General features: G+C 38.6%; 1 protein-coding gene across 2 annotated transcripts; it reads left to right on the top strand.

Moving 5' to 3' along the window:
* Positions 1-20582: 20582 nt before the first annotated feature.
* Positions 20583-67116, top strand: LOC115214358 (MAPK regulated corepressor interacting protein 2). 2 transcript variants are annotated; one of them, XM_029783556.2, is made up of 8 exons: positions 20583-20731; positions 21608-21701; positions 44454-44534; positions 46822-46934; positions 52797-52850; positions 58427-58480; positions 59484-59534; positions 66192-67116. In XM_029783556.2, exons 1-8 carry the CDS (start codon positions 20677-20679, stop codon positions 66260-66262), a joined length of 573 nt encoding a protein of 190 aa, XP_029639416.1. In that variant the 5' UTR covers positions 20583-20676; the 3' UTR covers positions 66263-67116. The 2 variants fall into 2 exon arrangements, with proteins under 2 accessions (XP_029639416.1, XP_029639424.1); XM_029783564.2 differs by lacking the exon at positions 44454-44534.
* Positions 67117-72089: the final 4973 nt, after the last annotated feature.

Raw genomic sequence — 72089 nt, 5'->3', positions numbered from 1 at the left:
ATGATGATGAATAAAGTGTGCTGAAAAGTTTCTGGCCCTAAGAGTATTACAAAGGGCCTAGTTGGAGGCCCAAACATCCAAGTTCTTTTACATGGGTTAGAAAAACTGCAATAAGTGAGTGAATTTGAGAGGGTAACATATAGTCTGGAAGCATATTGTCTGGAAGAGAGGTACTAACTAGCCTACCACAATCCATCACAGAGATGTGCAAGAGGAAGAAGTTAAGTTACATATGTTTTCAAGGCCATGGTGGCTTTACTTGTTTCATGCAGTCACAGAAGATTTGGAAACAGCTCTGGGTGATATTTTAAATGATATCTCCTTTATTGAGAGAGGGAGGGAACATAATATCACATGGCATCATAAAGGGTGAATGTAAAAGTCCAAATCATACACAATATGCCTACCCATAAGGTGGTTCCATAGTATTTGAGAATAAGAAAGTGGAAATACCAGAGAAGAAAATAAGAAAAGAAAGAAAGGGCGACCAGCCAAGGCAGCAACAAGAGCAGAAAGGCTCAGTTTCCAGAGCACCATCAGTCATCAGTCATCAGTCATAGCTCTGAGAATGGTAGAGGAAATCACTGCTAGTCAAGTTGGTGGAAACAAACAGCAAACGCCTCATCTCTTCATGGTAGGAACCTGTAACACTATTCCATTCTCATATGATGTGGAAGAGATAATGGTAGCAGAGGAAAGTATCCAAACAGTGTGTCAAGGGAAAGGAAAAAAGTGAAAGTCACACACCACACACACACACACACACACAGAGGTGAACAGCAACAGAAAGCAAGAATATGTACAGAATGACAACCTTTGAAAACAACTGATGCATCTCCTCAAAGTTATGATGAAGAAAATGATAAGTAGGATGATGAACTGAGATTCAGCATCCTTTGAAGATCAATCCCACAGCTGTAAGACAAAAGTCATTCAATTCAATTTTTATTGACTCAAAAAGCAAAAGCAAGGCCAAATAGGGGGACAAGGAGTTATGTACAGGGAGGGTGGTCATACAAAGAGTTCAGGCCATTTCTGGTCAAGAGAGACTTTGAACCGAGCGGTCGTCGGCATTTTCATTATCTCGTCTGGCAGCTTATTCCACGGATTCGCAACCCGGCCGGAGAAAGCCCCTCTCCTTCGATTGAGATGAAATCGTCGTAGATAGAGCTTTTCATAGTGACCCTGCAGCCCACGCTCCGGAGCAGGAGTGAAGAACAGCTCTTTCGAGAGGTTACACTTTCCACTTATGATGTTGTGAGTGAGAATGAGATCACCATGGTGGCTGTGTTTTTCAAGAGAATAAAGGTCGAGCGTCTTCAGCCTTTCTTCATAAGACAAAAGCTTGAGACCATGTATCTTTGGTGCCATGGGTATTTTAGTGATGGAGAAATGGCAGAGATGTAGCTGGGGATGAAATATAGGTAATATGCAAAGGACAAAATAATTATTTCAAATTTTGGTACTTGACCAGAATAATAATTCTATCTACAATAGGCACATGGCCTGGAATTTGGTGGGAGGGGAGATGCTAGTCAATTACATCAACCCCAGTGTTCAACTGGTACTTATTTTATCAACCCCTGACAGAATGAAAAGCAAAGCCAACCTTGGCAAAATTTGAACTCAAAATGTAGTTGGATGAAATGTCACTTTGCATTTTGTCCAATGTGTTAACGATTCTTCCGGCACACTGCCCACAAGGGGCTAAACATAGAGGGGACAAACAAGGACAGACAAAGGGATTAAGTCGATTACATCAAACCCCAGTGCGAAACTGGTACTTTATTTATCGACCCTGAAAGGATGAAAGGCAAAGTCGACCTCGGCAGAGCTATAAAATTGAACTGAAGCCAAGGGTTGTTATCTGCCTAACCAAGTCAAAAAAATGTTAATGGTAACCAGCACATTAAGCAAAATAAGCACATGCTTAGGGCATCAAGGGAAGGAGGGAGTACCACAGAAATGGTAAATGGTTTACAGCACAAAAGAAATCACTTTAAACTTGCTAAAATAGTATTCAGGATGCCTTTATCTCTACTAAGTATAGATGCAGGTGTTTTATCTAAGATTAATTTTGAGGATCAGATCAAAGACTTTGCAATTCAAAAAAGTAGGAGGAAACTTTTCAAATATAAATTAAGTGGAATTATACAAAAATAAACGTGGGCAAAGGGAAGGGCCAGACTTAGGGATGCTGATGCCCTAGAAAAGTTGAATTTTGATGCCCTTACAAGTACAATTTTCAAAGACATATCTCACAAAGAGAAAAAAATATATATATAGGCGTAGGAGTGGCTGTGTGGTAAGTAGCTTGCTTACCAATCACATGGTTCCAGGTTCAGTCCCACTGTATGGCACCTTGGGCAAGTGTCTTCTACTATAGCCTCAGGCCAATCAAAGCCTTGTGAGTGGATTTGGTAGATGGAAACTGAAAGAAGCCCGTCGTATATATGTATGTATATATATATATATATATCATCATCATCATCATCATCATCATCATTTAACGTCCGCTTTCCATGCTAGCATGGGTTGGACAGTTCAACTGGGGTCTGGGGAGCCCGAAAGCTGCACCAGTCCAGTCAGATCTATATTATATATATATAAATATGTGTGTGTGTGTGTGTGAGCGTGTGTGTGTGTGTGTGTGTGTGTGTATGTATATGTTTGTGTGTCTGTGTTTGTCTGCCCAACATCGCTTGACAACCGATGCTGGTGTGTTTTTGTCTCTGTTACTTAGCGGTTTTGCAAAAGAGACCGATGGAATAAGTATTAGGCTTACAAAGAATAAGTCCTGAAAGGCAGTGCTCCAGCATGGCCACAGTCAAATGACTGAAAAAACTAAAAGAGTATCTGTAGGAACAGTGTTTATTACAATATACAGGGATGGGTGAACTGTTCAAACACACCATAAATTAAGAAGCCTTTCAGCAATATAAATAGGAGAAAGAAAGAGAGAGTGGAAGAAGACCATATAAACATAACTGGCAATGATCTCTGAAACGTTTTTGTTACAAACAGTAAATGGAAAACGAGTGGTTGAGGGTGCAGCTGATTTCCTGTAGAGATAATGAATTTTCTAGAAATAAGTTAAAGAATATGAACAAAAGAATGAATGATGAAAATATATATTATCTTTATTAAGACATTTTTAAAAAAAATTTTAGATTTTCAAATGTTTTCATAGCACTTATATACCTATCATTTCTATGAAAACATTTTCTAGTGACAAAATTGCCGAAGAATTTAATCTGTTTTGTGACATGGATATCCATAAATATATATGAATTTTAGTTTACTCTCCTTATCAAGGCTACAGTTGTTATTGTTAACTTAATGCAGCCCACACATTTGGAATGACATCCTGTTACTTATTTCTGTTGATGAATGTAATGGTTTCTGTTGGAAATGTTACAGATCCTGGAAATAACTGTTATGCAAAATTTAGTTTAGTCATAGAGAATATATCCATTATATCTCTATCTTCATAGTATCTGAATTTATCCTCCAAACCTTGACACACTAATAATAATCTCAGTTTATTTTTATCTGGAAAATTTTTTTGGATGTTATTTAGAAATCCAGATGGTTTTCTGAAACTTTGTTATAGTTCAAATCTCTCTGATAAAGAATTAATAACCATGCTGAATATAAAATTGAACACATGATTTAAAAAAAAAATCTGGGTCACTTGTATTTGGAACCCTGTCAATAAGCTTATATTTTAAAAGACTTTCAAACTATATTTTATTACCAATATTAGGTTTCAAAATTTAATAGTTTGGGCACTGAGCAGTGGTATATTTTCTCATAGCCAATGAAAATAAATGCAGAATAACTCAAAAAAATAACCAGATAGATATTTACTCTGCATAAAAAGTTATATGAAATATCAGCAGGATATGTTGCCAAGCTGATGCAGCTCTTAGTCCAGAGTCCTGACATGCTATCAGATGGCTCACACCTACAAGAAACGCAATAAATATTGGCATAAAAATTCCTTCACTCCCATGGCCAAAGTTATTATAACCTGTTTGTTAGTGAGGTAGCAACACAAGTCAGTTACTTGAGTTTATTGATCTTGGCATATAAATTCAATTTCTTTGATTCCCTAATTCATGATCAAAAGTACCACTCAGTAATTTTGTAGTTTTGAGCCCACAATCAAATATACTGCTTGATAATCTTTGAAGTTTGCCACCTTAAATTACAAGCAACCAGTTATAAAGATCAAAAAGAAAAATGACAAGTAACACCTGAGACTTCCTCTTTTAATTCACACCTTGGTTGTCAAGTGAGGATGGGGGGACTAACACAGACACACACACACACACATGCACACATACACACACACACACATATGATGGGCTTCTTTCAGTTTCTTATTTCTTTATTGCCCACAAGGGGCTAAACATAGAGGGGACAAACAAGGACAGACAAAGGGATTAAGTCAATTCGCCTGGTGTGCTAACGTTTCTTATTTCTTTATTGCCCACAAGGGACAAACAAGGACACATGACTAGTTTCTTTCAGTTTCTGTCTACCAAATCCACTCACAAGGCTTTGGTCAGCCCGAGGTTATAGTAGAAGACACTTACCCAAGATGCCACACAGCAGAACTGAACACAGAACCATGAGGTTGGTAAGCAAGCTAATTACCACACAGCCACTCCTGCATCTAAATTTTAACATCATCTCCTTCAAAATAGTCATCTTGCACAGCAATACACCAGTCCCAGCTTTCATGCCACTTTTGGAATCCAGCCTGAAAGTCATTTTCTGTAAAGGAGTCGAGGACCTTCTGTAATTTGCTCTGTATCTCAACAATGGTGTTAAAACTGTGACCCTCTGAGCTGCATTTTCAACTTAGGGAAGAGATGGAAGTCTGCGGGTGCTAAATCTGGTGAATAGGGTGGATGTGGAAGTGATACCATATTGTTTTTGGTAAGAAACTCACAAGTGAGAAGAGCTTGGTGAAGAATCCAATTCTTCATGCTCTACAGATCCAGTTCCTTTCCCCAAACGTCCTCCCCCAAATGCTTCAAAACACTGCAGTAGAACTATAAACAAATCGTGGTTGTTCAGCAAGAAATTGCTGAACCTTCATACATCATCTAACAGTCTGGACACGGAGGACAAATTCTTGATGCACAGTACCACATTTACAGGGGTGACATCATCATCCATAGAAGTTCTTCCACTTTTGGAGGGCTCATACTACTTGAAACATTGTGTATGACCCATTGCCACATCGCTGTAAGCTGGCTGAAGCATGCTCAATGCCTCTGTAGCAGACTTCCCATATTTGAAACAAAATTTCATGTTGGCTCTTTGTTCCTGTCTATGACCAAATATGATTACAAAAACACAAATTTCACAACTTGCAAAGTTGCGGTGATGCCATTTTGGAAATCTTCAGCGCACATGTGCAGAGTTGGATTTCTTCCGGAAGGCTTGTCAGAAGTTCCCTCATGCGCATGCGCAGAGAACTACCAGCAGCAAAATTTCCTATGTTCGATCTCCTCTCAAAGGCTGACAGCGAACAGAATGGATGTGTTTAGCCAGCTCTCTCAAGCTGCCACCACGTGGCGATGCTACACTATGCTGGAACAAGACAGGATTTGGCTCACTCCATTTGACTGCTGCGACTAGCTCCTAGGCTACCGATTTGCCGGGAAAGAAATGTATATATATATATATTGCGAATTCAGAAATTAAAATATTTATGCTCTTTAAAGATATCGGAAGTCTTGGTTTTTTCCATCGATAAATAATTTAATGTAAGGGATGAGAGCTGCACCCCTCCAGTGTTACAGACCTTTCATCCTGTTACAAAGTAAACACAGTGGTGTCACTTGGCACACTGCCTCATGAAGGTCACTGCTAGCTTTCACTGTGCATATAATTATGTACTGCCATCTGTTGGTGTGCTACAGAACTAGTCCGGGAACTTTTTGATACCCTCTCATATTCACATTGTTTTGAATTAATTATGCATTATTCCATAGCTATGAAATTTCAATGATGTGATTGTTTATTTTGAGAATGACATTGTAAGGTTAGTGTAAGAGACCTGATCTAGCAAACTTGAACATAAAACAGGTAGAGTATTTTGGGCTGGATATGGCTGGTTTAAATGCTAAATGGTTAATTTTCTTCAGCAAAACCATTCATCATCATCATCATCATCATCATCGTTTAACGTCCGTTCTCCATGCTAGCATGGGTTGGACGGTTCGACCGGGGATCCGGGAAGCCAGAAGGCTGCACCAGGCTCCAGTCTTATCTGACAATGTTTCTACAACTGGATGCCCTTCCTAACGCCAACCACTCCGTGAGTGTAGTGGGTGCTTTTTCTTCTTTTAGTAAAAAAAGTTCATATATAGTTATTTTATTGTATTCTTTTACTCTTTTACTTTTTTCATCATTTAACTGCAGCCATGCTGGAGCACCGCCTTTAGTCGAGCAAATTGACCCCAGGACTTATTCTTTGTAAGCCTATACTTATTCTATCGGTTTCTTTTGCCGAACTGCTAAGTTATGGGGACGTAAACACACCAGCATCGGTTGTCAAGCGATGTTGGGGGGACAAACACAGACACACAAACATATACACACACATACATATATATATACATATATACGACAGCCTTCTTTTAGTTTCAGTCTACCATGTCCACTCACAAGGCTTTGGTCGGCCCGAGACTATAGTAGAAGATACATGCCCAAGGTGCCACGCAGTGGGACTGAACCCAGAACCATGTGGTTGGTAAGCAAGCTACTTACCACACAGCCACTCCTATGCCCATTGCTTCCAGAAGGAACGAAAAACAGAGCTGATAATAACAAGTACCAGTCAAGTACTGTGGTTCAATTTTAACTGTTTTTTCCACCAAAATATACAAATCTTGTGCCTATAATGGAAACTATTAGTGCTGTTCGTTAAATGTGTGGAGAGGTAATTTGCAGAAGCAGAAAAATGATCAAGTTGCAGGGTCGATTTTATTGACTATACATTTTTCTTACTATTTTCTCATTGTCTTGTATTAATGTTTTTAAAAAAAAAAATCAATATTATTCAATTAAATCTGTTAAAAATTGATACTATTGTAATAAAGAATGAATGTGGTTTTTACTAAGATGAAATAGCTGTAAAAATTGTTTGAATTAACTGCTGTGATTTATTTAATGTAAATGATATTAGATATTTAAGCGGCATCATCGTTGTTGTCATCATCATTATTGTCATTGTCATTGTCGTTGTCATCATCGTCATTGTTGCTGTCATCATCGTCATCATCCTCATCTTCGTCTTTGTCTTCGTAATCATCTATTTCTTTACTACCCACAAGGGGCTAAACACAGAGGGGACATACAAGGACAGACAAATGGATTAAGTCGATTGCATCAACCCCAGTGTGTAACTGGTACTTAATTTATCGACCCCGAAAGGATGAAAGGCAAAGTCGACCTCGGTGGAGAACATGACAGCAGACAGAATATGGCTACACATTTCACCCGGCGTGCAAACGTTTCTGCCAGCTCACCGTCTTCGTAATCATCTCCATCGTCATCGTCAGTCATTGATCATCATCATCATCATCATCATCATCAACAGTTATCATGGTCGTTGGGGGTCATCACAGTCATCATTGCTGTTATAATCATCTTCATTATCACAGTCAGTGAAGGCGCATGGCTCAGTGGTTAGAGTGTCGAGCTTACGATCATGAGGTTGTGAGTTCGAATACTGGACCGGGCTGCGTGTTGTGTTCTTGAGCAAGACACTTTATTTCATGTTGATCCAGTTCACTCAGCTGTAGAAATGCATTGCAATGTCACATGTGCCAAGCTGTATCGGCTCCTTTGCCTTTCCCTTGGATAACATTGGTGGCGTGGAGAGGGGAGGCTGTTATGCATGGGCGATTGTTGGTCTTCCATAAACATCATTGCCCAGACTTGTGCTTGGGAGGGTAACTTCCTAGGTGCAATCCCATGGTCAGTCATGACCAAAGGGGGTTTCAGTATATCACAGTCATCATTGCCATCATCATCGTTGTCATCATTATCATCATCACAGACATCATCTTCATTATCATCATTATCATTGTCTTCATCTTTCTCATAGTCATCATCATCAATGTTTCACATCCACTTCTCTACGCTGGAATAATTCTGAGATAGTGTTTTACAACTGGATGCCTACCTGTGGTCACCCATTTTAGTTGCCTCATATGACAGACATGATGCCTATTCTAAAACTCAAGTACTCACAGTAATATATTAAACATCTACTCATTACTTATTACTCTTTTACTTGTTTCAGTCATTTGACTGTGGCCATGCTGGAGCACCACCTTTAGTCGAGCAAATCGACCCCAGGACTTATTCTTTGTAAGCCTAGTACTTATTCTATCGGTCTCTTTTGCCGAACCACTAAGTTATGGGGGATGTAAACACACCATCATCAGTTGTCAAGTGATGTTGGGGGGATAAACACAGACACACAAACACACCCATATATATATATATATATATATATATATATATATATATATATATATATATATAAATATATACAAATATACGACAGGCTTCTTTCAGTTTCTGTCTACCAAATCTACTCACAAGGCTTTGGTCAGTCCGAGGCTACAGTAAAAACACTTGCCCAAGGTGCCACGCAGTGGGACTGAACCCGGAACCATGTGGTTCATAAGCAAGCTACTTACCACACAGCCATTCCTACGTCTGTAATAATAAATGTGAAATTCTGTCTGTCTGTCCAGGACCCCTATATCTCAGTCTATATTTGCTTTACATAGATATATTATACCTTTTTGGAATCAGGATGATACCGGGATTGAAATTCTGCCCTTCATTTCATTCTTGTTATATGCTAACAGTTGAAAATTCAAATTTTAAAAGAATTCCAAAAATTCGTGAACTTACAAGTTTTCTTTTAAACTGAATTTAAAGCAATACCATATTGGTAGGGTACAAATGAATGCTTGATTATTTTTGCTCTCTTTAGTTTTGAGCCACAGGCCCAATTAGTCCTCTGCAGGAGGTTGCTTAAAAGTTCACACAGAGTGGGACTTTTAAGCTAGTTCATAAACAAATGCCTGTTTGAGTGAGACAGAGCTCTTGTTTGTCTTTCTAGTCTCAAATTTGGCGTTTGTACTGTGCAATCATTAACATCACCATCATCCTCGTTTTAACATCCAGTTTTCTATACTTATATAGATCAGATGGAGTTTACTGAAGCAGATTTCCTATTGATAGATGCCCTTCCTGTCACCAACCCTCACTAGCTAAAGCACGGTTTTAACTCAAGCACGATGGCTCAAGAGCAATGGCTGGTTCTACTGCACTAATAGATTTTCTTATCATGCCACAGCAAAGTGGCAAACATTTTTATCTTGCGGATGTAAAATTGCAAAGGTAAAAATCCTCCTCCTCCTCCTCCTCATCATCATCATCAGTTAATATCCAGCTGCCATGCTAACATAAGTTGGATGGTTTTATAGGGTCTATGAGTCAGACGTACGCATCATACACCCGTGTCTATGGCTAGATACATTTTTCATAGCATCAGAAAAAGTGATGATTGCCTTGAAACTTGCAATATATATATTCACTAAAGCAAGGCAATATTTCCCCATGGCCGGATACATTTTTGCAGAATGTTGGAAATGAATGACACCCACACTGCTTGTATGACAGTAATATTCATTTACAACTACCTTACTACATTAAGATAAGAAGACAGAAACAGTGACATGCTCTCTCTCACATGCACACATACACACACACACACACACACACATATAAATACCTTGCATACATATGCTCATATATGCATATACTCACGTATACACATACATACATACATACATTTATACATGCATGTATGACAGACTCTTCAGTCGAAGATGACAGATGAATGTTCTGTAGTTTCTTGCTGAACAACCTGTATGAATGAATACTCTTTTACTCTTTTACTTGTTTCAGTCATTTGAGTATGGCCATGCTGAAGCACCACCTTTAGTTGAGCAAATCGCCCCCAGGACTTATTCTTTGGAAGCCTAGTACTTATTCTATCAGTCTCTTTTGTGAAACCACTAAGTTATGGAGATGTAAACACACCAACATTGGTTGTCAAGTGATGTTGGGGGACAAACACGAACACACACACACACACACACACACACACATATATGCGACAGGCTTCTTTCAGTTTCTGTCTACCAAATCCACTCACAAGGCTTTGGTCAGCCCGAGGCTATAGTAGAAGACACTTGCCCAAGGTGCCACACAGTGGGACTGAACCTGGAACCATGTGGTTCATAAGCAAGCTACTTACCAGACAGCCACTCCTATGCCTATAGTTCATAGTAATCAAATGTTTGTGCTGTATATTAACTCACTCTCTCCATCAAATCAACATTGCCTGCCCAGCTGTATAGAGTACCACATGTCAGATGTTGAAGCTATCACAAAACAACATGAAATGAAATGTTTTACTCAAGAACACAATGCACTGTCTGGTCCAGGAATTGAAATCATGATCTTATAATTGTGAGTGCAACACTCAAACTACTAGGTCATTGCACATACGTATACATATATGTGTATGTGAGAGTGTGTGTAATTGTGGGTTCGAGATTGTAGGTTCAGTTCCCTGACCAGGCATTGAGGAAAGCACTTTATTTCATGTTTGTTGCTCTGTGATCATTTTGTCATCTGACATGTGGCACATGGTGCACCTGTACAGGTAATGTCGATTTGATGGAGGGAGTGAGTTTAAGTGTACACAAATATTGGATCACTATAAACAAATCATCTGTGTGGTTGTTCGGTAAGAAATTGCTGAACCCTCATACATCATCTAACAATGGGAGAGTCCATGAGATATATATGTAGTGGATCTTGCAGGCATGAGCAAGAGTCAATCCACCACAGCCAAATTTAAATTAACAGTTCAGCAGAACTTTTCTCTGTGACAGCAGTTTTACATTTGCCAGGACTGCCTTAGCTAGGCTGAAATAATGTCTTCATCACTTGACCTTTCTAACCTCTTCTATTTCACCAAAAGCTAGAATTAAGGTAACAAGACCACGAACTAAATCTATTGTTGTCAATGATATGTCTATCCTTCTGGATAGTTATAAAAGCAAGAACCCCAAGCAAAAATCAGTTAGTTGGCTCATGACAACTCAATCAGTTTGTTAATGAATGACACTCAAGTCAAAGACAGCTACCAATATTTTTTTCACAACTTCAATCACTGTTCTTTCATCTTTACATGACTGCAATCAACAAAGAACTAATCCTTACAAACTGATTACGACGCCGACATCTCATATTATTGTTTACTAATTAGTCTCATCTGTTACACACACACACACACACACGCATATATATATATATATATATATATATATATATAATATCAAATGAATAATAACAGACAATGAGTAATTGTCCATCATCATCAGCATCATCGTTTAACATCTGTTTTTCATGCTGCCATGGGTTGAATGGTTCGACTGGGGTCTGCGAAGCCAGGAGGCTGCACCAGGCAGCAGTCTGATCTGGCAGTGTTTCTACAGCTGGATACCCTTCCTAACGCCAACCACTCCAAGTGTAGTAGTGGGTACTTATCTATCTATCTATCTCTCTCTCTCTCTCTCTCTCTCTATATATATATATATATAATATATATATATATATAGCTATCTATATATACATATCTATATTTATATATACATATATATCTACACACACACACACATACATATATATATATATACATATAATAATAAATATTAGGGAATAAATCCAAATTTACAGGAAAAAATCAGATTTAGGATTAAATCCAATTTTATAGTAAAATATTATATAATATTAATTAGAGACAAAACCACTATTTTGCAAAACAAACAAGGAAAGACTTAATCAATACATAAAATTTTAATAAAAAGTAAAAAAACCGCCACTACAATTGTTTCATGTCTTCTAATGACAATCTTCAGGTGGATTTCCGATCTAAAATATCAATATACTAAAATATAAGTTTAAAATAATTTTATATATACATATATATATATAATAAACCAAGAGAATTGACAACTTGTCAGACACCCTAGAGTATACCAACAACATACAATTCAATGTAACACATGTTTTGGACCAGCCCCTAGGCACTAAATATTCATAGGGTTGGTTTTCTCTTTGTACACAAGTGGAATATCCTATTTGATACTTACCAACCATGGGCCAGAACCACAGGTTTATCTAACCCTTTTCAAGTACCTGATTCTATCTGAATCCTTATTTTACTACATAACTTCAGGGCAGGTAAAATTTTCAAAATCTATGAATGAGTTCTCTCCAGTGGTCCTTGGCCCCCATAATCGCTGCCATGTCCTGCCTCTCTCAGATACCAGTGTCTATCCTTAAGGCATCAACCTATGTTATCCTCGGTCTCCCTCTTCTAGCATGTCTATGTAGTGACTCCCACAGGAGCACTGTGTGCAGTATCAACTCTGAATGACAGTGAGCATGTCGAGCTAACCTCAGTCTCCTCTGTGTTATTTTTGAGCTAACTTTTGGGGAAAAAGATATCAGATGCTGAATTTGCTGACGACATAGTTCTAGTGACAAACACAGTGAGGGAGGCAGAGGAGTTGATGCAGGTGGAGACTGTGGGACTAAAAATGTATAACAGGATGAAAGGTCTCTGGAACACTTGAGGAGCACCGGTCTTATCCCATTACATTAAATTATTTGTCGAAGGAAAACAAAGACTTCGAATATCTTCAACAGCATAAATAATATTTATTTTCTGGATTTGCAATAATACATATACATATATTTCCTTCAGGGCGAACCGGTAGCCATGGGCCATGGAGCTAATCACAGTAGTTAAATTGTGTGAGCCAAATGCCGTCTCGTTCCAGTGTAGAGTAGCTTCGCCACGTGTTGGCTTGCTTGGGAGAGCCGTGAGGATGCAACCGTTCAATTTGGCTGCTGTTTCAAAAGAGATCAATACAGTGGGAAATCTTGCTGTTGGTAGTTCTCTGCGCATGTGCATGAGGGAACTTCCAGCAGCCTACCGGAAGAAATCCAACTCTGCGCATGCGTGCTGAAGACTTCCGAAATGGCATCACTACAAATGAATGAGATTAAGGCAAAGTATCTGGAAGAGAACATTAAGAAGCCAGAGAAGAATATGAATGTAGGTGGGAAGCCACTAGAGTTGGTTGAGGACTTCCTGTATCTGGGAGCAAAGACTGAGAATGCAGAGGGTGATATAGTTGAGAGGAAGAGCAAAGCCTGGGCAGCAATCCACAGTTTGAGATCTGTATGGAAGCCGGACCTTCATAAAGTCCCAAAGATCTGTTTCTTCATTGCTGCAGTGGAGTCTGTGCTGTTTTACAGGTCTGAGACTTGGACACTGACCAAGAAACACACTCAGATGGTAGATGGGTGCTACATGAGAATGCTGAGGATAGCTCTGAACATTAATCGGTATATACTGTGGTTGAAGAACTTAGAGCTGTACAAGAGCCTCCCAAAAGATTATATATATATATATATATATATATATATGAATATATATACATTCCCAACCACATGGTCAGTCCTACTGCATGGCGCCTTGGGCAAGTGTCTTCTACAATAACATCAGGCCAACTAAAGCCTTGTGAGTGGATTTGGTAGACAGAGACTGAAAGAAACCAGTCATGTATGTATGTGTGTGTGTGTGTGTGTGCATATATTTGTCCCCCCCCCCACTCCACCATCAACTGGTTGACAACTGGTGTCGATGTGTCTACGTCCCTATAACTTAGTGGTTCAGATAGAGTAAGTACTAGGCTTAAAAATAAGTTCTGGGGTTGAATTATTTGACAAAAGCACTTCAGGGTGGTGCTCCAGCATGGCCACAGTCAAATGACTGAAACAAGTAAAAGAATATACACACACACACACATGCACACACACACACACACACAAGATTTTATTGAGTATATAGAGTACATTTTTCATAGCATCAGTAAAAGTGATGATTGCCTTGAAACTTGCAAGGCTAAGACCCTAAAGTGGCCTCTGTAACTGATGGTGAATAGAAGAGAGAGTAATCATATGAAGCAAAAAGATGATAAATAAAAGATGTGACAGTAAGGCAGGTTATGGGAGAGAAGGAATAGATTAATGACAGGGTTCAAAAAAAAAAAAAAAAGCAAAATGATGGATTGTGTAAAGGGGCCATTCTTGAGCTATCCAACATTATAAGGGGTGAATAGAGACATAAGGTGTGAGGAAAAGGGGACAGAAAAGTAACCATAAACTAAGGTGGATAGGAATCCTGAGAGAGTCATTGATGGAAAGAGAGGTGTGGGGTTTCTGGGGTAGGCCAGAAGGGTAAAGATGAGTAAGGGTGTTGAGGAGGCAGAGATACTGTGGAGAAAGGGCAGTGAAAGAAAAGAAGGCAGAGGGTGAGGGGCAAGAAGAATTCACTACAGGGTAGGAGAAAGGTAGAAGGAAGGGAAGAGTAGAATGTAAATGTCACAAAAGCATCCTTGTAGCAGAGAGAATAGAGGAAGAGGGGAGCAGAAGAAACAACAGGTGGATGCAGCAAGGGAAAGAAAGGTTACAGAAAATCCAAGAGATGTAAGGGCAGGTAGGGATATATATGTAAGAGACTCTCTCAGGTTTTCTCTGAGAAAATCATCATCATCATCATCATTTAACGTCCGCTTTCCATGCTAGCATGGGTTGGACGATTTGACTGAGGACTGGCGAACCAGATGGCTGCACCAGGCTCCAGTCTTGATTTGGCAGAGATTCTACAGCTGGATGCCCTTCCTAATGCCAACCACTCCGAGAGTGTAGTGGGTGCTTTTACATGCCACCAGCATGAGGGCCAGTCAGGCGGTTCTGGCAACGGTCACGGAAAATCGTGTTTTTTTTTACGTATCACCTGCACACCAGCACAAGTGCCAGTAAGGAGATGAAATTTATAGGTGATGGAGTAAATTTTGAGGAATATGGTATAAATGTTATTTTTATAGGTAATATCTATGTGTGAATTTATGGGGTTGTTTCTGAGTGTATAAAGATGGGGTACATCATGTTGTTTGGCAACAGGGTGAGACGGTACCATGGCCAATGAGGTAAATCCGAGGCGTGGTTATTGCTAGTTGAAACAGGTTGTATGGTGGTCATGAAGAAAGAAAAGGTAATTAAAATGGAAATGTTAGGCATTGTGATGATGTCTGATAATGCCTGGATATTTTCATGTTGAAGTTAGCTCAGCACCTTATAACTATTATCTACATCTTACAGCTCCAACTCATCATTTTCTTTTTTTCTCCCCGCACCCATTTCTCCTAGATGTGAGTAGCCATGTAGTTCCCTCTGCATGGCTACTCCCATCCCTCTGTCCCTCCTCATCTCACAGTAATCCCCTCATCTCCCAGCACAATGCTGCCCCGTCACCTCTCTCCAGACTCATAGTCCTGCAAACTGCATGGTGACCTCAAAAATGCAGGTAGCACAAAAAATAAATAAATAAAGCATCCAGTCCATGCTGTAAAGTGGTTGGCATTAGGAAGGGTATCCAGCTTCAAAAACCATACCAAAGTAGACATTGGGGCTTGGATCCTGTCAAACTACCCAACCCATGCCAGCATTGAATATGGACAGTAAATGGTGATGATGATGAAGTCAGGAGGGAAGTGAGTGTCCATAGTCCTTTACAGGATCTCCAGAACTGGTTAGGAGGGAAGAAGGAATATATCCTCAAACAAGTAGGAGTGGCTGTGTGGTAAGTAGCCTGCTTACGAACTACGTGGCTCCGGGTTCAGTCCCACTGTGTGGCACCTTGGCCAAGTGTCTTCTACTATAGCCTCGGGCCGACCAAAGCCTTGTGAGTGGATTTGGTAGATGGAAACTGAAAGAAGCCCGTCGTATATATGTGTGTGTGTATATATATATATATATGTATGTATGTGTGTGTGTATATGTTTGTGTATGTGTTTGTCCCCCCCAACATCGCTTGACAACCGATGCTGGTGTGTTTACATACCCCGTAACTTAGCAGTTTGGCAAAAAGAAACCGATAGAATAAGTACTAGGCTTACAAAGAATAAGTCCTGGGGTCGATCTGCTTGACTAAAGGCGGTGCTCCAGCATGGCCACTGTCAAATGACTGAAACAAATAAAAGAATAAAAGAGTAAAAGAGTAAGTGATCTAGCCTAAATGCTTACAACAGTGCAGATTCTGCAAGAGGTACCCATTGTAATAGTGTTATATGAGGTGAATGACTAAACCTACCAGTATCATGTTCCTCCACTGGAGCAATGAAATCAATCTAGTTATCTTTAAGGATGACTAATGACTTGTGCAGTGGCTTTGTTTAAAGAAGAATTGCACACAGTGATCCTCACTCTCTCATCAAAGACCATCTTCAATACAGTGGCAAGACCAGGTCAAGATGATAAGGGATGGAAATGGATGGAGATGGATGACCAAGATGACTTATTTTTATTTTATTAAATTTGCCATAAAGGCAGTAAATAGAGTAAGGAAGCTTGCAGGCTGGACACGGACATTAATGAAATGAATGATAATGATACAAGGATGATAATGATGTGAGAAGACGAAAAGTGCCCGATGACTTTTGCTTCTCTAAAACATTGTTCTTTTTAAAAATACTGAATGAGGTATTAATCCTCTTACAATTTTATTACACTTTATGGACTAAAATATCCATGACAATTATAAACAATTTAATAGGCGAAAAACCTATTACACAAATGAGTCCCTATTCAACTTTTTTACTTACCTTACCCACAATGCATAACTGCAACTGCCTTCCCCTCCCTCGAACCATGAAACCTTCTTCCACAGAGTCCACCAGATCGAGCCTTCACATGCATAATTAAGAAAGCCCTTATATGTTAATTAACCCATTGCTGGAACCTTGACATGGGTTACTACTCCAGATCAAAGTAGACCTAGGAACGATAGTGGTTAAGAAATGGTTCCACACTTCTCAGAAGTCTACCACACATCTAATCTACAACAGAATCTGAAATCAGAACATGAAGAGGGGGAGCAAACACCACAAGGTATCCATCCACTCTGACAATGTTACTGTTCTGCCAATCCATTAACCTGGATTGAAACTTTTTTATTGACCTCTGGAAGGATGAAAGGCAAAGTTGACCTCAGGTAAGGTAACATCATCATCATCATCATCATCATTTAACATCCATTTTCCACATTGGCATGGGTTTGACAGTTTGACCAGAGCTAGCATGCCAGAGTTATGTGGAACTGCACAAGTGTACTTATGTTGCACTGGCATGAGTGCTTTTTACATGGCACCAGCACATGACTCTCGCAGGTCAATCCTCTTAACCAGGAGGAGCAGCCTTAACTCTTCTGCTGTAGAGTAAAATGAAAAAGTAAAATTTTGCAGGTAACTTTAGGGGGAAGGAGTAGGAGTGAGTATAGATTATTGGTATAAGTTAGTATGTTGACATTAGGGGGTCAGCTGGGGAGTTGGGTTGTAGAAGGACTGTTTTTGCATCATCATAGACCTCCAGGCAAATCAATGCACTGGGTCCAATACTGGTTTCAAGTTTTGGCAAAAGGCTAGCAATTTCAGAGGAGGGGGTAAAGTCGATTACATCATCCCCATTGCTCAACTGATGCTTATTTTATCAACCTCAAAAGGATGAAAGACAAAGTCGACATCAGTGGAATTTGAACTCAGAAAGTAAAGACATGAAACACCACTAAGCATTTTGCTCGACATGCTAACAATTCTGCCATTTCACTGCCTTATACTGGGACCAATATTACCTACTTATTGGCAGTAGTCATAACATACTTAGATTATAATTGGGGCCCTAGACCCACAAGGCTTCTTGGGAAACTTAGTCTGTCAAATGTAATATTTATTTAATTCAGTGTTTTGAATTAATCATGCTTTATTTTGTAATTTCAAGATTTAAATGATGCGATTGTATATTTTTTGAATGACGTTGTAAGGGAGGTGTAAAGGGTCAGACCAGCCCAGTTTGAACATAAAGCGGGTGGATTGTTTGTGTTGGATACATGGGCCCGGGAACAGGAGGTGAAGAGGCTGCAAGTGCACCCTATAAAATTTTTGTGGTGTGCAAAATCAAAATTTGCACCCCTACATACTTTTCTCGGGTTTAGAAAACAGTGAATAGATAGTGATCTGTAAAAAGTAGCTCGAAATTAGATTTCTTCTAAAAAAAAAAAAAAGGAAAAATAAATAAATAAAAGCAATAGGACCTTGTTTGTAAAAATTTTTGGACCTGGGTTTGCACCCCCTAAGCAAATTTCGTTCCCGAGCCTGTGGTTGGATACAACTGGTTTAAAATACTAAAGAGTTATGCTACCACTGAGTAGAAGTGTAACAAGAAATGGTAAATGGAACAAAATAAAGTCAAAAGAAGCTAAGCAGATTGTTAGTAAGAGTGACAGGGTGGAATGATGATTGGAATAACCAAATGGTTTGTTTTTGAGTTTATAGAGAAAGCAAAAAATTGCATGGGGTGGTGTTGAGCTGTTAAAGTCTATATAAAAATTGTTGTCATTTGAGTAGTGATATAGAAGAAATGAAGAGTGTGTGTGCACATGCATATATGTATGTATATATGTATGTATGTATGTATGTATGTACGTATGTATGTATGCATGTATGTACATATGAATGTATGCATGCATGTATGTTTGTATGTGTGAATATATGTATGTATGCACATAAAAAGCACCATCCGAACGTGGCCGATGCCAGCACTGCCTCAACTGGCTTCAGTGCCGGTGGCACATAAAAAGCACCAACCGATCGTGGCCGATGCCAGACCCCTCTGGCACCTGTGCAGGTGGCACGTAAAAAGCACCCACTACACTCATGGAGTGGTTGGTGTTAGGAAGGGCATCCAGCTGTAGAAACACTGCCAGATCAGACTGGAGCCTGGAGCAGCCCCTGGCTCCCCAGACCCCGGTCAAACTGTCCAACCCGTGCTAGCGCAGAAAACGGACGTTAAACGATGATGATGATGATGATGTATATATATATATATATATATATATATATATATATATATATATACCCATACATACATACATACATACATACAAACATAGTTGAAATTTATGGAAAATCAAAAGACAAAGACAGGTGCATAAACAACAAGAAGGTGTATTAGTTTGGCGCTTGGAAAGGTGAGAAAGTCTTTTACATTTCGAGGCTATGCTCTTCAACAGAAAGGAGGAACACAAGGAAATAAACAGAGAATGAAAAATAAAACTTGTGGATTTAGCTTGTGGATATATATGCATGTGTGTATAAACATATGTGGATGTGAATGTGTGTAAAAGAGTTCCCGTTTATATATGTGTATATGTACTGGCGTTAGGAAGGGCATCCAGCCGTAGAAACACTGCCAGATTTGACTGGGCCTGATGAAGCCTTCTGGCTTCACAGACCCCAGTAGAACCGTCCAACCCATGCTAGCATGGAAAACGGACGCTAAACGACGATGATGATGATATGAGCATGTTTCTGTGTGTGTGTGGTGTGTGTGTGTGTGTGTTTGTGTGTGTGTGTGTGTGCACGCGCATGCATACTTATATAAAAATGTGTGTATGTATGTATGTATGTATCAATTTGTCTCTCTCTCTCTTTCTCCATATATATATATATATATATATATATAATATATATATATATATATATATAGGCTCAGGAGTGGTTGTGTGCTAAGTGGTTTGCTCACCAAGCACACATGGTTCCAGGTCAGTACCACTGTGTGACACCTTGGGCAAGTGTCTTCTACTATAGCCTCGGTCCGACCAAAGCCTTGTGAGTGAATTTGATAGACGGAAACTGAACAGAAGCCTGTTGTGTATACACACACACACACACACACACATATATATATATATATACACACACACACATAAGTACCCAGGAAGTAATAGCCTTGTGTGTGTCTGTCTGTCTATTTGTCTGTCAGTCTGTCTATCTGTCTGTGTTTGTTCCTTTCCCCCTGATTATCGTTTGACAACCGATGCTGGTGTGTTTACGTCCCCGTAACTTAGCGGTTCGCCAAAATAAACCGACAGAATACGTACTGGGCTTACAAAGAATAAGTCCTGGGGTGGATTTTTTCGACTAAAAGCGGTGCTCCAGCATGGCCGCAGTCAAATGACTGAAACAAATAAAAGAATAGAAGAAATAAAAGAATATACATACATATATATGTGTGTGTGTGTGTGTACGAGAATGATAGGTAGATAGTGATACAGAGATATGGAAAGAGAGGCAAGTCATTTAAACGAGATCAGGGAATTACTAAGAAAATTTAAATGAAAACTTATTTGATTTTGTTTTGTTTTCTCATTATTTTATATTTTACGTCTGTTAGGAATTTATAATAATGTTTTTTATTATTTTATTGCTTCCTTTAAATAGCTGTTGTCATCAAAGCATGATTTAAACCGCTTCGTTTCGCTTCAGTAGCGTGTTCCTTTTCTTTAGGCAAACCCTTCTATCCCGTTGACTAGTAGCAGTTATTCAGTCACTAGTGCGCAGGCGCCACTCAGTCTTAGGTGTTGTGGCGATGTATACACCTGCGAATGCATCAAGAAATCGGAAAATCCTAGGTCTTCGTAGAGGTAATACTTTTTATTCCTTACCTATCAGAAAAGTAACATAGAAACATGTCTGCAGAAATACATTTCGTGTTTTCCGTTCTAAGATATCGCAATCGTATCATGATTTGCATTTACCTCCAACTGTCTCTTCCGTTTTTAGTTTCATTCTCCTCTCTTTTGCTCCCCTTTCTGTTGCATCTCTTCCACTCTTATTTCTCTCTCTTTCTGTCCCCTCCATTCCAATCTCTATCTAGCTGTCTTTTAATTTTTCGCCTCATATTCTATCTATTTCTCTCTCTCTCTCTATCGTTTCAGTCTCTCCTCATCTCTTTCTCTCACACATGGTAGTTGTCTTCATCTCTTTATAATAACCCTTTATTATTTTCTTTTTGCAAATTAAACTTATCACATCAAGTGATCGACTTAACTTCATTAGAGATCGATATCAATTTATGAATTAGAGCTATCTTTAATCTAAATGGGGAGTTTTATTGTGATGTAATATTTTAAATTCACGTTCCAGGTGTCTATTAAATGGAGATTAGTTTTCAACCGGCCTTTTATTTAATGAAAAAATTGTTGCTATTTCTAATCTAACTTTATGATTCACCTATCTTATCAGAAAAATATATAAATAAAAATCCTGAGATCTGTGTACAACGAACAGTTTTTTAAATATTACAAGATAGGTCTCTCGTGTTATATAGCTGTTAGTTTCCATTTCGCAGCGTATGTATTGTAACACGTTCACATATCGAGATGTGAATCAACCATTGTTCAGATAAATATTACTGCTGCCCCTATTTTTGTTCCAGATCTTCACGTTAGTTCGCCACCAACGTGAAAGTTAGTCTTCTCATTTAAGATTCCCTGTTATCTTTTATTCTTTATTAATAGGTCCTCCTAATTCCTTAGATCCCATTGAAGGACGTGGAGACGGCAATTCTACCAGTAAAAGGCCCACCGTCGGGCACCATACCGCGGCAATGAGGTAAGTGACAGAAACCAACCAACGTTTCTGTTTAGGATCGGTTCTTTCTCTCAGCTTATTCTTTGATCTTTTTTTTTTTTGGCAGCTTTAACTGTTTAGTCTTCAAATTTACTGATCTTCATTGTAGATTTTTAAGAATGTTGTATGTGATGGGGTAATGAGTTGGTAAAGCTAGTTAGGTAGTTATTATGAGTTTAATTACGTGATAGCTGTGGAAATTCTTTTAGTTTTTCCCCAGTTGCAGTGATTACGCTATGTCTACAGATACTTGATATCTGTGCTTCTTTCTAAAACCGTTCCTTTCTCTCTCTCTCTCTCTCTATATATATATATATATATATATATATATATATATATTATATATATGTATGTATATATTAGTTCAAAGATAGAAATATTTATGGTAAAATATGTATTCATTTGGAAAATTATAAACCATAAATATACATAGATTTATGCGTGAGTGTATTCATTTCCCTGTGTCTGTTTTATTTGTAATAAAATTCCTGTATTTTTTTTCTTTTTAATTTTATCATCACATTCATTATAAATATTGGTTACTTTGTCGGTTGAATAATTAAAAACTGGATTTCGTAATAAAATTATTTTCCAATACTCTATAATAATAATAATAATAATAATAATATAATGATGGTAATAATAAAATTAGGTTGCGATTTTAAACGAAATTTCTTTACCCATGATCTTTTGGATAGTCGGGGCAATATTTATCTAATTATTAGCATCTTAGATATTATATTCGTATAATTATAGCAGAAAAAAATAATTTTAATTAAAAAAAAAGGTCAAGAAAAGTAGATTTAGTGAGAACTGTTTGCTGTCGTCAGTTGGAATATTTTTACCCGTGCACTTGAAATACTAAAAAGCTAAGTGCTGGGATTATGTGCTGCAAAAGTTAAATCTGAGGAACGAAACAAGGTGGTGGAGAAGGAAGTGTTTTAATCTTGTCAGGTTTCTTGCTCCCATGTCCAATGCGATGGTCAGAGGAAAGCAATTCTTCGACAGCAGTCAACCGCTTATTGATCTGTGTCCACCGAATATTCTAATATAGGCTAAGTTAAATAATTAAATTTCCGATGCTCCACTTTAAATAGTTGGAGGTGCCATAGAATAAATACAGTAGTGTGATGAAAAATTGCCTCGAGATATATCGGATGTGCCTCTTTACGTGAACTTCAACTTTTCCTGTTGGGTTTCCATCTAATTTAAATTTACAGTCACTGGCTATAGACGTTCTTTTCATTATGTATTTCCTTATTTACTTAATGGTTCCGTATATTTTTTAAAATTTCTTATTGCATAAAGCCTACAGTTAAGGAAAGTGATTCTTGATTGAGAATCGAATATATATTATTCCCATACATATTTTATTCTCAGATTATATAAAATTATCAGAGTACCTAATGTTGACACTTAACGAAATTAGTAGCAATGGCTTTTTATTTAATATGTTTGCATGCCGTAGTAAATCTTGGCCACTGTAGATTAATTGTCAATTCCGTTGGAAGCGAGACAGACGTGTTCGATTTTAGCACATCGTGACTTGTTTGAATATTACGTCCAATTTTGTCTTTCTTTTCGTCCTAGTTAATTAATTACCGAATATACTGCATGTGACATGCCAAACTCATAATCCAGAGATTCTATATTAAAATCTAACGTTACGTAAAAAAAAATATTTTTTTAAACATTCGTTTTTAGTGAGGTTTCAGCTAAAAATTATCATATCGCAGGGTAAGTTGGATGAAGGCTCAATTATCAGCTGGAATCTGCTAATAGCAAACGTCCAATTTCAAAGATCAGTGTTCTTTTTATTTTTAACGTTATATATATATATGTGTAATGGTTTAATCTGACAAAATCCGTTTTTGTCTTTTAGTTGACATTCACCTGTTGCTCATTCTGATTTACATACGTCGACTAAAAAAATATTTTCATGTCCATTAAATGGACAAGTTTCAAAATGGCCACCCTCTAGCTTATCCAATTTTCGATTGATGCCTGTTAATCCTTAATTCTCATTCAGTCTGTTAGTCACCGTTGCACATCCCTGAGAGAGTATGGTCACATGTCTTAAAAAGAGAGAAAAAAAAACAAAAAACGGGCCGGTTGGTTTTGATTGGAATGAGTTTGATCATGTGTGTGCTCAGTGAAGACTAATCTGGCGCTAAACAACAACATTCATATTTTTAAACGTTTTCACTTTTAATATCCGATTTTCAAAACTTTCACTTTGTTAATCTATATTGCTCAGATATAAAATATACATAGAGTGAATCACATCTATCACATTCTTTTGGGGTTTTGCAACAATTTTGACTTCACTGTACAACACTCGGTTCATACACATGTTATCATCATCATCATTATTTTGATATCAAATGACCACATTTTACTCTTGTGTCTTTCACATACCTTTCATCATCATCTGTTTAACGTCCTGTTTTCCATACTTGCATGGTCAGATGGCATTCATTGAGGTAGATTTCCTGTGTCAGGATGCCCTACCTGTTGCCAACCCTCACCCATTTCCAAGCAAGATAACATTTTCCCTATGGTTGAATATGCTTCTATGGGAGGTTGGAAATGAATGACCGTTTATTTGACTCTGACGTTCATTTACAAATATTGCAGTGTCAAGGCAAAGAGACACATAAACATGCACATCACACACACACACAGACTTTCTATCTGTCAAATTCACACTTAAAGCTTTGGCTGGCCTATGGCTATAGTAGAAGATACCTGCCCAAGGTGCCATGTAATTGGGAAGCAAACTTAACTGCACATCCATGCCTGCACTTAATACACAGGTACATATCACTGAAGTCATGTGATGGGGAAGTAGACTTCTTGGTCATTGTTGTTGTTTGTTCCTTCTCGAGCCATGCCTGACTCATAAGGGCCGGTTTCTTGGTGTATAGGTTCCCCACCTGGATGGGACGCCAGTCCGCCGCAGGTGAGCTGCAAGATGCAGGAGGAAAGAGTGAGAGAATGTTGTGGCGAAAGAGTCAGCAGAAGTTCACCATTACCTTCTGCCGGAGCCGCGTGGAGCTTAGGTGTTTTCGCTCATAAACATTAGCATTGCCCGGTCTGAGATTTGAACCCGCGAGTCCGCTGCTCTAACCACTAGGCCATGTGCCTCCACACTTGACCATACAGCTACACCTGCGCTTTGTAGACACAGACATGGCTGTGTGGTTAAGAAGTTCGCTTGACAACAATATGGTGCTGAGTTCAGTCCTACTGCTTGGCACCTTAGGCAGGTGTTTTCTGTTGTGGCCCCAGACTGATGAAAACCCTGTGAGTTTGATGGACAGAGGCTTACAGAAAACTCTCAATATAGGTATGTATGTTTGTGTCTCCTTGTCATGACATAACATGATTGTTGTAAATGAATGGCTTTCATTTGTAATATTCTGTCAAAACATGTCTGCCATGGGGAAATATTACCTTGCTGGAATCAGGTAAGAGTTGTCCACTGGAAGAGCATCCAGCCATAGAAATCTGCTTCAGTAAACTCTATCTGATCCATGTAAGCATAGAAAAGTAGACATCAGAAACAATGATGATGGTGATACGTATGGTCATATGGTTAAGAAAGATAATTTCACAATTTCTCGGTTCTGGTATGAGCCTTAAACTGATTGAAGCTTTGTGAATGAAATTCAGATGGAAACTACTGAAACCTTTGGGAAGTGTTTACGTTTATATATTTTAAAAAAATTATTGTTGAAATTAACTACCAGTTTCTTACTGGAGTGGCACTCATAAGGAATAGCAATGAAGAAATATCTCCAGTATCATCATCATCACCAATGTCCACTTTCCATGCTAGCATTGATTGAATGACTGCTACTATTCAAGTCAGTTTTTATTCCAGTTCTTATCAACTCGAAATAAAATGAATTGAAGGACTATGTTTGCCTATACTTTTTGGTTTGGCTCCATTTCATTTTTTTGGTTAATGATAGAAAGATACTCTTCCAAAGGCGGCGAGTTGGCAGAAACGTTAGCACACCGGGCGAAGTGCTTCGCAGTATTTCACGCGTCGCTACGTTCTGAGTTCAAATTCCGCAGTGGTCGACTTTGCCTTTCATCCTTTCGGGGTCGATAAATTAAGTACCAGTTACGCACTGGGGCCCGATGTAATTGACTTAATCCGTCTGTCTGTCTTTGTTTGTCCCCTCTATGTTTAGCCCCTTGTGGGTAATAAAGAAACAGATGGAAGTATACTCTTCCTATCACTTATAATGTGATCCTACAACTCATTATATTTGGAGTTAATAACTGATTTGAATAGTAGCGGTCACCTAACCAATGCTAGCATGGAAAGTGGACATAAAATAAAGGCAATGATGATGATACAGGAGATATTTCTTCATTGATATACCTTCTGATGAGTGCCACTTCAGCATACTTGGTGTGTTTCGTCATAGCACCATTGCTAAAGAGGTTGTCATGTTTTTGACAAGACTAAACAGTCATTTCATCTCTGCTCGTTCCCTGCCCACTTTGTTGGGTGTACTGGATACATTTTATAGTAACACCATCACGAGTGAGGTTGCTTTGTATTGTGTACAGTTAGATAGTTCTCACTATTCTTGTATTTGTTTGTACCCTTGAAGGTAAGGTGTCCAAGAAGGTGAATAGACAAGAGAGTGGTGATAGGAGAATCAGGGAGAGTGGAGGAATGGAGTGATAAATAGTAGTGGAGGTGGCCAGTGATAAGAATGAGTGGTGGATGTCAATAGGAAGGGGTTTATTGGGAGAGGGAGTGATGACTCACAGCACAAGTGTAATGGTATGTTGTGATGGGTTCCACTTTCATTACAGCAGCAGCATAAAAGAGAAATGAGGATATGATCATCATTTAAATCCACTTTTCCTTATTTGCATGAGTTGGACAGAATTTATTATGATGCAGATTTTCTTCGGCCAGATGCCCTTCCTGGGGCAAATTTTCTATTGATGGATGACCTTACTGTCACCAACCCTTACCTCTTTCCAAATATAGCCAGACATGTTCTCACAGAATATTGGAAATGAACGACACTACCTGTATGATAGTGACAATCATTTACAGCTGTCACATGACGTTGGGCCAAGGAAACACAAACACACACCCATAAATAAAAGTATTTAGATGTGTGTCACGTGACTGACCACAATGTGCTTTGCATCATTTTAACCAATATTCCTGATCAAAATGGGAACTGGAGCAATGCGAAATGAAGTGTTTTGCTCAGGAAAGCAACTCACTGCCTGGTCTGAGAATTGAACCCACGATCTAGTGATTGTGAGTGCAACAGCCTAACCACTTGGCCATACACACGATGGGCTTCTTTCAGTTTCTCTCTACCAAATCCACAGGTTAGTAGAAGACACTTGCCCAAGGTGCCACACAGTGGGACTGTGGTTGTGATGTAGGATGATTAGAAGAATGAGTGATGAAAGAATATACTGATGGAGTGGGGTGCAGCAGATGTAGAATTGACGGGGGCATATTAATAGCATAGGTTGGATGAATAATTAATATTGGGTCATTATTGTATAGCCAGATACCCTACATGTGCTTTTGTCTTTTTCTCCTCAAGTAAGAGATGTTTTTATTCCACTTGTCTTTGAGAGTAGAGAGTTAGAGGATGATTAGTTGACAGAAAATGCAAAATGCAGCTGTGTGTTGTTAAGAAGTTTGCTTCCCAACCACTTGGTCCTCGGTTCAGTCTCACTGTGTGGCACTTTGGGCAAGTGTCTTCTACTATAGCCTTGGGCCGACCAAATCCTTGTGAGTGGATTTGGGAGATAGAAACAGAAAGAAGCCCATCATATATATATATGTATACAATCATCATCGTTTAACATCTGCTTTCCATGCTAGCATGGGTTGGATGATTTGACTGAGGACTGGCGAACCAGATGGCTGCACCAGGCTCCAATTTTGATCTGGCAGAGTTTCTACAGCTGGATGCCCTTCCTAACGAAAACCACTCCGAGAGTGTAGTGGGTGCTTTTACGTGCTACCAGCACGAGCGCCAGTCAGGTGGTACTGACAACAGCCATGCTCAAATGGTGTTTTTCACATGCCACCTGCACAGGAGCCAGTATTTGTGTCTGGGCTGGTTCCCCATCTCCCCACTGCTTGACAACTAGTGCTGATGTGTTTGCATCCATGTAATTTAGCAGGTCTGCAAAAGCAACCAATAGAATAAATACTAGGTTTTAAAAAGAAAATAAGTATTGGGTTCAATTGATTCTGCTATAAATTCTTCAAGGTTGTACCCCTGCATGGCAGCAGTCTAATAACTGAAACAAATAAAAATATAAATACTACAGTCCTGTTATCTTTTATTTTTGTTTGATCAAGCTCTTTCATGTGAAGATGTGGAACATTCACACATGCATACTTGCTCGTATACCCATCATCATCATCACCCTTTAATATCCATTTCCCATGCTGGCACAGGTTGGACTGTTTGAGTAGAGCTGGCAAGCCAGAGAGCTGCACCAGGTTCCAGTCTGTCTTGGCTTCTATGGCTGGATGCTTATTAATGTGACACTAGCATGAGTGCTTTTTATGTGGCACCAGCACAGTATTCTTGCAGACCAATCCTCTTCAAGAGTCTTGTTCTGCTACAGAAGACTCACAGTGGTATCTGTATTGTTTCCTTCTACCAATTCCTTTCCTTAGTCATTGGTCAGCACAAAAATGTATGTGCGTAATCTTTGTCTTTGATTTGATTCTGTCATTGGATTTTGGCCATGTTGGGACACCACTTTGAAGGGTTTAGTCAAAGAAATCATCCCCAGGATTTATTTTTAAGCCTGTTACTTATGTTATTGGTCATTTTTGCTGAACTGCGAAGTTATGGGGACATAAACAAACACAGGTTGCCAAGTATTGGTGGAGGACAACACACAAACACCCATTTATGGCTGTGTAACAAGAAGTTTGCTTCCCAACCACATGGTTCTGGGTTCAGTCCCTTAGTGTGGCCCAAGGTGCCACGCTATACCCTCAAGCCAACCAAAACCTTGTAAGTGGATTTGGTAGATGGAAGCTGAAAAAAGCCCATTATATATATATATATATATGTCTGTTGTGTCTCTGTTTGTTCCTCATCACTGCTTGATAACCAGTATTGGTGTGTTTACATTCTTGTAACTTAGCAGTTTGGCAAAAGTGAGCAATAGAATTTATACCTGGCTTTAAAAAATATATAAGTTCAGATCATGAGTTGTGCCCCAGCATGGCTGCAGTCTAACGACTGAAATAAGTAAAAGATATGATGGCTGCAAACTTGTGTCCAGGTATTACCATCGCCTGATTGAAAGTTCCACACATATGAAGGCTATGACCAGCCATTTTTGTGATAGGTCTTACTGTTTTTTTTTCAAGCGATGCCTGTGCATAATGATTTTTTGTAGTGAGGAAAGGATTTGCACAAATCCAATCCCACTCTCTGAATATGGACAACATAAAGTCGAAAAGAAAAACTAGTGTACATCATCGAATATTGTCAGTGTTGCAGGTTTTTTCTCAGAGTTTACCTCTCCTAGAGAGATTTTATGACAACAACAGAGGGGCCTCCCATTCCCAGCGGACTAACTGCGCACCTGGACACCAACCCAGGTATTTCCACGTCGCCATGCATACATACATGTGTACACATTGTTGGATGGCTATTGACTGCTCATGAGCTCTTCTGTCCTTTGACAGGTCATATTTTTCGTCCTACAGGGTGTCCAACAGTCACCCTCCTCACCAAGCAAGCTTTATGGGGTTACCAGTTTAGTTGCCAATGACCTGGCCATGCAACAGGTTGTCCTGGGTTACATGTTACTAGTAGCACCCAAGAGTGACCTGACATGTATATGATGGGCTTCTTTCAGTTTCCATCTGCCAAATTCACTAGCAAATCTTGGGTCAGCCCAGTGCTATACTAGAAGACACTTATCCAAGTTGCTGTACTGTGGGGCTGATCCCAAGACCACATGTTTGGGAAACAAACTTCTTAACTACACACATACACAATGGTCAGCTGAAAAGTTGATAAGGTAACCAAGACTCTCTTGGAATGCAACCAAATGAGGTTTATTTTCCAATATAGTCCTCCTTCAGTACTGCAGTGCTTAGATCCCATTGGTAAAGAAGCTTTCCTCTTGGTCCAAGTCATCAACAGCAGACATGATGTCATCACTGTGATACTGGTTCCAAGCCAAGTGTTTTTTCATATTGGGGAACAGATGATTGTCAGATCATCAGCCCAAATCAGGAGACAGGAAGATTGATCAACCAGTTCAAATCCACAGTCACACACAGCAGCCATTGAAACCAAGGATTTGTGTGCTGGTGCATTGTCCTGATCAAACAAGACTCCTGTCATCAGTTTTCCTGGGCGTTTGGTTTTAATAGCTTTTTGTAACCACCACAGCAAGTTTGCAAAGTATTCTCCATTGATGGTGTGCCCCTTTTGAAGATAGTCAATAAACACATTGCCTTTTGCATTCCAAAAAACTGAGGCTATCACCTTCACTGCAGATAAAACAACATTGGCCTTCTTTGGAGCAGGTGAAGACGGGCAGTTTCCACTGTATTGATTGTTTCTTTGTCTCTGGCTCATTCTGGGTTAGGAAATGTTCAAAGGAACCAGCTGGACCTACCTCAATGTCAAAGTTTGCCGTGATGTGATCAGACCTGGTGTGCTTTTGATCAGGTGTCAGATGTGGCACCTACTGAGCAGAAACCTTCATTATGCCAAGTTCATTGTACAGAATGTTTTCAACTCTCTCACATCATCATTGTTTAACGTCCGCTTTCCATGCTAGCACGGGTTGGACGATTTTGACTGAGGGCTGACAAACCAGATGGCTGCACCAGGCTCCAATCTTGATTTGGCAGAGTTTCTACAGTTGGATGCCCTTCCTAACGCCAACCACTCCAAGAGTGTAGTGGGTGCTTTTTACGTGCCACTGGCACAGGGGCCAGTCAGGCGGTACTGGCAACGACCTCGCTCGAATCTTTTTACAAATGCCACCAGCACAGGTGCCAGTAAGGCAGGATATGCTAATAGCATTGGCTATTTAATTTATAGTCAATTGCCTGTTATACATCATGTGGTGAACATGATCAGCGTTTTCCTTGGTGGTGGCAGTTTCAGGATGTCCAGATGTTGGGTCATCTTCAAGACTCCTTTCTCCTTGTAAATTCCAGCTACTCACTTTTGCACAGTTGATAAAGCTGGAGTGTCATTCCCTAATGTAGTAATCATGTCAACATTAATGTCCTTGGGAGCTAAAGCCTTTTTCTGCAGCTACTTGATAACACCACAATCCCAAATTTTGTTCATTTTCAAGAGAAGTCACTACTAGTTACTTTTGAAGTCTTCTTTGAACAGTCAGATGTCGGTTTAGCTCTAAAGAAACAATGCGGTTATTAACAGAAAGAGTTGAAATTAATGCATGCAAGAGTTTACATCTCTAGCATCACTCTATAATCATTATGTATATGTATGGGGGAGGGTATACACATGGTTCTGGTTCAGTCCCATTGCATGGCACCTCAGGCAGGTGTCTTGTTTAACTCTAGGCCAACCAAAGTCTTCTGAATAAATATAGTAGATGGGAACTGAAGTCCATTTTATATACACACACTCACACATGTATGTGTGTGTAGTTATTACTATCATCATCATCATTGTTTAATGTCTACATTCCATTCTGGCATGGGTTGGGTGGTTTGACAGGAGCTGGCCAGGGAGAAGACTGCACCAAATTTTCGTCTGTTTTTAGCACAGTTTTTACAGCTGGATGCCCTTCCAAATGCCAACCACTTCACAGTGTGGACTGTAAATATGTGTATGTGTGTAGGATTTCATATTTCTCATGTCTGCATATGCGTTTTGCTTGCCGCTTTGTTAACATTGGCTTTACTAACAGTCATTTGCTTGTAGTCCTCTACAAAAGCATGTATGGACTGTTTGTTGCTCACTAAACTGGCAGGTTATCACCTCACTTGGAAACAGGTGGTGGTTAGCAACAGGAAGGGCATCCAGTCGTAGAAAATTCTGCCCAACATATTCACATATGGTCCATACAAACATGAAAATGATAGTGATGATGATATATACATATATTAACACTCAAGAAACCATTTCATTGAATTATTTAAAGATTTAAACTTTAAAATTATGGTTCAAACAAATTTAACCCTTTAGCATTCAGATTATTTTCAAATGTAATGCTTATTTATTCACATCATTTTGGTGTGTGCGTGTATGTATTAACATAGAATAACTTGGGTGAACCATTGTGTGATATTACATTTGATAAAATTTTTTTTGATAAGGCCAAAACAATGCAAAATAAAATACAACGTCAAGTGCAAAAGTGAAAACAGAACATCAGTTGAAGTTTTATCTTTTTCGGAGTTATAACCTTTCTTAAGGACGCTTGGAATAATGAGGGATGAATTAAGTCTTTGCTCTGACATGTGGGAGAGGGTGGTGACATGCGTTGACTGGTTTTGTTATAATAATCAGTCTGCTTCATGTAGCTTTTTTCCGTTGTTAAGATCTGTGTTCAGCTTGTTTATGAAGATGGCCTCTTTGATTCTAAGGTTGTCTGTATTATATTGAGTAGCCCTGATGGATACTGTGAAGTCCTGGGTCTAGTACTTCTATTGATGTTCATGGACTCTGTGTGCACATGCTCATTCACATATATATATGTATTGACTGGCGTCTATGCCAGTGACACGTAAAAAGCACCAACTATACTCATGGAGTGGTTGGCGTTAGGAAGGGCATCCAGCTGTAGAAACACTGCCAGATCAGACTGGAGCCTGGTGCAGCCTCCTGGCTTCCCAGACCCTGGTCGAACTGTCCAACCCATTCTAGCATGGAAAACGGACGTTAAACAATGATGATGATATGGGCAGACATGGCTATATGGTAAGGTTTGCTTTCCAATCACATGATTCTGGGTTCAGTCCCAATGCATGGCACCTTGGGCAAGTATCTTCTATAGCCCCAAGCCAACCAAAGATTTGTAAATGGATTTTGTAAATAGAAACTTAAAGAGCCCATGCAGTGTTTATCTTTCTATCTGTATGTGTGTGTGTCTTCTTGTCTTGATATCAATTGCCATACAGTGTCATTTATTTCCCATATTCTGTGAGAACATGTCTGGCTTTAGAGAAATATTACCTTGTTTGGAAGAAAAGGTGTGGGTTATTAACAGGAAGGGCATTTAGCTGTTGAAAATCTGCCTCGGTTATTCTGTCTGACCTATGCAAATCACCTGCCTCTATGATTAGCAAGTTTGTAAAAAATATTAGTGTATGGTTAGCTGGTATTTCACCTTGAAAATTTTCTTTCTACAATGTAGACTCTAATAATGAACCATTAAAATGAAATAGCGTAAAGATAGAATAAGTTGTATAAGAAAATTTTAAAATCATTTAGTTTGGACAATCTTAGTATAAATACTTACTTGACCACTTTTGAAGAATTGTCAGTATTTTAAAATTTCTAATAGAAACAACATTAACCCTTTTGATACCAACCCTGCCAAAACCGCCTCTGGCTCTGTAGTACAAATGTCTTGTTTTCATAAGTATTGAATTAAAATCTTCCACCAAACCTTAGTCACAATTTATGTTCCCAATACTAGCTTAATGATAACTAAGTTCTTTTACTAAATTCTTGGTTATATTTAAAATAAATTGAATGAAACACAGAGCATCTCAAAATAAATACGGTAACGAAAGGGTTAAATTTAGCTTCAGCTGTACACAGTTTTGCAATAGAAATAGTGAACATAAATAATGAAAATGTTAAACAACCTTCTATATATAATACTTCCAGCTTGTGTCTTTATCTTAACTTTGTGAATTCTCCGTTAACTAATTCATGCAGTTTGAAATCAATAGTTTGTTGTGCAAGAAGTATGTACAGTTGCTGATTCAGTTTTCACTGATAACATTGTATTAACTGAAAATAAATTTAAAGGACAGTTTAGTCAGTATTTGTAGAAAGGTTTTTGTGCATAAGTTTATCAAAATTCACGTGAGCTTTAAAATATATTGATTTTATTTTTTTTGTTTTGAGAAATATTTAGAAAAATTGCATGGGATATATTTCAACATACCAATCCTTATAAACACACTAACAACGGCTGTGACATTATCCTCTCAGATAATTAAAATTCTGTTTGTTACACAAAGGTTATACCTGAACAAATGTTCAGAACTGATATCTTTTTGTTGTTGAAAATCAAAATAGTTACTAAAATATTTTCAAATTGCATAACACCTGAGGATTGTTAGATAATTAAAAATAGTCACATAACACAGTTACCTGTGTTATATAAGAAAAAGAATAAAATTTCCTTAGTTAACACGAACAAAAAAATTCATATTTTCGAAAAGACAAGTAAACTGATAGCTTTATACAATTCAACAGCTTTTTCTTGTTTATCCAGTATATAAATACGAAATTGCCTCACATATTTTATTGGTTGTGTAATAGCTGGTAAAACCTAAAATGAATGGTTGTAAGGTGTGTGTATACACATATACATGCTTAAAGTTCCATTCAATTTTGGAGACTCTTAGATTTGCAGAAAACAAAATACCAGTGAACTTCCTTTCATTGCTGAACATCTAGCCATTGCATCTCTTATGTGTCCGTAGTTTACATTTGGTGCAGCAAATGGAATTATATCCCACTCCTTTCTTACATATTGAACAGGGCCATTTGCCAGCCGGAATGAGTCTTCTCTCCTTTCTTGCTAATAAGAACTTTAGCCTTAGCTAAGTTAACTTTAAGGCCCTGGAGAAAAATAGAAATATTCCCAATGGGTGAAGTGTGTAAACTGTGTGTGTGTGTATATAATATATATATATATATATATATATATATATAGTAATACCTCACTTTACGAGATCCCGGGTTTACAAGTTTTATTTTATAACAAATATAAAAGATTAAACAGCCATTTTGTCTGTGGCAATGTCACATGTGACAACACTGGTTCGGACGTATCTACACAGCAATGGAATAAAATGACGGCATAAACTTTTCATTTCTACTCTGGAAAATTATTGCTCTGCTTTATGAGTTTTCGCTTTTCAAGCAGTCTCCAGGAACAAATTAACTCGTATATCAAGGCATTACTGTATGCATGTATATATATATATATATAATTCCTAGTTCAGAAACAGCTATGGTTATGTTGCTAAAATGAATTTATTCCCATGAAGGTAGCAGCCAAAAATTTCAGTTTCAATGTTCAAGAAATTGTCCAGAGCATGTGAGCTTTTTTGAATGATTCTCCTCTCTACCATGCAGTCTGTAGCTTCTCATTATATACAGCTGAAAATATTCCACTAACTTCCAGCTGATATTATATAATGTTGCTTTCCCCTTTTAATTGCCATATACAGCTGGTTAAAGTTGTAACACTACACCATTCCTGGACTCTAAAAGAGGATCTGTGATTATTCAACCTGAATCTTCAATGACCCAGCATATTTCTCTATGTGTCAGCTTGTTGGCATTGATTGGTACTACTTGTTTTGTAACCATGGCTTCTGTGTTCTATTGGCCATTCACTGGGTACTCTTGTAAACCTTAAATGAGCTTCCTGTCTCTGTCCATGGTTTAAGAATACTAATATTATTTTAGATATTTAGATAATAGGACCTGAATGAGTCCTTTAAATTACATCTAATTGATATATTCCTATATATCTATGACCCTACATAAAATGTTTTATCCACTAATCTAAGGAAAGCCCTACTCATATAGATTTTCACCTTAAGTGAGATGAAGTGGAGGGCAAGCCAGATGACTTTGCAATAGCATTTTTTTGTGGGTGCTAGGGCCAGGCATGTAAGTAATGCAGTCTTGAAACCTGCTGGCTGCCAAAGCCTTATTATAGTAGGGGGCTGCTGCATCACAAACATTTTTATCAGAAGAGAGGTTTGAGATATTCCTACTGATGCCTTTTATAATGTTTTTAAACAGTAACGGTGGGTAGCAGAGAGCTGTGTTGATGCACAGCAGCCTCTTGTTTGGTTTGCAATAGGGCCTGTATGAACCTGTGCCTATATTGAGTGCTATATCTATAAAATTAACAGCAACTGGGTTGGATCTCTATAGTAACCTTGAACCTGAAGGAAATGAGGATGTAGATCAGGTTTTTCTGAACTTGTCAAGGTGTGCTATTTCACACCTCTAGAGATAGGTAAAGCAGTATCTCTATATAGGCCAAAGTAAGTTGATGGAAATTCCTATCTAGGGTATCTAATATAAAGGGGCCTATGAGATCACAGATATCTGTGATATTGCATACCATATCAAAGAAACCATCTAGGTCTTTGTTTCCCCCAGGCAAAACCCTTGGATGCTTTACATTACACTAGTTTATCATTGATCACTATGTGAACTGATAGCTGAGTCCGTATGAGGAGCTTACTGTGATAGCCACATGGTTCTTTTATATATCTTATACTAATCGTGTATATCATCATTTAATGTCTGTTTTCCATGCTGGCATAGGTTGAACAGTTTGATAGGAACTGTCAAGCTGCAGAACTGCATCAAGCTCCAATTGTCTATTTTGGCATGGTTTCTATGGTTGGGTACCCTTCCTACTGCCTTCCACTTTACAAAGTGTACTGAGTGCTTCTTATGTGACACCAGCATAGGAGCTTTTTATGTGGCACCAGCACATGGACTTTTTACATGGCACCAGCTATATATATATATGCATGCATGCATACATACATATATATCTTTATGTGTGTGTATGTATATACAGTGTGTGGTGAGTAAATTGTTGGCTAAATTATGCAAAAATGAAAATAACGCTCACATTTCATTTTAACAGATATATTTACCAAAATTACATAAAAATATCTTGAAATAAACAGTAAATTTATTCAATAAAATCGCAATTGGCTTCAACCACAGCCTCCAGACGACTTCGGAATCTCCTGCAAGTCTTCTGGACGGTCTCCTTGTTTAAGTTGGTGAATACTGCCATAATCCTTGCCGTCAGTTCATCTTTAGTGTTACAAAGAGATTTCTTGGTCTCTCGCTCAACTGCACCCCACACGTGATAATCAAGGGGGTTGCGTTCTGCTATTGTGATGGTATATTTTTAGAGTGACATTATAAGGTAGGTGTGAAAGGCTGGATCTAGCTGATTTGAAAGTAAAACAAGTAGAATATTTAAGCCAGATATGGCTGGTTTAAATGTTAAAGAGTTAAAATTATCGTACACCATAGTTAAATGGCTTGGTTGGTGGCACGTAAAAAGCACCAACCGATCGTGGCTGTTGCCAGCCTCCCCTGGCATCTGTGCTGGTGGCACGTAAAAAGCACCCACTACACTTACAGAGTGGTTGACGTTAGGAAGAGCATCCAGCTGTAGAAACACTGCCACATCAGACTGGAGCCTGGTGCAGCCTCCATGGCTTCCCAGACCCCGGTCGAACCGTCCAACCCATGCTAGCATGGAAAGTGGACGTTAAACGATGATGATGATGATGAATTGTAGAGTGATGAAGTGCAGCACCATTCTCTGTCAGATTTGAATTTGGATTCCAGGCACACAGAACTACAGCACTCTATCTCAGCCATTTCCTATGATAATAATAATAATCCTTTCTACTATAGGCACAAGGCCTGGAATTTGTGGGGAGGGGTATGGTCGATTACATTGACCCCAGTGCGTAAGTGGTACTTAATTTATCGACTCTGAAAGGATGAAAGGTAAAGTCAACCTCTGCGGAATTTGAACTCAGAAAGTAAGGATGGACAAAATGTCGCTAAACATTTTGCCCTGAGTGTTAATGATTCTGCCAGTTCACCACCTTAACAACAACAACAACAATAATAATGTTGATGATTTTAAATTTTGGCACCGAACCATTTAGTGGGAGGGGGAAGGTGATTACATCAATCCCAGCACTTGACTGGTACTTATTTCACTGACCCTGAAAGGACATAAGACAAGGTTGACCTTTGCAAAACTTGAACTCAGAACAAATGCGTAACAGAGTTTTGTATGGCATGCTAACATTTCTTATTTCTTTATTGCCCACAAGGGGCTAAACATAGAGGGGACAAACAAGGACAGACAGAAGGATTAAGTCGATTACATCAACCCCAGTGCGTAACTGATACTTAATTTATCGACACCGAAAGGATGAAAGGCAAAGTCGACCTCGGCGGAATTTGAACTCAGAATGTAACGGCAGGCGAAATACCGCTAAACATTTCACCCGGCCTGCTAACATTTCTGCCAGCTCGCCGCCTTCATGGCATGCTAACAATTCTGCCAGCATGCCACCTTTGTATAATAATAACAATGGCACTGGGCAACAGGAATTTCGTTTTTTGATCCTAGAACAATTTAATTTTTATAATGGAAGAGCGGTATGTCAGTTCAATCAACTTCTTGATTATATTACTGATTTTTATATATACTTTATTGATCCTGCAAAGAGGCAAATAGGCAACTATCATGAGGCTGTTTTACCATTTCTACCAAATTGCTACTCTTCCAGTAAAAATAATAATAGTGTCATGCTGTCATGTCATGTGCTAAGTCCCAAACTATCTTTGATGACACTTAATAAAACAAATTTCATCACACTTACAGAAGTGAAATAGCTAGTTATCTGTGTTGAATTAACCTTTTTATAGATTTAGGTCAGGAAAGTGGTTGGTCTTTAAATTAATGACCTCTTTACATTGAATACATTCTCACCACATCTGGAATTGTGCGACCTTAATCTATCACCAGTATTATTAACTCTATGAGAATTGCTGAAATGTCAGGCCAAATGCTTTTAAATACATAGTTGTGGTTCTTTACTTCCTGAGTTCAAATCTTACCATGGTTAACTTTGCCTTCTATCCTTCCAGATTTGATAAAGTAAAGCACCAGTTAAGTATTGGAGTCAATATAATCAAGTGTTCCCTCTCCTAACAAATTTCTGGCCTTGTATGTATGTAAGAAATTATTTAGAGCTAAGAAGGGAGCCTCTATCAGTTGCTTGACCTGGTAGAAATAGCATTAGCCCTGTAGCATTTAAAGCTGTCATATTAAGCCCCAGTATTTTACTTGTTTTTTTTCTTCACATCAGCCAGACCTGGCCTCTTAACTCCCACCCTACATAAATACCTAAGCATAAATAATCACATCATCAAAATCTCAAAACTACAAGATAATTCATGATTAATTCAAAACAATGCAAATAAATAAACTTTACATTTGACAGAATAATCTAATTGTCAAAGGGTTTTTAAAAACACCATTTGAGCGTGGCCGTTGCCAGTACCACCTGACTGGCCCTCATGCCGGTGGCACGTAAAAGCACCCACTACACTCTCGGAGTGGTTGGCATTAGGAAGGGCATCCAGCTGTAGAAACTGCCAGATCAGATTGGTACCTGGTGCAGCCATCTGGTCCGCCAGGCCTCAGTCAAATCGTCCACCCCATGCTAGCATGGAAAGCAGACGTTAAACGATGATAGTGATGATGAAGAAAGGTTATATGAGGCAATATAGTTCTTGATACATAATGTTTGAAAATAAAGCAGGATGGCCTTGGATCAAGACTGGAATTCCTTTGAATTCTTTGCTTGGTCAGGGTGATTTGGTGTTCAACAATTGCAAAGAGAACACTTCTATCCAGATAAGATAAATCAACATCTCTCCAGTAATAAAAGCTGTGGTGCACTTTAAGGGCTCTCTGTGTACTGTCACTTGCTTGGGCTCACTTGATCTACTTGGACATCTTGGTAAAGCAGCTCAGTTTTTGAAGTGTTGATCTTGAGACCAAACTTCAATGCCAGGGTGGGAGCAGACAGTGAGAACTATGTAGGCACCATCGGTGAGTTTGGCAAGGGCAAAAAGAACTCCTAAGGAGACCTCCTGCTGAACAGCAGGAGCTCTGTGTCACCAATATGCTTAATGATCAGCCCAACAAGAATTACTTCACATGAAAATCAAATATATTTGACTAATATAAACTTGCTAACCCACATGAAATAATGCAGTTTAACATCAGTATATTTTTGTGTGGCAAGTTATATAAAAGTGTACCATCTACATCAGTGGTTTTTAATCTGAGCAATAACACTCTTTAAAGTGGCTTGATGTACATGGAAGTCACTGGGTATTTAGTAGGGGAGTGGAGTAGAAATGATATATTTAAACCATTTAACGTCTGTTTTCCATGCTGGCATAGCTTGGATGGTGTGACAAGGGCAAGCAAGCCAGAGGGTTATGTCAAGCTCTATTGTCTGTTTCGGTATGGTTTCTATGGCTGCGTGGCCATCCTAATGACAATCACTTTACAGAGTGTACTGGGTGTATTTTCCATGGCAGGGACTAGCACCAGCAGGGTCACCCAAGTAATTTGTGAAGACAAAATGAAGTCCCTTCAGCTAGGAGACTAGTATTGAGAGAAGTGGCTCTGTGCCAGTTTAGAGGTTAAAAGAATAATAGAGGGATAGAGACAGGTGTCTTGTAGAAGAGATACAAGGATATCCCTGTTGGAGAAGAAGGGAGAGAAAGAGGAACTTGGAGAGAAGATTGAGAGGGAAAGAGATGGTGGTGAATGTGTCAGGGCATCCCCTCAAGGTACAGTGGGGGGTGGGGTGAATATAGTTGAAGTGATGCTGAGGATTGTATTGGATGGGTGAGCAGGGGTGACAGAAGAGAAAGTTTTATAAGAATGTGAGGAGAGATAGTAAGATGGGACAGACTTGACTTGTAATTGATGGTGAGAGATATAGGAGTGGCTCAAGGGGAGGGGTTATGTTAAATGTTAGGGTATTGGGAGAGATAGGGAAGGAAAAAGGTGTAAACATGGATGGATCATAACAGAAAGGAGAGAGCATGGATGAAAAAAGGTAACAAGGAATGGAAGTGGCTCTAAAGATGGAGTGTAGCAGAGAGGAAAGGGCATGGCTGGAAGAAGATAATGAGGAATGGAAGTGGTTTTGGGGTGGGGAATGGAAGAAGACAGTAACAAAAGGGAGATGTGGCCTATTCTACTCTCAGGTGATTATGGTTGCCGAATAATACCAGATATAAAGAAGTGATGTGTGTTAGGGAATGAGAAATTGGGGAAGCTAGGTAGGGGAAAACTCCTCACATACAAGCATTTACCAATGCAGTTCTAAGATATCAAGCCTGTTGTAGTGGATATATCTTCTCAAGCACAGCAAGGTATCAGATATCTCAGTCCTTTGTCACTTATATTTAACATATTTTTTAAAAAATTAGTGATTGGCAACAGTGCAGAAACATGACTGTTTCAAGTACAAGGTTGACATTAATTATTTTTCAGTTATTAAACATTGTGTTTGGAAAATAATTTGTTGTATATCATAAATTATTATTATATTTTTTTCATTTGTCTTGAACTTAGCCAAATACTAAGATACATGTTTGATTCCTTAATACCACTAATAATGCTAATATTTTATTTACACTTGAAATTGTAATGTCATCTTTTGTTCCATTTGTTTTTTATTTACATGCATGAAAAATATAAATATAAATTTAACTCCATTTTATAAGTCCTCACCTTTAGTGATTTCTATAGAAATTTAGCATAGAGGCACACTATTCCTTGTGAGTATCTAGAAAAAGGCACATGGTGGCTGGGATGATTTAGGAAAATGTGGATAATAAATCAACACACAAATTAGCTTCCATTTGATTAAAATAGTCTATCCCTTCCTTATTTCTCTTTTTGTTATTTGAAATATATGAGTTGTGAGTGTTTATGAAATGCCATTCTGCTAAAAAGGGAGTACTAAGCTAGAACTACTGTTCTTCATGAATGTTTAACTGGCATTCTGTCAGTTATGACAACAAAGGCTCCAGTTTGATCCAATCAATGGAACAGCCTGCTCGTTAAATTAACGTGCAAGTGATTAAACACTCCACAGATATAGGTATCTTTAACCCTTTCAGACTTTAATCACAATTTATGTTCCTAACACTAGCTGACTGATAACTAAGTTATTTTACTAAATTCTTTGTTATATTTAAAGCAATTGAAAGAAACACAGAGCATCTCAGATTAAATACAGTAACGAAAGGGTTAATATAGTTCTCAGGGAGATTCAGCATGGCACAGAGTGTGACAAAGCTGGCCCTTTGAAATACAGGTACTACTCATTTTTGTCAGCTGAGTGGATTGGAGCAATGTGGAATAAAGTGTCTTGCTCAAGGACACAATGTGTTGCTGAGAATTGAACTCATGACCTTACAATCGTGCGCCAAATACCCTAACTACTAAGCCACACACCTTCACACATAAGTGTTTAGGAAGGGTACTTTTTCATTGCCTGGCTACTAACTAGGTCAGTGATGGGCTGTATGTGACATGGCTCATTGTCAGGCAGAATGTGCTACTAAAAAGATTCAAGATAGCTTTTTGATAGTCATGTCATTCAAAAAAGTCCTTTGGGTCACAGTTTGCCCATGATTGGTCTAGGGGAGTGCTCTGCAACCTTTTTACACTTGCAGCACACTTATATTCTTTTCAAAATTCGGCAACACACCTAAAAATATAACGAAAAGTATAGGGAAAAAATTATATTCAGGTTACACTGTGGCACACCTAACATCATCTCGTAGCATACCGGTTGTAGAGTATGGGTCTAGATCTATGATTCTCAGCCCCTAGTTGTCCATATTAGATTTTTGTTGGGGAGGAGCATGCTAGCAAAATAGTAAATTGAGGACCCACAGTAGTATTTTAAGTTTTGATTTAAAAGTTTCTATTGCATGAAATGATGAGGTTTCTTTCTCTAACATTATACATAGTTCAGCTGACATAAGTAGATGTGCAAATAATAAAACAGAAATTCTGAAAGAAATATCTATAAAACTAGTCTTTAAACATCGAATGGCTAGGAAGGTCCACCAGAATAAAATAGTAAAGGAAGGGGTCCAGAAGTGAAAAATGGTTGAAAACCACCAGTCTAGATGGTCGTGGGCTTAACCCTTATATCAGCAAATGTGGTGCCCTCCTTGTCAAGGCTCAAATTTACTTGCCTCACTTTGCCTGACAGATTATAGGCTCCCACTTAAGAAAATTAAATTATATCAACATTGCTGATGTTTATCACTTAATTGTATAATTGATTGAGCATTAATTTAATTAGTGGAATATTTTATTTGTATGCAAGAAGTACGAAGATCAATGCCAGAATTCTATAGCTCATTCTCAATTAAGCAGCAATAAAGTAAATTGTGTAAATAAATCCTCCACCAGTTTTGAGGGTGAGTGTTCCAGTTACTCAATTAATAGAATTACCTTTTCATTGAATTATAACATCTGTGGCCAAATATTGTACCATTAATGTAAGCTTCAGGCAGAATCAGCATGATACTGTGTGTGTGTGTGACCAAGTTGCCTCTTTAACTCTTTAGCATTTAAACTGGCCATATATGGCTCGAGTATCCTACCAGTTTTATGTTGAAACTGACCAGATCTGGCCTCTCACATCTACCCTACAATGTCATACTACAAATTATACAATCACGTCATTGAAATCTCAAAGTTGTGAGATAATGCATGATTAATTCAAAACAACATGAATAAGGAAGCATTAAATTTGACAAAGTAATCTGAAGATTAAAGGGTTGAGTTACAGGCACAGTTTATCTGTTGGGCTTTAATACATTTTCTGTTTACCCAACCTTACTAATAAGGTTTAGAATGATCTGAGGTTAGATTCAAAGATGCTTGTCCAAGATTCCACAGAATAGGATCAAACTTGGGGCCACATGATTGAATGAGAATGCCGTAGCCACATGGCCGTGCCTGTGTCAAACAGCAAAATTGTAAATTTAAAAAAAAAATACCACTTAGAGGAGAAAAACTGGCACACCTGAGCCTTTGCTGGGCACTTATGACTGGTGGAGAAAGTTATCTTGAGATGAAGGACTTAATTCAAATGCTTGCAACAAAATGTACTCTGCTGAAGATACCTGAAGGCCAGGTAGTCCAGGTAGTTACTCAAATATTTTATTGTATTTCTGAACAGGACTTTATATTCAGTGTTGCTTTATTTCATCTAACTGTCAAGAATAGGTGCTCTGGTAATGTTTAATGTATAACCTGTGATAAACCATTATTTTGTCCAGAAAACTAATCTCTCATTCTCACCTCCTTACCACTAGCCATTCACTTAATCCTTTCTAAATCCACAGCACCTAACAAAATTTATCTTCCTCTTGATCTTCCAAAATGTTCTTAATTTGAACAAACATATTCAAAATTGTTAATGTCATTAGATTTTATAAATTTGGAGAAACCATGAAATAATTCTTGATTTGGAATGGTTTAATTCAAAGGAGTTAAAGCTGTAAATGAAAGCATGTAGATATTGAGTTAAAAGCCCCCTTTGGATAGAAGGGGTCAAAGGCTGCCTGTGAGATATAAACCCACATCTCATCTCTTGTAAATATGTTGGATGTTCTACCTGGGACCAAAGTTATCCTTTGAATTTCTCTATCTGTTTTAGAAATTTGTTCTTACTTGCAAAAATTGTATGTTGTCAACTTTTTTCTGTCCAAAGGATTTTTAATTCAACATTTACACACTATTATATATAGCTTTATTTGCTTCAAGTTAAACCATTCCAAAAAAGAAATATTCAAAATTATTTTTATTGAACACTATCAGGTGCGGGCATGGCTGTGTGGTTAAGAAGTTCACTCCCCAACCATGTGATTTCAGGTTCAGTATCACTACACAGCACCTTGGGTAAGTGTCTTCTACTATAGCACCGGGCCACCAATCCTTTGTGAGCAGAATAGGTAGATGGAAACTATATGGAAGCCCATTGTGTGTGCATATGTATGTGAATGTTGACAGTGCACGGTTTCATTTGGCACAAGTCCAAGCACAATGGTGATTATGATGTTAACATTCCTTGTTAACATTATAAAAGCAGATAAGGATTGGCAGCAAAAAGGGCATCTGGTCATAGAATATAGCATAGGAAAATGATCATTAAGCAAACAAACTAACGATCAAGCCCCAAGATGATAGAAAGGAACCCTTTAGCATTCATATTTCTTTGTCAAATGTAATGCTTATTTATTGACATTGATATAAATTAGTCATGTATTACCTTGTAGCTTTGAGATTTCAATGATATTATTGTTTATTTTTTAGAATAACATTGTAAGAAAAGTGTGGGAGGCTGGAACTGGCCAGCTTGAAGCTAAAACATTAGCTTCAGTTTAAATGCTAAAGGGTTAAGCATGATTGTTGCCATACTAAAACCAAAGTGTCGTTCAAATAGCATCTCCCAGAACTGTTATTTTACTTGGCCAGACTCTGCCCCACCACCAAATCCACTTGCAAAGGCTTTGGTCGGCCTGATGCTATACTTGAAGGACACTTGTCCAAGGGACCATGCTGTGGGACTGAACCCAACACCAGAGTAGTTGGAAAGCAAACTTCTTAACCACATAGCCACACCCTTTAGATTTAAAAAAAAAACTGAAGGCATTACCCTTGGTAAATTTCTCGTTATCAATGAGAACTTAATACCCATAGCATAGGGATGCAACTCAGAACTAACTCAGACTCTCATTATTCTCTTATGAAAAAGCTGCTTCTGCTCATCAGCTTAGATTCCAGCAGTGCATTAACACTGTAGAACAATTCTGATCTTCTCTCTCTCTCTCTGCTGCTGGCAAGAGGAAATTAACTGATTTAATTTTATTGTTATGCTAGTCATTTGGTGTTAAAGAGTTATTATTATCATTATTGCTCATAGCCTGATTGTTTCAATAGCTTGGAAATAATTCTTGCTTACAAAGGAATTTGCTGGTGATTCATTATTGTTGTTGTTGTTTGTGTGTGTTTTTTAACTTTGTTCCTTTTTTTTAATGCCTAAGGGATTAATTAAAAGTCACAGTATCATTTGAATGCTGGATGTGTGTATATGTATTTTTTTTATTGCTGCTGCTTCCGCTACTATACTACTATCATTGCTACTGCTGCTGCTACTACTACTACTACTACTAATAATAATAATAATAATATTATTTCTACTATAGGCACAAGACCTGAAATTTGGGGGATGGGGATAGTCGATTTCATCGGACCTGAAAGGATGAAAGGCAAAGTTGACCTAGACGGAACTTGACCTCAGAACGTGAAGACAGACGAAATGCCGCTAAGCATTTTGCCCAGTTTTCTAATGATTCTGCCAGCTCAGCACCTTAATAATAATAATAATAATCCTTTCTACTAAAGGCACAAGGCCTAAAATTTTGGGTGAAGGGGCTGTTGATTACGTCGACCCCAGCATGTGATGATACTTATTTCATTGACCCCAAAAGGATGGAAGACAGTCGACCTTGATAGAATTTGAACGCAGAACATAAAGAGAGACAAAGTGCTGCTAAGCATTTTTTCTGACGTGATTCTGCCAGCTTACTGCCTTGACTTCCGATTAGAAGTGTTAACACATGCATGTTTCATCTTGGTGTAAAAGATGGGCTACAGCGAATATTCTGCTCAGTATCACAGACTGCTCGACCATAATCAGTTGAGCATGTCCCTTGGTGGCTGTCAATATGTACATCTCTGATCACCAGCAAGAGTAGTAGGGGAGCATCATAGAGATGTGTTGAAAGGGGTTCTTTGGGGTTTGAATAATTCACCCCTGGAAATATTGATGTTTCATTCATCATCCTTAAACCTTATTCAGGGACCTTTTGAGTGGGATGGGCTACTCAACCTGAAAAAAATTATTTCATCTTTGATTACAGGCATTGAACAACTATGGATATGTTTCAGTTTATTAGACCTTATCAACATACTATAGTTGACATTTTTATATATAATTTAATTACAAATAATTTTGACCAGTATAATTTTTTTAAAATTAATCAAATAAGTTAAGGGAAATAAGTGAATTTATTGGAAGCTGATTTGTTTGGCAGAATAATTATACTTAGATTGTATTTGCTTATAAGATACTTGATATTTCATTTACATGTTTTTATGTGCTTATTTGTTTATTTATTTGTAGCTCTCAGAAATCTGTATTTAATGGGAAGCGAGCTGTGAGTGTGCATCGACAGAATAGCTACCCATCAGAGTCGCAGTCTCAACACGACGATATTGTTAAATATTTAACAGATTGTAAGTATTACGAAGTCCTGTCCATATTGTTGTTATCACCAGCAATATCACATCATCTTTCTTGCCATACAAAAGACCATATTTCTTCTTAGGTGGCGAGCTGGCAGAAACGTTAGCACGCCGGGCGAAATGCGTAGCCGTATTTCGTCTGCCATTACATTCTGAGTTCAAACTCCGCCACGGTCGACTTTGCCTTTCATCCTTTCGGGGTCGATAAATTAAGTACCAGTTACTCACTGGGGTCGATATAATCGACTTAATCCGTTTGTCTGTCCTTGTTTGTCCCCTCAGTGTTTAGCCCCTTGTGGGTAGTAAAGAAATACGTATTTCTTCTTAACATCATCTTATTGTTGTCAGTGTCATTCCATTATCATTGTAACCTTCCCTAAAATCTCCATGACCTCGACTGCTATCATCATCATCTTTAACACTTGAGTACATATGATGTATATTTTTGAAACACTTGAAACCTTTATATAATGCAGAGTAGCTATGTATCTTCTTTATAGCAAGAGATGTACTTTTGCCTCTCAAAACTTGGCATGAAGCTTCCTCTTCCTTTCAAATACTCTACCCTTAAGCTAGGAAGAGAGAGATTTGTCATTGACCAAGCCTTTGCCTGTGTTCATCAATCACTGCATTCACTTCTATCCCCATTTGTCACTCTTCTTTCATTTTCTTGTGAATCTGTCTACCCATCCCTGATCTTCTATCTCTATCTCTCTCTTATTTCTACCTGCTTCTGTTCTTATACCTTGAGGGTACACCCTGATATTTCATTATCACCATCCTTTCTCCCTTTCCAGCTGGGGTAACCATGTAGCTCCCTCTACAGCAAAACACCTACCCTTGCCTGTCATACATTAGCTTCTCAACACCTGGTGCAAACCTCAGTACTGACCCCCCCCACTCAATCAAGAGGGCCTTGAACTCACTAGGGCTAGTGTCATGAAAAAAGCATCCAGTACACTCTTAAGAGGTTGGCATTAGGAAGGGCATTCAGCCATAGAAACCATGTCAATGCAGACACTGGAACTCAATACAGTCCTCTGGCTAGTCATATCCTGTTCATGCATCCAAAACATGCCAGCATTGAAGACAGATGTTATATGGTATTATTATTATTATCATCATTATCATTATATTCAAGGCGATGAGCTGGCACAATCATTAGCACACTGGGCAAAATGGTATTTTGCTTGTCGTTACATTCCGAGTTCAAATTCTGCCAAGGTCAACTTTGCCTTTCATCTTTTCAGGGTCGATAAATTTAGTACCAGTGAAACACTGGGGTCAATGTGCACGGCCATCCCCCTCCCCACAAAGTTTAGGCCTTGTGCCTATAGTAGAAAGGATTATCATTATTGTTCGCAAGATGAAATGCTTAGTGGTATTTCATCCATTTTTATGTTTTGAGTTCAAATACTGTTGAGGTTGACTCCTTTCATCCTTTTGGGATCGATAAAATAAGTACCAGTGGAACACTGGGGTTGAGGTAATCAACTAACCCCCTCCCCCAAATTTCAGGCCTTGTGCCTATAGTAGAAATGACTTATCATTATTTTGATGATGGATGTATGTATGTGTAAATACATGAGTATATATATTTTACTATATCTAATTGATAGAAGTTATAGTGGCTCATGGGCCAAATTTCATGCATGTACTTATGAAACTCTGATGAAGGAAACACCCAGCTCTTGGGCCACTTTCTAACTTCTACAGATTAAAAATGTGGTATTTCCTGCAAGAATGCAAGGCTTGCAATACATATCTTATATATGGCGTAGGAGTGGCTGTGTGGTAAGTAGCTTGCTTACCAACCACATGGTTCCAGGTTCAGTCCCACTGTGTAGCACCTTGGGCAAGTGTCTTCTACTATAGCCTCGGGCCAACCAAAGCCTTGTGAGTGGATTTGGTAGACGGAAACTGAAAGAAGCTTGTTGTATATATGTATACATATATATATATATGTATGTGTGTGTGTGTATATATGTTTGTGTGTCTGTGTTTGTTCCCACCAACATCACTTGACAACCGATGCTGGTGTGTTTATATCCCCGTAACTTAGTGGTTTGGCAAAAGAGACCGATAGAATAAGTACTAGGCTTACAAAGAATAATCCTGGGATCGATTTGCTCAACTAAAGGCGGTGCTCCAGCATGGCCACAGTCAAATGACTGAAACAAGTAAAAGAGTATATAAATGGATGCAAATAACATCTTATTTCTCTCTCTCTCTTAGAGAGATAGTGAACTAAAGAGAGAGCACATACATGCTGTATGTTCCCTGATTCCATTATTTGGCTTTGATTTTTAAAATAGCATATACCAGGAGTTACTGCTGAAACGTATATATTTTATGTCTATTATCTGTGTGTGTGTATCAAATATCAAAATATTTTGGTTATTTACTTAAGCAGTTTAAAATTAGAAGCTGTCATTGTTGCATTTTAAATTTCTGTATACATTGTGTTTATATTTATGTGAGCCCAAGGTCATAAGTTAACATTTTGGTTGCAGTTATTGTACTTATGTGCAGGCAGGTTTCTCTGCTTGTTTTGCCATCATCATCATCATATAATGCTTATGGTCTCAGGCACAGAGCACATTTTTTTTACTGTCTAGTAGATTTCATACATTATTATATCTTATTTTTAGAGCAATAGGTTAAACACAAATGGTTCTCGGCTGACCTAGATGTAATAAGTTATCTAGGTCATGTCACTGTTTTGATTTTCACACACAAGCATAGCTTATTTTTATTATCTCTGTGGTGTTATAAAACGCATTACATTTGGGGGTCAGTATACTCATCCCTAAAAATATGTGTAATCAGAAAAGAGTGAATGTCAGATGAAATGCTTTGGGGGTGCTTCTTTCAGCTCTTCACATTTTGAGTTCAAGTCCTTACAACCTCAAATTTACCTTTCATCTTACCCAAATCAATTATGAAGTACCAGTCAAGTACACAAATCAGTATTATTATTAGTTACAATAATAATATTAATTCTAATATTGACACAGGACTTGCAATTTTGACGGGGAGGAGAAGTTGATTATATCCTAGTGTTCAGTTGGTACTTACCTCGTTATCCTGCAAAGGGTTGGCGAAAGCAATGTGGTGGACAACGAAAAACCTGGCTGATGACAGTCAAGGCTGATCTGGAACACAACCTAGGCCCCCATATCTATGGCGTTCGCCACTGGAATAAGGAGTGGTTGGAGATCACGCGGTTGTTAGCCTCAAATCGCCAGGTCTGGTCGGCGTTTGTGAGAGATGCAGCATTAAGGATGAATGAAGCCAGCTCAACCCACCCCGGGTGAATGCTTTCTCAAGACAAGACAAAGGATGAAGAGCAAAGTTGACCTTAGTAGTGTTTGAACTCAAATCATGGTCCTCACTCATCTCCCGTTAGGTTCAAGGTCATGAGATCTGCTTTCTCCTGTTGGAGTGGTTGGTGTTAGGAAGGTCATCAATACCAAATCAAATTGGGACCTGGTACAGCTTACTGGTTTTCAGTCAAACCATCCAACCCATACCAGCATGGAAAACAGACATTAAATGATGATGACGATGATAATGATGAACCTGTTCTTACCTTGGCTACCACTCTTTCAGAGCAACAACCTCCCTTGCTAATCCCATGTCCTAGGTAACAAAAGCTACAGTGTACTTCTAAGGACTTGTCTGGGCATTTAAAAGAAACTATTTTTGGTATGCTCATAATTCATACTGCTCCAGTAAACCTGTCATATATGAAGCTTACTTTATTTGTTAGTCTGTCTGTGACTCCACTATACCTCTTGAATGTCCATAGCTAACATTTGGTACAGCACATGGAGTTTATACTCATTCCCTTTCTGCATTTCAAACAAAGCATTTTCCCAAAGATACCAGAGTCCTTGAGGCCTCTTGATTTTAGGTTTGGCTTCTATGCCTAGAATTTCCTCTCTAATTCCACTACATAGGTCATCAACATATAGGACTTCCCATACACAACCAGCCTTGAACTCCTCCATGATAACCTGTAAGACTTACGATGAGAAGAAAGAGGACTGAACCTTGATGGAGTCCTACTTTTGCACTAAGTTCGTCTCTGAAATCTTTGTCGTCCCTGACTAACTGCATCTTTGTACATAGCTTATACAACCCCACTAACAAGCCATTCTTCTACACCTAGTTTCCTTAGAAACCACCAAATTACTGAAGGTGATATCCTATCAAATCCTTCTCTAGATCAGTGAATACCAGGAACAGTGGTTTGGTCTTTACCAAGTATTTCTCCTGAAATTACCTCACTGGAAGATTGCATCCATGGTACTTCTAGGCACAAGGCTAAGCTGCATCTCATCAAAGTCTGTTCTGTCCTGATCGGTTGTGCTATGATTCTCTCTGTGATCTTCATGACTTGATCCAGTAGTTTGATTCCGCTATAGTTACTTCTCCCTAAAATATTTCCTTTGACTTCGAAGCAGTTTACAATATCTGCAACTATCCCTGATGGGCCTTCAGTTTTCTCGTCCTTCATATTCTTCATTGCTTTATGTACCATGTTCAGCTACCTCTCATAATAGCACTTCCATACTGCTTACTTGTCTTCCATATTTATGGCAAGTATGCCTTCATTATTTTGAATATTCTTCTTACCAGTGACACCTGGATTCTCTGTCACACACTCTTGCAACCCTGAACACTTTACACCTCTAATCCTCACATTGCATGACATGCATTAATCTCTTCCTTTCTGCTTCACCCTTAACCAAGTATACCTGTCTCCTAGTTGCTCTTCTAATTTGATGATACTCCCTTTGATGACCTTCCTTCGAATCATATCTCTTAAACATTTTCCCCCTATCAACTATCTCATACTCCAGCCACATGTCTGATCTGTGGCTCCAAGCAGGTATTTTCACTGAAATTCTCAGTTGTCATTTATGCTACAGATATCTAAATTTTTCTCCCTGTAATCATACACATCAGTTAGAATTTCTCTAAATCTATTCCCTATTGCAGGATCTTTTAGTTCCCATGTCTCCTCCATATTGTCTTCAGTTTCTGTCAGTTTCTCTCTGAATCTGAAGTCACCAGCCCCTAATCTATGTTGCATGGTGCATTTTCCACCAGGAATGTCCTTCTGTCCCATTTCCTGAAGAAAAATGTAATCTATCCGATGTTTGTTTGCCAGATTGATAAGTGTTGAGGTGGTTGCTGGGTTGGCTGGCTTCTTAAAGTGTGTTCCAAATTGTTTGGTCAGTTGCTTCACAGAACAACAATAACCTTACACCTTCATTTCTTGAATCATACCCTCCATGCATATCACAGAAACCATCATTATATCAGCTAACATATCTGATGTCACTGAGTTAATCGACAGAAGGATCTTATAGCAGCAGTCCTGTTCTTCTGTCAATCCTGGCTGTGTAGATATATATGCAGAGATAACTTGCTATTGAGTTGCCTTTGTGCCCCCTTGTCTTGTCAGTGTGTGATAGTTCTAAACAAGTGTCACCATTATTTAAGCAATGACCCTTGTTTCTAATATTCCATGGAAACATGTTCAGCCATAGAGCAATGTTACATTGCTCAGAAACAGGTGAGGGTTTGTGTCAGGTAGGGCAGCTAACTGTAGAAAATCTGCTCACTGAATTTTGTTTGATCAGTTTAGGCATGTAAAATTGAATTTTGAGATGAATGACAGTGGTGGTGGTGATAGTGGTAAAATTTATTGCACAAAAAACAGGATCCTTGAATTAATGTTTTTACTAAGTAAGCTATTATCATAATTATGTTAATGAAGTAATTTTTCCATTAGCTATTTTTGAATGTGTAACACTGAAACACCTGCAATTCTTTTTTCAGCTTGGAACAAAGTAGTTTCTGAACCTGATAGCAGGCATCCCAGAGACAACAAGGGTGAGTATATCTGTTTTTTTTATTATTATTGTTTTATATATATATATATATATATATATGGAAAGGGCATCCAGCCATAGAAACCATGCCAAATCAGATTGAAGCCTGATGCAGTTCTCCAGCTTAGCAGTTTCAGTCAAACCGTCTAACCTATGCCAGCATGAAAATCAGTCACTAAATGCTGATATATATATATATATGTGTGAAGGCACATTGCTCAGTGGTTGGAGTGTTGAGCTTATGATTGTGAAGTTGTGAGTTCGAATCCTGGACCAGGTTGCGTGTTGTGTTCTTGAGCAAAACACTTTATTTCACGTTGCTCCAGTTCACTACACTGTAGAAATGAGTTGTGACATCACAGGTACCAAGGTGTATCTGCTGTTACCTTTCCCTTGGATAACACTGGTGGTATGGAGAGGGGAGGCCGGTATGCATGGGCGACTGCTGGTCTTCCATAAACAACCTTGCCCGGATTTGTGCCTTAGAGGGTAACTTTCTAGGTGCAATCCCATGGTCATTCATGACCGAAGGGGTTCTCAGTATATATATATATATATATATATATACACACACATACATATTTGTGATGTAAGTACAGGCATGCCTGTGTGGTTAAGAAGTTCACTTCCCAACCATTCAGTTTCTAGTTCAGCCCCACTGCATTGCACTTTGGGCAGCTGTCTTCTAGCATAACCCCAGGTCCATCCAAAGCTTTGTAAGTAGATTTGGTTGATGGAAACTGAAAAAAGAAAAAGGAACATCATATATTCATCAACAGATCACCTGCTCTCTTCACTCTTTCTGAGCTTCATGGAATAAAAGATCTTTTAATTGAAAAGCCTGTAAGAATTAGCAACAGAAAGAAAAATCTGGCTTTGAAATGATGCCTCAGTGACATTCATCTAACCTATGCAAGCATGGAAAAGCAGGCATATAAATGAAAGGAAAAGAGAAAAGCTTCTGAAAGCATAGTTTCTCAAAATCTTTATATTTCAGGGGCAAAGACCCATTCTCAAAAGTAAAACAGTCTGTGAAATGTCTAGTTATGATGATTGTGGCACGTAAAAAGCACCATCCGAACATGGCCGATGCCAGCACTACTTTGACTGGCTTCCGTGCCGGTGGCATGTAAAAAGTACCAAGCAATCGTGGCCGTTGCCAGCCTTGCCTGGCACCTGTGCCAGTGGCACGTAAAAACCACCCACTACACTCATGGACTGGTTGGCATTAGGAAGGCAACCAGCTGTAGAAACACTGCCAGATCAGACTGGAGCCTGGTGCAGCCTCCTGGCTTCCCAGACCCCAGTCGAACCGTCCCAACCCATACTAGCATGGAAAAACGGACGTTAAACGATGATGATGATATTGTTTTACTTGTATTTTTGCAATTGTTTCTTTTATGTTTGCATGTTGTTGGGACAAGAGTTACTGTTGTTTAGGTCCCAAGATAACCTTGATCCAATTAGATCTACGATCTAAGATGTTCCAGCCATGATCATCCAGTCGTTATATATGTTAGGAACCACATTGTTGCATGTAGCTCCTTTACAGCAAGAACCTGTCTGAACCACTTCTTCTCGTACCCTGATCCTCGTCTGCTAACATAAGGCTCCCCCATCCTCTGGTTTAGTACTCTTGCAAGATGCATGGTGACCTCAGTAATGCCAGCAGCACGAGAAAAGCACCTAGTACACACTGTAAAGTGATTGGCATTAGGAAGGGCATGCAGACACAGGAAACATATCAGAACAGAAACTGGAGCATGATCCAGTCCTTGGACCCGTCGGATCCTGTCAAACCATTTAACCTATGTCAGCATAAAACGAACTTTAACCCTTTAGCATCCAAATTATGGTGTCAAATGTAATGCTTATTTATTCACATTGTTTTGCATTAGTCATCAATTATCTTGTAGCTTTGTGATTTCAATGGTTTGATTGTCTAGTTTTAAGACGACATTGTAGGGTAGGTATGAAAGGTTGCATCTGGCTAATTTACTTAAAACAAGATTGAATATTTGGGCTGGATATAGCTAATTTAAATGCTAAAGGGGTAAATGATGATGATGGTCTAAGTTGGTATGGTGTAATTTGTGAGAGATTCAGTTGCTATTTCTAGGTGGTTAAGTGACTATGAAGGCCCTTATTGGCTCAGATATGATAGTCTTGGCTGGTTTGTTCTTTCTTATTGTTAATCACTTAACTGATAAGTTTCACTCGTGTTCATTGCCTTATCTACAAAGTGCAAGATCAGTAAACATACAGAGCATTAGTAATTTTTAAACAACCATCTTTGTTTTTTTTTTTTAAGGATCTTGGGCTGGGAAAAGAAATATCAGTGAAGCTGTGGGCAAGGGAAACAAAATAATAATGGGGAAAATATGAAATTATGTAATAGTTAATCTATGTTTATTTTAATGTAAAAGGTCATAAGCAAACAATGGAACAAGAAAATCAATGAAAGTATGGTTTAAAATAGCTGTGTAATTTGCTTATTTAATTGTCTGTTGTTGTTGTTGTTAAGTTTTTGGCACCATTCACCAAATATAAACAAGCACTAATCTGAATGATTCTTCTTCGCTTTTATCATCATCATTTTAACCCCTTTGATGCAAACTGTCTGAGACCATCCAGGATTTTGTAATACAAACTTACTGTTAAAAGTGATCTAAATTAAAATCTCCCATCAGATTTTCATTTTAATTCATCTCTCTCTTTCCCTCTAATTTATTTACAACCTTCGTGGCTTAGTGGTTTGAGTGTCAGCATCATGATCGTAAGATTGTGGTTTCGATTCCTGGACCAGACGATGCGTTGTGTTCTTGAGCAAAACACTTCATTTCACATTGCTCCAGTCCACTCAGCTGGCAAAAATGAGTAACGCTGGGGAACACGTCATTGAAACCGGGAAACCAGGCCCATGAGCCTGGCTAGGCTTTAAAAGGGCACATTTATTTTATTTATTATTTACAAACTTACTCTACTGCTACTCTCTACCACTTCCTGTATTAACACTTATCACTTCCACCTTCCCGAGCTATTTCTTTTACCTTCTCCCCAATATTGATATCCATCATCAGCCACAACTCCACCCTTGTACATCATTCACTACATCAACCTTTACTCCAATCTCTAACCACCTGTTACTTTCCCTCACACTGTTATAAACTTATCCTCAATCTGCATTTTCTTTTACATCCACCTTCTTCTACCATGACAGTATACTCCAACACCTTGTCACAAACATCTTCATTTTCTTTCCCAATCACTCTTATGTAATGCAAGGTAGCCGTGTATATCTTCTATTGCAAGACATTTGTTCCTATCCCTCTATCATAAAGCCTCTTAGGAGAAGATGGCTTTATACCTGGCATAAAGCCACTTTCCCCTAGGAAGCTTCTTCTTTGTTTTACAAGTTACTTGGTGACCTTCACTTGTGCTGGTTTCGTGAAAAAAGGCATGCAATACATGCTGTAAAGTGGTTGTCACCTGGAAGGGCAAAGGGTTCCAGCTGCAGAAAGCATATAGAAGCAGTCATTGAAGTTCAATGTAGTTCTCTAGCTCATTTGTCAAACTATCCAGGCCAAGCCAGCCTGAAAGACAGACATTAAATGCTGACCATCATCATCGTCATGATACTAGCCTAAAAATAGCAGTTATTTTACTACATTCTTTATTATTTCCAAACTTAATCAAAACAAAGTGTATTTCAGTGTATTTATTTTTTTAAAACAACTTTGCTTTTCAGTTTTTATTTATATTTACATCACATTTTATTTCTCTCACACCCAAATACAAAGGAAAACATAGTGTCCCCTGGAGTGGATGGCAAGTGTCAAGGGTCATTATAGACAGGGTCACTGGGTGTTTAGAAGGGTTCATGATTTTTTTTTTTTTAGTATTAAAATATTTAAACTAGACACTACTTATTTGAATAATGATTTTGAAAGTAATATATCAATTGGCTATTGTGTTATCAATGAACAGAAACAGAACTGATTACCTACCATGGCCTAATAGAATTTCATTATAAGTTCTTGCCATCTTTAGTAATTTCCCTATAAAATTAACATATGAAAGCTCTGGTGTATGCAAATCCTGAAAAAGAAGCACTTGCTGGATGGAATAATGTAGGAAAATAGGGAAAACAAAAATGTTGTGCATGCAAAGTATTCACTTCTTGATTAAAATCATTACCATGGTTTTGCAAAAAAGTGGGACTGTACAGACATTATCATCGTTTAATGTCTGCCTTCCATGCTGGCATCTATATATATATATAATATATATATATATATATATATATATATATATAGTTAATCCAAGCATGAACAAATAGAAAACACAACAATGCAAGGACATGGAACAAGTATAGTGTTATTGGATGCTCAGGAAAGAAAGAAAGGAGGATTTAACGTTTCGAGCCGAGCTCTTCGTCAGAAATATAGAAAAAAGGAAAAGTCCAAGGAAGGGAAGGCAGAGAAAGAAAATCACTAATGATACACACGTGGTCATATTTTTTTCAAAACATAAAGGGGTCTGTTTGTAAAATGCTATTTATTCCATGAACATAGGTCACTGAATTACAAAAGGTATCTTAGATGTGAATAGTAATAAAAGCTGATTTCAGTTGATGTTCAACTCAGCTTTATCACCACTCACTCATTCCTATGATATGTGGTAGAAAGTGTAATTAACTTACATGAAATGATTCTGCTTGTAATGGAAATGACGTAGACAGAGTATCACAATAATCTGAGCATTGCAAATTTATCCCTGGCTTAGAACTTAAATTTGATTTGAATTTGAAACAGATAATAAGATGGTGCCAATAAGAAGTGCTTTTTCATTCATTCATTCATATGTATCTGTAAACTGAAGATGATCAGAAAATATGCCAATAGAAATGGTAGTATAGGCAGCTACAAGAAGGCCACCATATGAAATATTACCCAAATCTGCCTCAAACTGTACCATATAGTTAATAAAAAAGGACACACTTCATAATGTAGTTTGCAGTATGCTGTGTGAAGGAAAAAATGAAATCAATAGTAGTGCCTGAAACATGTTTGATTATATAAGTATGCTAGATCAGGGATTATCATTTCATCAGAAAAACCTTTGCTCCCTTTGAAGCATAGGTTATCAATGACTTTTCTTCATTGTTCTCAACTATGGGCTGACTTTTCCTCTCTCTCTTGGGTCTTGGTTTCAAATCATTGATGCTTCTGTAACTTTGCTTTCTTCAAAGTAGTAGTTTTGGCCATGGTCCACATTGGTCTGGCTGCCACCCTTTGTCCTGTCCTGGCATGTGAAGCCTTTACCAAGAATTTGCTCTCCCCTGGCATAGCTCTCAGGATCTTTGAGCACGCAAGTCACCACATCATAATAAGGACTGGATCTTGTTGGTTGATAAAGGATTAACTGGGAGCTAATCAGCAGTAATGACAAGTGTAAATTAAATATAAGATTAATGATACTCTAATGAATTCATACTAACACATCTAACTTGGATTTATTTTCATTTTCCTTAACCTCTTTCTGTTTTCTTTTTTTTTTTTTTCTTGACCATTTCAGCTTGGAGCAGGTTTTCTCATGACATGGATAACAGACATCAAAGAATTATAAAATGTAAGTTGTTTTTTTTTTCTCTCCTGATATTCTTTCTCCTCATCAGTTCATAACATCAATAATACATCTGTTCCGTTCCCACCTCCCTTTTTTTTTAGAGTTGGTGGGGTGTCATCTACAATATGTGCACAAACTTGGCAGTGTGATTATGGGGACCATTGTGCAACCTCATGGTTTTTGGGTTTGGCCACATTGCATGACATTTTGTACTAGCGTCTTCTACAATGAACTAGGCCAGCCAATGCTTTGTGCGTGCAGTTAATAGGTGGGGACTGTGCAAAACCTATTATGTGTGTGTTTGTGAATTCTGTTTGTCTTTTGCAAATGTTCCAAAGTTAGTAAACCTGTGAGGACCAGTGGAATTATAAATACCTTACTCTTACTCTCTCTCTCTTTTACTTGTTTCAATCATTTCACTGCAGCCATGCTGGAGCACTGCCTTTAGTCGAGCAAATCGACCCCAGGACTTATTCTTTGTAAGCCCAATACTTATTCTATTGGTCTCTTTTTTGCTGAACCGCTAAATTACAGGGGCATAAACACACCAGCGTCGGTTGTCGAGCGATGTTGGGGGGACAAACACAGACACACAAACATATACATACATACATATACGACAGGCTTCTTTTCAGTTTTCGCCTACCAAATCCACTCACAAGGCTTTGGTCTGCTCGAGGCTATAGTAGAAGGCACTTGCCCAGGGTGCCACGCAGTGGGACTGAACCTGGAACCATGTGGTTTGTAAGCAAGCTACTTACCACATAGCTACTCCTGTGCCTTATCTGAAATACAACTTGGGGTTGGTGACAGGAAGAGCATCTAGCCAAAATAAATAAGCTTCAATAAGTTTCATCTAACCTATGAGAATTGAACACAAAAGTAAATACAAGAGTGATTATGATTGCTATGTTACTTCCTTATTGTTAAATTGTCAATTGTAGATTATTCTGCAATGTTGTTATTTGGTACAACTTTATTCACGATTATTTTCTTTCATTTTCAGCTTCTAATCCTACGTGGTACAAAGAAAAATGTCCAAACCCACAAATGGAGAGTAAGTCATCTTGATCAATTTCTATTTTGCTATAATATTCCTCCTTTTTTTCTGTACATCTATTGTTGCCATCTAGCCCTTGATTAGCCCAGATAGAACAATCCGAGTGTTAAAAGATATTCCTTGATGACTATCCAATCTCATTTTCAAGCACCATATGTGTAGAATTTTCTTTTTCCTTTTTCTCTGTTCTTATTCTGTCTTGCAAGTTACTTGGCCACCTCACTAGTGTTGGTGGCATGAAGACACAGTACACACAGTAAAGTAGTTGGTCTTAGAAATGGCATCAAGCTATAGAAAACAAGACTGACACTGGAGCCTGGCACAGCCCTGTGGCTTGCTGGATCCTGTCAAACTGTCCCATCCAAGCTGAATACTTTGTCTGAATGCTTGCAACAGAATGGATTCTGCTAGGCAACAGATTAAGTCATAACACTTTGCTATTTCTAGCATATCAGGCAAACATATAGAGTTTTTGATATTGAGTTATCGTCATCATTTGACGTCCGTTTTCCATGCTAGCATGGATTGGACGGTTTAACCGGAGTCTGGGAAGCCAGGAAGCTGCACCAGGCTCCAGTCTGATCTGGCAGTGTTTCTACAGCTGGGTGCTTTTTACATACCACTGGCACAGGGGCCAAAGGAGGCTGGCAACATCCACGATCGGTTGGTGCTTTTTACATGCCACCAGCACGGATGCCAGTCAAGGGACGCTGGCATTGGCCACGTTCAGATGGTGCTTTAATAATTATTTTGCATGGTTTACTTAAGCCTTTAACATTCAGATTCCTCGGTCAAACATAATGTTTATTTATTCAAATTAGTTTGGATTAATCATGCATTATTTCTTAGCTTCAAGATTTCTATGATGTGATTGTTTTACTTTTAGAATGACATTGTAGGGTAGTTGTCAAAGGCTAGATTTGGCCATTCTGAACGTAAAACGTAGGCCTGATATGGCTGGTTTAAATCCTAAACGCAGTCCAATTTGATGCAAGTATTCTCTGCTCTGAGTGTCGATAATTTGATAGCCTAATATGTTGCTTCCTACTCCAGCAAGCCATGGGTCATGAGTTTAGGTTTTGGATACTCAGATAAAAGTTGATTTGTGCTACCTTTCTTTGTTTGGCCAATCCATAAAAAAAAAGATTGTTTTCAATGGGTAAAATATGGAGTAGACAGTGTTGGTTTAAAAAGAAATCAAATAAGGCATATGTTGAAGATACAAGAGGGAGTGTGACTACTATTACAGTAGTAACTTTTTGTTTTATAATAATGGAAGAAAGAGTTGTAGAAGGCTATAATAAAGATATATGTGTATATGTATATATATATTTATATATATATATATACACACACACATATATGCGTGTGTGTATATATAGTTTTCTTTTCTTTTCCATCACTTGAAGGTGTTGATTGATTTATTACCATGTATATATTTAGCAACAAAATAACATTTCCTCTTTATTCTCTCAGTGGGCGCTGAGATGAGAGTGTCATATGCATCATATACTTTTTGTGTGAAAAATCCTAAATGTTTAATTTCAACTCTTAATTCACCTGAAGAAAACAGTTTTTTTTTTACATGAAGTAAATAAAATAAAGCTGGACCTCTTCTTGTCAGGTGTCCCAGATGAACCAACTTCACGGCAGGAGGTGCAGATGAGGGCAGCTGCATCAAACTCTCTCATGCACCAAATGTCGGTTGTTAAAAAGCATTCGTGAAGTAAAATCATGTAGCAACACCGAATGGCGGTGCCCCAGCATGACCACAGCTCGTGAGCTGAAACTAGATGAAATGAAATGAAAAAAATGAAAAAGTAATTGATTTGTTTATCAATTCAAAAAACATGTCAGAAACAGCTGAAGCGAATCTCAGCCCATCTTTGTTATATATATTGAGCGTTGAAGATAAGACCTGACAAAGGCCAACAGGCTGAAAATTTGAAGTCACTGTCAACTCACTTGTAAAAGTTTGATAAACATATACTCTAATAAAAAGCATTGAATAATCAGTTTGATGTTAAATTGTTTTTATGTAACGCATACATTAATATTAATATTGGCCGTTGCCAGTGCCGCCTCGACTGGCTTCTGTGCCGGTGGCACATAAAAAGCACCATCTGAACGTGACCGATGCCAACCCCGCCTCGAATGGCTTCTGTGCCGGTGGCACATAAAAAGCACCGTCCGAACGTGACCGATGCCAACCCCGCCTCGAATGGCTTCTGTGCCGGTGGCACATAAAAAGCACCATCCGAACGTGGCCGATGCCAGCACTGCCTCAACTGGCTTCTGTGCCGGTGGCACATAAAAAGCACCATCCGAACGTGGCCGATGCCAGCACCGCCTCGTCTGGCTTCTGTGCCGGTGGCACATAAAAAGCACCAACCGATCATGGCCGATGCCAGACCCCTCTGGCACCTGTGCAGGTGGCACGTAAAAAGCACCCACTACACTCGCGGAGTGGTTGGCGTTAGGAAGGGCATCCAGCTGTAGAAACACTGCCAGATCAGACTGGAGCCTGGAGCAGCCCCTGGTTCCTCAGACCCCGGTCGAACCGTCCAACCCGTTAAACGATGATGATGATGTTTATATTCTTTGTTTGTGTATGTGTGTGGCATGTAAAAGCACTCATTACACTGCTGGAGTAGTTGGCATTAGGAAAGGCATCCAGCTGTAGAAACCATGCCAAATCAGACTGGAACCTGCTGCAGCTTTCTGGCTCATCAGCTCCAGTCAAACCATCTAACCCATGCCAGCATGGAGAATAGACATTAAATGATGATGGTGGTGATATATATATATATATATATATATATATATATTTCTTTATTGCCCACAAGGGGCTAAACATAGAGGGGACAAACAAAGACAGACAAAGGGATTAAGTCAATTACATTGACCCCAGTGCATAACTGGTACTTAATTTATTGACTTCGAAAAGATGAAAGGCAAAGTTGACCTCGTCGGAATTTGAACTCAGAACATAACGGCAGACGAAATACCGCTAAGCATTTCGCCCGGCGTGCTAACATGGTGATATATATATATAGCTGTCGCCGCATCATACTTAATGTATATATATTGTTGATATACTGAGATATCTGAAGGTAACGTCTCTTATGGACAATCTGTGATTAAAAACACTATATATCAGAGTGAAAAAAAGAAAAAATCATCCCAGCTGTAGGTAGCAACAACACTAGATGCATTTCAGTGTTATTGAGCCTCCTTATCAGTGATCTGTATTCCCAGCCAGCCACATGCCTAAATGAGATTTGTCATCTTTAATATTGTGACCCCTTTCGGTCATGAATGACCATGGGATTGCACCTAGAAAGTTAGCCTCCCGGGCACAAGTCTGAGCAAGGTTGTTTATGGAAGACCAGCAGTCGCCCACGCATACCAGCCTCCCATCTCCACGCCAGCGATGTTATCCAAGGGAAAGGCAAAGGCCGATACAGCTTGACACCACTGATGTCGCAGCTCATTTATTAACGTGCAAGTGGCTGAGCACTCCACAGACACGTGTACCCTTAACGTAGTTCTCAGGGAGATTCAGTGTGACAAGGCTGGCCCTTAGAAATACAGATACAACAGAAACAGGAAGAAAGAGTGAGAGAAAATTGTGGTGAAAGAGTACAGCAGGGTTCACCACCACCCCCTGCTGGAGCCTCGTGGAGCTTTAGGTATTTTCGCTCTATAAACACTCAATGTCCGGTCTGGGAATCGAAACCGTGATCCTACGACTGTGAGTCCGCTGCCCTAACCACTGGGCTATTGCGCCTCCATCTTTAATATAGGAAGCAGTGAATAGAACAGTCACTGGCATTGCAGATAGCTGCCCAGCTGAATGGAAATCCAGTGTATGCAACTGAAGCAGTATTAATCGTTTAGCATTTAAGCTGGCCATGTCCAGCTCAAATATTTGTCCTGTTTTACGTTCAAACAGACCAGGTCCTGCCTCTCACACCTACCCTATAATATTATTTTAAAAGTAAATAATCACATCAGGTGTAGGAGTGGCTGTGTGGTAAGTAGCTTGTTTACGCACCACATGGTTCTGGGTTCAGTCCCACTGCGTGGCACCTTGGGCAAATGTCTTCTACTATAGCCTTGGATTGACCAAAGCCTTGTGAGTGGATTTGGTAGACAGAAACTGAAAGAAGCCCATCGTATATATGTGTATGTGTATATGTTTGTGTGTCTGTGTTTGTCCCCCCCAACATCGCTTGACAACCGATGCTGGTGTGTTTACGTCCCCGTAACTTAGCGGGTCGGCAAAAGATACCGATAGAATAAGTACTAGGCTTACAAAGAATAAGTCCAGGGGTCGATTTGCTCGACTAAAGGCGGTGCTCCAGCATGGCCACAGTCAAATGACTGAAACAAGTAAAAGAGTAAAACATCACTAAAATCCTGAAGCTAGAACGTGAGGCAGGATTAATTCAAGACAATGTGAATAAATAAGCATCATATTTGACAGAATAATCTGAATACTAAAGGGTTAAATCCAAACAGCCAGCTATGTATATTAGCTTAAAACTGCTTCTAATGTGTATATCAGATAGCAATGTTACATAATGGTGGGATAGGGGCCACGAATGCAGAGGAGGCTGGAAAGAAATGAATTTGGCATGCTTCATTGGACATTCAACGTCAGTGTGCATGTACAACAAAGTGCTCGTATGTTGAGAGAGAAATTAGGCATAAGAGGCATCAGATGTTGTGTGCAAGAGAGAAGACTATACTAGTGTGGGTCATGTGATTCATATGCATGAGTGGAGCTGCATAAAGAAGTGCCAATTGCTAAATGTGGATAGAGCCTGTAGCAGAGGGAGGCCCAGGATGGCATGGGACAAAGTAGTAAAGACCACCTTCAGCTTATTGAGGCTTATAGAGGAGATGACAAAGAACAGAGATGATTGGCAATTTGCTGTGCTTGAAAAACTTACCAATTTCAGCAAAGGAATGAGATCTTAAAAGCATATTGTTTATGTCTGTACTTCCCCACACAAAGTGTTCTTGTCAAACCTTCTCCACAACTCATCTTCACAATACCTGCCCTTCCTTCACCCTTCAAACTACAGCAGCTGCTGTAATTATATGAGAGCACAACTGCGGATATTTCACCCCAGCACCCACCCTTTGTGTTACCAATTTTCCCTCTCCTTGGAACCACTTCCCTTGTCATCCATCCCGCATTTTCAGCATCATCACTTATTTCCTTTATTTTCTACTAAGCACCTTCTTACAGCTGTGATTGATGTTTTTCCCATCCTTTGTCACTCACTATATCCACCCCTACGTACCTATTTCTTTACTACCCACAAGGGGCTAAACACAGACGGGACAAAAAAGGATACACAAACGGATTAAGTCAATTACATCGACCCCAGTGCGTAACTGCTACTTAATTTATCGACCCCAGTGCGTAACTGCGACTTAATTTATCGACCCCGAAAGGATGAAAGGCAAAGTTGACCTTGGCGGAATTTGAACTCAGGACATAACTGCAGACGAAATACGGCTACACATTTCGCCCGGCATGCTAATGTTTCTGCCAGCTCGCCACCTTATCCACCCCTACATACCTTTGATGCTTACCTCTCTCCTCTTATTTCACAGCATTTCCCTATTTGTCATCTATCTACAGTTTTATTACACTGTTGCTCTCGCCACTTTATGTACTGCCACTTATTGCCTCCTCTTCCTTTACTCATTTCTATTTTCCTTTACTTCCTCAACCAAATTGGGATTCACCATGGACCACACCTCCACCTGTATTCAATATTTTACTGCATTCACCTCTATTTCAATTTCTAACCATCTGTCACTCTCCTTTCACAGATTAGCAAATCTATGCATCCAACCAACTCAGTTTGCTGTTTCTCTTCTCTCTTTATCTCCCTTCTTGTCTCTAGCTAGGGTTATCATTTATCTCCTCTACAGTAAGACCCCTGTTCTTATCCCTCTATCATCCTTTAGCCTCTTCAACATCTAGCACAAAGCCACTTCCCTCAATATTACACTCCAGCTCAGACGAGGGATCTTGTCTTGCTAGTTACTTGATCACATCAGTAGTAGCTGTGCTATAAAAAAAGCACCCAATACACTCAGTAAATTGGTCGGCATTGAGAAGGGCATCCAGCCGTGGAAAACATACTGGAGCAGACACTGGGATTCAGTACAGTCTTCTGGCTCACGGAATCCTGTTGGACCATCCAACCCATGTTTGCATGGAACACAAATGTTAGATGATGCCGATGAATATATATACACACAAACGCAGGGTGGCGAGCTGGCAGAAACGTTAGCACGCCGGGCGAAATGCGTAGCTGTATTTCGTCTGCCGTTACGTTCTGAGTTCAAATTCCGCCGCGGTCAACTTTGCCTTTCATCCTTTCGGGGGTCGATAAGTTAAGTACCAGTTACGCACTGGGGTCGATATAATCGACTTAATCTGTTTGTCTGTCCTTGTTTGTCCCTTCTGTGTTTAGCCCCTTGTGGGTAGTAAAGAAATATATATACACACAAACACACACAACAGATCGATTTGACTTCATTTGTTTTGTATTATTATGTTTATTATTATATATTATTGAAAATGTAAAAAAAAAAAAATTTAATATTTCGTTTCTTTCTTCACAGATTTCAAACCTTTTGATTTGGATAAATGGTGTAACCAACGAACATTAGAGAAACCACGTGGGACCACGTGACTTGTTCTTAACCCATTCCTCTCTGCCCTGGATTCCACTTTCTCCATTTTTCTTTGACTTTTCTATACATATAAATATATATATATTTTTTTTTTTTATCTACCAATACAGACAGACACTATCAGTGTCGGCTTTGGTGCTGGTGTCCTCTTTTACCTTATGTATGATAAAATACAGTTCCCATTAACAACCCGTGGGAACATTGTTGGCAAGAGTGAACAACACCAAGTCAAACAGCAGCAAATTCTGTCTTTATTTCTACCATTCTAGAGAAAAGGAAGAAACAGTGTAAAAGAGTGCAAGTCGGATAGAGAGAAATTGAATGGGAATGAAAAAGCAAGAGAAAGAGACAGAGAGAAAGAAAAAGAGAGAGAGAGATGGGCAAACTGAGAAAGTGAATGAGTGAGTGAATGAGAGTGAAAAGGGGGAAATAAAATTTAAAAAAAAAAACCAACAACATTTTATCCTCTTTGAAAATTGAGACCGCCTGTTACCGATGCATCGATAGTGCGGTAGTGTTTTTAAAGAAAATCAAGCAGTGACAAATTGTATGATTGGATTGGTCGACATAGCTAGCCTCTTCCTTCTTTATAAACACGCATACACAAATAGACATATATATATACACACATGTACACCTGTTTAGCAACATAACAACTTGTACAACATCAACAGTTATTAATATTAAAATTACAAATTTCACAATTTCTTATCCAGCCTTCTTAATTCTTTTTTTTGTTATTTTCCTCTCTTATTCTTCTTCAATTTGTAAAGATACATTTGAGTATCGTACGTCTGACAGCATTTTATTTCTAATTTCTTGTATTTCTAATAATAAAATTTATTGATTTGAAGATTGGTTTCTTCACTCTTACTCACACCCCTCTTTACATCAGCAACTGTTTGTTGCTTAACTACTGTTCCCCTGTGGAGAGTAAACACAAGAAGCCCAATTCCCTAACGATACCCAATGCCAAGGTCTACTACATGAATAGCACTATTGATAAAGGAAATCAGGTGAAATTTCTACAAGTGTAAGCTAGTAATTTTCTCTCTAACTTTTCTACCTAACTAAAAAATTTTTTTAAATGTCACCGTTTCAGTACAAACACTAATGTAGCTGAAGCTTGTTTTAAGATTCTAAAGTTTGGATAAATGTTTTGAAAATGGAAAAACCAGAAAGTTCTCCCTTCTACTCTCTTCCCATTTCACATCCATCTATTTAAAATTATACTTGATTTTTTTTTTTATTTTACTCACTTATAGCTTCTTTTTTTTAAGAAGAATGCTTTTCAAGTTTTTATTTATATGATCGACTTGAGTTTATCTCTAAATAAGTTTTACTCTGGTATCATTAAGAGAATGTTAAATAAATCTTATTGAAAACTCATTTCTGACTTGATTATATAAGCATTTATTTCATGGTTTCATTCTCATATAAGTATCTCGGTAAGTTCTCAGGTTCAGTTAATGTACTGAGAATTTATTGCAGAAACTGATGCTATTCATATTATTTTTTTCCCCATGTTTTTATTTACAAAAACCACACACTCTATGAAATTCTGCCATGTAAACACAATTAGCTTTACAGAGAAGATAGGATTTTTGTTAAAACTCTAAGCTAAGTAGATCTGCAACTCCTGTTAATTTTCAATTTCCTTAAATTCTTGTCTAGCATCAATAACTTGGGTTACAACTTTAACCCTTTGGTGTTTAAGCCAGCTATATCCGGCCCAAATATCCTACATGTTTACATTCAAACTGGCCATATCTAACCCCTCACACCTAACCTACATTGACATTCTAAGAATAAACTATCACACCATTGAAACTTCAAAGCTGTAAGAAAATGTATGATTAATTAAAAATAATTTGAGTGAAAAAAGTATTACATTTAACAAATTAATCTGAACACTAAAGGGTTAAACAATCTTTTCAAGGTGACATATGTTTTACACCTGATACACTATGAATTTATAGATGTCAGTTTGTGTTTGTGATAGAAATTTGTCCATTCGTGAATTTCTGAAGTATGTGAAATATTCTGCCACAAGTGATAGATAAAGTAATAATTAGAATTAGAGTAGCTTAGTTATTTTAGCTAAAGGTAAAAAAATTTCTGTTGTGTCTGCAAAGATTAACCTTTTAGCGTTCGTATTGCTTTGTCAAATGTAGTACTTATTAATTTGTTATTTTAACCCTTTAGTGTTCACATTATTCTGCTAAAATTAATGCTTTTTCCTCCATCCTTTTTTTAACTAATCACGCATTATCTTGTAGCTGTGAGATTTTGATGAGGTAGCTGTTAATTAATTTTTAAAACGATATTGTAGGGTTGGTGTGAGAGACCAGATCTGGTCGGTTTGGACATAAATCAGGCTGAATACTTTTGGCTGGATTTGGCCGGTTTAAATGCTAAAGGGTTAAATTAATCATAGACTGTCTTCTAGCTTTGATATTTTTAATGATGTGATTGTTTATTCTTAGAATGACATTGCAGGGTAGGTGTGACATGCTGGATTTGACATAAAACGTGTGGAATATTTAGGCCAAATATAGCTGGTTTAAATGCAAAGGGTTAAAGAGTAGATGAAAGATATTTTGGCTTGAGTTTGTTCTAATAATTTAAATCTAAAATATTTAATGATTCACAACCTATTTCTTTATTACCCACAAGGGCTAAACATAGAGGGGACAAACAAGGACAGACATAGGTATTAAGTCGATTACACCATCCGTTCGTGTCCGTTGCCAGCCTCGCCTGGCCCCCGTGCCGGTGGCACGTAAAAGCACCATCCGTTCGTGGCCGTTTGCCAGCTCCAGGTGGCACGTAAAAAGCAACCACTACACTCGCGGAGTGGTTGGCGTTAGGAAGGGCATCCAGCCGTAGAAACACTGCCAGATCAGACTGGGCCTGATGCAGCCTTCTGGCTTCACAGACCCCAGTTGAACCGTCCAACCCATGCTAGCATGGAAAACGGATGCTAAATGATGATGATGATGATCGACCCCAGTGCGTAACTGGTACTTTAATTTATCGACCCCGAAAGGATGAAAGGCAAAGTCGACCTCGGCGGAATTTGAACTCAGAACGTAATGGCAGACGAGAGTTTCTCATGGTATCTACCACAATATAGTTTGTGCTAACAGTACATACATGTTTCAGTGGGAACAAATATTACCTCACTGATTAGATGGTTGTGAATCATTAAAGGCGGCGAGCTGGCAGAAACGTTAGCACGCCGGGCGAAATGCTTTGCCAGCTCGCCGCCTTTAATGATTCACAACCATCTAATCAGTGAGGTAATATTTGTTCCCACTTAAACATGTATGTACTGTTAGCACAAACTATATTGTGGTAGATACCATGAGAGAAACTCTCACACTAGCTTTTGGTGCAAAATGTACTATTGTTTATATCGCGAGCATGGAGATAAATCCCTGCCATCTTCAGCAGAGAAACCACCAGATCACATGGTTTCAACCTTCCTTGGTATTGTTGCTAATAATTTTTTTTTAACATCTATTCACTATTCTAAACGTATGATAGTGAATAGTTTTTATATTCTCTAATTACAGTTTAGTATACTTCAATAAGTTATATATAAAATAAGATTGCACTAGTGATCTCTGAAGGTAATGGAATCCATGTATTTGTGCACTTAAGAGTTGTAACAAAAAGTGATGCAAAAGTGGATGTAAAGTTTTCATTAACTGTTATAGGTTACTCTTTACTCTCTCTTTTTTATTCTTTTACTTGTTAGTCATTTGACTGCAGCCATGCTGGAGCACCGCATTTTTAGTCGGGCAAATCGACCCCAGGACTTATTCTTTTGAAGCCTAGTACTTATTCTATCGGTCTCTTGCCGAACCGCTAAGTTATGGGGACATAAACACACCAGCATCAATTGTCAAGCGATGTTGGGGGGACAAACACAGACACATACATATATATATATATATATATATATACATACATACGACAGGCTTCCTTCAGTTTCCGTATACCAAATTCACTCACAAGGCTTTGGTCGGCCCGAGGCTATAGTAGAAGACACTTGCCCAAGGTGCCACGCAGTGGGACTGAAGCCGGGACCATGTGGTTGGTAAGCAAGCTACTTACCACACAGCCACTCCTACGCCTAGGTTGTTCAAATTGCTCGTGTTACTAGAGTAACTCTTCCTCTATAGTAAGTCTTCTTGTTTGTTCTTAGTTGCCAGTAAATAATGGCTTCCAAGAAGAAGAAACATGCCCTCATTAAGTTCTTGACAAAGGAGGGGTGCAAGCTACATGTTGTTTTTGGAGATGATACCATTGATGAGCAACATACACAAATGGGCGAAGAAGTTTAAAGAAAGGGTTCATTCCCACTGCGTGGCACCTTGGGCAAGTGTCTTTTACTATAGCCTCAGGCCGACCGAAGCCTTGTGAGTGAATTTGGTAGACGGAAACTGAAAGAAGCCCATTGTATGTGTGTGTGTATATATATATATGTTTGTCTCCCCAACATCGCTTGACAACCGTTGATGGTGTGTTTACGTCCCTGTAACTTAACAGTTCAGCAAAAAAGACCGATAGAATAAGTACTAGGCTTCTAAAGAATAAGTCCTGGAGTCGATTTGTTCGACTAAAGGTGATGCTCCAGCATGGCTACAGTCAAATGACTGAAACAAGTAAAAGTAAGTAAAGGGAAACATTATCACCATCATCATTGTTTAATGTCTATTTGTGTGTGCTAGCTTAGGTTGGATAGTTTAACAGGAGCTGACAAACCAGAGGACAGCACCAAGCTCTACTGTCTGCTTTCACATAGTTTTTAGGCTGGATGCTCTTCCTGACACCAACCACTTACTGGGTACTTTTTACATGGCACTAGCATTGAAAAGAAGCTGTGCAGTAGGACCATCAGCTGCATCCATTGACACAGTGGATGAATGAAGTGATTAGTGTGGACTGATAAGTCAGAATCCATGCATAACTGGATTGTGGTCACAATGCATTACGGGATATAGTGGGAGATTTTGGATATAGGAAAATGACTACCTCAGCAGTTGACACTCAATTTAAAAGAGTAGAAGTCTGCTCTGATTTGTTGGAAACTTGAAGCTAATGATATATTTTTCCAATCTGGTGATAGGGACTATAACAGGCATATATGATCCAGAAATGAAGGCTTGGTGCATGGAATGGCATCAGATATCTTATATAAGGCCTTGGAAGTTCGAGAGCCAGCAATTGGCACAAAATGTCATTGAGGACTGTTTTTTAGCATGACAAGGGTGCTATTCTTGATTTCCTAGAATGTGGCTGTAGCATGAAAAGTGAGCAGTTTAGTGAGACATTCAAAAAAGCTTAAGAGAAGACACAGAACAAGAATCCAAAAACTGTCCACATTCACCAAGTTAATGCATGACCACAGATATTTAATAACAAATCAGGCAATTGTCAAAAAGGAGTCATCAAAGGTTTCCTGTCCAGCATACAACCTGGATTTGATCCCCACTGATTTCTGCCTGCTTGGGCCAATGAAAAGCAGCTTTTGGGGAGAATGATTTTGCTGATACAGACATGTTGGAATTAGTTGTAAACTGGCACTCCACCAGTTAAGACGAGTGTTCCAGTTGATTCGATCAACAGAACAATCTGCTTGTAAAAGTGGTTGGGTACTACATGGACATGCATGTCTTTGACATAGTGCTTGGAGATTCAGCATAACAATGTGACAAGACTGGCCCTTTGAATTACAGGTTACAACTCATTTTTGCCAGCTGAGTTGATTGGAGCAACATGAAGTAAAGTGTCTTGTTCAAGGACACAACATGCTCA

This window comes from Octopus sinensis, linkage group LG1 (genome assembly GCF_006345805.1).
Source record: "Octopus sinensis linkage group LG1, ASM634580v1, whole genome shotgun sequence".
NCBI classification, from domain to species: Eukaryota; Metazoa; Mollusca; class Cephalopoda; order Octopoda; family Octopodidae; genus Octopus; species Octopus sinensis.
Note: the sequence above shows the minus strand (reverse complement) of the source record. Positions and strands in the feature narration are given on the sequence as shown.

Bases quoted from the DNA above. Each gene is read 5' to 3' on its own strand.
- LOC115214358 (XM_029783556.2), top strand. From the start codon at position 20,677: ATGTATACACCTGCGAATGCATCAAGAAATCGGAAAATCCTAGGTCTT. The intron at 20,732-21,607 runs GTAATACTTTTT...CTTTATTAATAG, and splicing joins AATCCTAGGTCTTCGTAGAG to GTCCTCCTAATTCCTTAGAT. The intron at 46,935-52,796 runs GTAAGTATTACG...TTCTTTTTTCAG, and splicing joins TGTTAAATATTTAACAGATT to CTTGGAACAAAGTAGTTTCT.